At 48.9% G+C, this 72,089-nt stretch overlaps 1 protein-coding gene across 1 annotated transcript; it reads right to left on the bottom strand.

The window, feature by feature from the left end:
• Positions 1-25,687: 25,687 nt before the first annotated feature.
• LOC146172085 (protein ABHD1-like) lies at positions 25,688-69,495 on the bottom strand. Its single transcript, XM_084585830.1, has 5 exons — positions 69,253-69,495; positions 68,364-68,642; positions 60,418-60,687; positions 47,415-47,537; positions 25,688-25,963 (listed from the first exon to the last, which is right to left on the bottom strand). The coding sequence occupies exons 1-5, from the start codon at positions 69,493-69,495 to the stop codon at positions 25,688-25,690; spliced, it is 1,191 nt and encodes a 396-aa protein (XP_084441956.1).
• Positions 69,496-72,089: the final 2,594 nt, after the last annotated feature.

Here is a 72,089-nt window from a genome sequence, read left to right as displayed (position 1 = left end):
CAAAATGGCTATGAAAGGAAAGAAAACATGAGTTTTTCTCACAACACGTAAAAACACGCCAATAATCAGGTAGGTAAGCAGACAGGGCTAACTGGCCAGTGTAGTTGGGATAAATACATGACCTTCGTTCAAAGGGGGCACAGCCTATGCGCAGTGACTCCGAAGAGCACAAAGATATTTTTCAAACGCAGACGGCGCAGATGCGTAAAGGAACTTTACTAACGTTTTGCCATGGCATGCCGCGCAGTGGTCCTTAAAATAAGTCGTGCTATAATAGGGAAGAAGATCGCGAACATAAAAAATTCCGGACCACGCCTGGCAGTGCTGCTAGGCCTAGCGACCTTCAGTGCTTCGGTGAGAAGCGACAGATATTTTCCAATAACAGAGCAGAAATTGACGCGGCTACCGCTGTGCTTTCCAGTCATTTGCTCGCCTACGCGTAACGAGGAGGCACATCGACAGAGGCCAGGGGCTCTTGCTCTCTGTTACCTCGGATTATCATCGAATCGCTGATCAATTAGCGCCGGAGCTATAGTCTGACTGAAGGTGATAGGAAATGAGGTGCAAGATTGCAGCTCTCCCTATTTCGAGGCGCCAGCCCACCCGGTCTCCTTGTCCTACAAGATCGTCCAGACCTCTAGCTCTCCTCCGGACGTCCAAAGACAACGAGAGCACCGGCACTGCCACTTACCCCATCTCCTGCGTTCAGGTAGGCATCCTCGCCGACACGGGCGTTGTCACTGCCACCGCAACCGCCGGGCAGGCCTCCTCCGCACACGGCCATCGCGGTGGTTTCAGCGCAGCGATCTGGGGGTGGCCGCTCGTTGCCCTGGTACCACGCGCTGTGCGGTTGCACGGGTACACGCTGCGCCCCCTGTCTACAGTAAGCTTGCTTACTGCCTTCGTCGTTTTTCTGCTGCTGAACAACAGAATAAATGCTATTAGCTTACACGGTGGCAACGGTCGTCAGCGGCCGGGGCAATCTTGTGACAGCTGCCACTATGCGCGGGCGGAGCAAAGGCATAGCCGATGAAACTGCGATCGCGTTAGCTTGCGTCGGGACGGAAGCGAAGTTTGTCATCAGTGACAGTAAAACTGCCATACAAACTTTTAGCAAGGGCAGGTGTAAGGTCGTCAACAGTGTATGTTTTCTCGAGTTTTCTTTTTGTGTGTGTTTGTGTTTCCTGCCGTTTCGGGCAGCCGGCCCGCGAGGCGCGCGGGCGGAGCGGCGCCGTACCCAGGGAGGGGGGACCTTTTCTTGTTTTTGGGTTACAGTGTGAAGTGTCCCTGCTTGTGCGCGTTATCTGTTTTGTGTCTTTCTTGAGGGGCGAGGGGTCTCGCGCATTGGAGGGCACTCTGCCGTTCGGTGTTTGGCCTGGTGGCTAGCGCGCGAGGCTCCGAACTCCGTCGGCGGACCCCGTCGAGCGTCCGTTGGGTGTTGTTTTTCTTATTTTGTATGTGTAAAGCGCGGTCGTAAATCTCGTGCGCGTCCTCGAGAGTGGAATGCCAGTGGTGGAAAGGCAGGGGTTGGGACGCTTCGGCGAACTGGGCCTCGGCTACGGTATTCCACGAATCTGTGTGAACGGGGGGGACACCAAGGACGTTTTCACGGAAACGGAAAGCGCGCGAAAACGACGAGGTGCGATGGGTGGCCCGGGGAGTTGCAGCCCGAGCGAAGGAGAAGACGGACGTTCTCCCGTACGCTCGCTTGGGACGACGGACTGTCCTAAGCCGGAGGGCGACCCAACTCTGTGTTTTATTTGTTCTTCCTCTCAACTGTGCTGTGTTTGTTCATCCATTCAACCTATTAGTTTAATTAAATCAGTTTGTTAATTTAATTCGGCCCATTGAAATTCTTTCGACGAAGCAAGGAGGCGGGACCATTACCAACAAGAAGAAGAAGAAGAAAAAAAAGGAACTTCAAGAAACATCGTTAGGAGTTTACTGGCGCAGCCGAATACAGGATCACCGTCTCCCGTCAGGCTTCGGCGATCACAAAAAAAAACTTGCTCAGCAGGAAGACTTCCGGGCCGATGGACAGCGCCTGAGAAGGAGGTCTCCGTCGAAAGAGGACAGCACGAAAACACAGCAACATTGTGGCCGACGGACCGAGCCATCACTTCAGATCGACGGACCGACACTGAAGCTAAGGAGCTAGCGGCTCAGCATCGAGAGACGCCCAGCATTGTGGCCAACGGACTGAGCCATCAGTGCGCGTAAGGTGCGAGCCGCGCACCAGCGAAAGACGCCACGCATCACGGCCAACGGACCGAGCCAGCGGTGCTCAGCGCATCAAGAAACTGACTTCCAGCGCACCGGCCAAGGGAGCAGGCAGCGAAAGTGACATCAGCCGCTAATGGACTAGCGGTGGACTTTTGTGCATTTTCCAAGTATTACTTCGCGCATTGGCAGCAGAGAGGAGCAAAGCCCGGGCGCAGGAACGGCAGACAACGCGGTGGTCAGGGAAGGCAGGGTGGCTACTCCAGCGGAAAGGTGAGTAGCCCTTATGCTGGTCATCGGAGCCCACTGGTGCCGTGTGGTTTGTAGCGATTGACAGGAATTGTGCATGATACTGCGTAGCGGTGCAGTGGTCACGAAAATGAGTGCGGAGGAGAGCGGAAGTGATAGCGGAGTTTCAAGAGCAGAGGAGGCGACGGGGGCAGGCGAAACGATGGAAACAATAGGATCAACAGGAGCAGATAAAAGCGGTGGCGAAGCTCCCGATTCAGCTATGCGACGGCTAGAAATGGAGCTGGAGCTTAGGAAGACCACGCTGCTCATTGAGCGGGAAAAAACACGTCAGTTAGAGCTGCGAAGTGGTGGACCACAGGGCTCGCTAACAGATGGTAAGCCGACGCGCGAGGAATCACTAGCGCATTTCGCAAAACGGCTTAAGAGTTTACTGACCGCAATTCCCTCAGATCCAGAGGTTCCAGTGTGGCTCGAGGGAATCGAGGGCATTTTTCGTTCCTATAGGGTGCCTGAAGAGGTTAGAAGCCATTTAGTTTTGCCTCTGGTGACCGCGAGATTCCCACACCTCTTTTCTAAACTTTCAACCGAGGAGCTCGACAGTTACGATCTGGTAAAAAAGACGATTCTGTCCGAGTTGCGTCTGTCGCCAGGTGACTACCTCAGGCAGTTCCGCAATGCGCTTCCGGCTCGTGACGAGACCTGGCAGCACTTCGCGTCGCGAATTGAGAGCTACTATGCTTTTTACATGGCGGCGCGGGGGATCAAAACGCTAGAGGGCCTGATTGCTCTCCACGTGGCTGACCAGATGAAGCAGACACTGAGCACTGAGGCGTATAAGTACGTGAAACGAGAGGAGGGGGACGGTTGGGTGAGGCCACATGAGATAGCGAGGTTGGTGGAGGCTTACGAGGATTGCGAAGGTAAGGGGTCGGGAAGGAAGCAAACAGTTGCAGGCAGAATCCCCTCTGGCAAACAAGCAACTTTGCAAAAGTCCGGCCTAGCTGCGCAGGAACAGCTAGTCTCCTCGAGATCCTCAACATGCTTCATTTGCGACGGACCACATTTCGCTCGCTCTTGCCCTAAAAAACCAGCAACTGGTGACGCGCATAAGAAAAGCGTGAAAAGAGTAGCGCAAGAAAGACTTAATGCTGCCGACAACTATGACAGCGGAGCGGTCGGACGGGGAACGACCCGCCACTTTCCGCCTTGCGGGGAGCCATCGGGGAAGGATGGCCTCGCGTCACTAGAATACGTCGACTTGAGATGCGGCGAGGCGGGTCTGAGGGCCCTGATCGACACGGGTGCAGAGATAACGGTGATTAAAGAGGGCGCCATACCGAGCGACCAGGTGGAGGTGGTGGGCAATATACCACTAGTGGGAGCTTTTGGTGCTAGAGTGGTAGCCAAGCTCGCTAGAGTGCCGCTAAGCTTAGCAGTAGATCGGGATCGGCAGATCAGAGAGAGTGCGTCGCTGTTGTGCGCCGTAACGAGTGAGCTGGCGTCCAGGGAAGCAGACTGCTTACTCTCTGCAGAGGCTTGGGACATGCTTAAGCAGACACGCAGCAGAGCTTGTGAGATGCCCGACATGAAACTAGTGGAAGCCGGGACCCTGGGAACTGGCAGCTGGGGAGAGCAAGAACTTCGGCCGTTGGGAAACAACGAGGCAGATCGGAGTACGGATGAGGTACTAGTGGCCGCTAACGAGACACACCTCGAGGCGACGAGAGCGCAAGAGAATCATGTATTCCGTGAGGCGCAGCGGTCGGACCCGGGCCTCGCCGATGCTTGGCGTCAGGGGAAAGCGAGTAGCCACGGGATGTTCGTACGCGATGGCTTGCTCTACCACAAAGACAAAATTGCCGGCATACTGTATGAGCAGCTAGTGCTGCCTAGGGAGAGAAGAGGCGCGGTACTGATGCTGGCGCATGAGTCCCCGTGGGGAGGGCACCTAGGAAAGAGGAAAACAATGAACAGAGTAAAAATGAGCTTCTACTGGCCGGGTGTTAACGCAGACATCAACGAACATTGCAGGACCTGCCATGGATGTCAAATGAGATCAGACCGCCGAACAGCAGATAGAATTCCTATCGCCCCGCTCACGCGGCCTAGTTACCCCTTTCAGGTGGTGAACATCGATGTTATCGGGCCGCTTAACCCCCCGTCAGCAAGGGGACACAGGTACGCGCTTTGCGTCACCGACCTACATACGCGCTGGCCAGAAGTCGTCTGCCTAACGTCGCTTACAGCGCGGAAGACGTGCGACGCGCTTCTTGAGATTTTCTCGCGCACCGGCGTCCCGGAAACGATATGCAGTGATCAGGGTACTAATTTCGCCGCTCAGATGACGCAGCTACTCTGCGAGAAAATCGGCAGTTCGCCGCGGTTTTCCACTCCGGAGCATCCTGAGAGTAACGGCTCCGTCGAGAGATGGAACCGTGTTTTCAAAAACATGATTTATCATGTAATTGAAAGTGACAAGCGTAACTGGGACAAATGTGTACCTTTCCTGCTCTGGGCATACAGAGAAGTGCCGCATGATACAACGGGAGTCTCTCCATTCCAGATGCTCTACGGGAGACACCCGACGGGACCCTTGTCCATACTAAAGAAAACTTGGTCAGGGGAGGTAGATATCCCCAATAATCTTAGAGAACCAGCGGCCCGATACATGGAGAAGTTGAGGGAGCAGTTGCAATTGGCGGCCGAGATGGCGGGGCTCACCGCCACCGCGAAGCAGGGAGCTTATGCCGCGCACTACAACCGCCGTGCCCGACCAAAAACATTCAACGTTGGCGAGGATGTAATTTTGTTCCGCACGGACAGTCACGGAAAGCTCGGCGCAAGGTGGTGCGGCCCCTATAGGGTCAGTTCGAGGCCCCGCCAGAACTCATACGAAATTGAGGTGGAAGACGGAAAGAGAAAGGTGGTACATGCAAATCACCTGCGCCCATATCATGCGAGAGTAAGCCACACAAGCGTGATTTTTGGCGAGGATGCCGAATTCGGGGAAGTCGAGTGCTCTCCGCCGCCCGATGAGCAGCTTGATGGTTGTTTGCCGTCCAGTGCGACAGAGCATCTGACTCCGTCCCGGGATGAGCAGATACGCCAGTTGTTTGGGTCATACGGAGATGTATTTCAGGGACGGCCGGGAGCGGCGCGCATCGGAGAACACAGGATAGTACTGAAAGAGGGGTTCATCCCGAAAAAGCGGTATACCTATCGCGTGCCTCAACTCCTCAAAAAGGAGGTAGCGAGACAGGTGGACGAGCTGCTAGATTTAGGGCTCGTATATCCGGCTTCGAGCGCGTTCGCCCATCCGGTGGTGTGCGTGACTAAGAAGGACGGCTCACTCAGGCTTTGTGTGGATTACAGGGCCTTGAACGCCGGTACTGTGGACGACGCTTTCCCTATGGCCCGCCAGCAGGAACTAATCTTTCGGGTGGGTGGCGCGAAATTCATTACCCTAATAGACCTAAAACGAGGGTACTGGCAAATTCCTCTGGAAGAAGAAAGTCAGGAGAAGACGGCCTTTGTTACCCACGTCGGGCAGTTTGCGTGGCTGGTCATGCCCTTCGGACTGAAAAACGCGGCCGCGACGTTTCAAAGAGCCATGAACGAGCTGCTACGGGCACACCAAGAGTACGCTTGCGCGTACTTGGACGATATAGCAGTATTCTCCGGAACTTGGGAGGAACACCTTGATCACCTTAAGGCGGTGCTCAGTGCTCTACGCGAGGCGGAATTTAAAGCCAACCTACAGAAATGTCAGGTCGCGGCACCGCACATCCGGTACCTGGGACACGTCGTGGGATCGGGGCAGCATGGACCTGACCCTGAGAAAGTTGACGCCATCAATGAGTTGGTGACGCCTGGCACAAAACGCGAGCTCAGGAGTGCTCTCGGTCTCTGCGGTTACTATAGAGACTATGTTGAAAACTATGCGGAAATTGCTAGACCCCTCACAGCGCTGACGGGAAAGAAAGTGCCAAATTGCATTCCGTGGAATCCAGAGGCGGAAGAGGCTTTTAAGAAACTAAAGGCAGCACTTTGTAGAGCGGCGATGCTCTCAACTCCGGATCCTGACAAGCCATACTGGCTATTTACGGACGCATCCGCTTTTGCGGCAGGCGCCTGCCTGGCCCAGATGGATGGATCAGGCAGAGAGCTTCCCATATCGTTCGCGAGCCACCGGTTCAACGAAACGCAGATGAGATGGGCCACAATTGAGCGAGAGGCCTTCGCAGTGATGTGGGCTCTACGCAGATTTGACACTTGGGTATATGGGGCGCGGGTGCATGTCGTATCCGACCATAATCCTTTGGCCTACATCACGGCCAGCCAGCCAGCCGGGGCAAAACTGGCGCGTTGGGCTTTGGCGCTGCAGCGATACAATGTGACTGTAACCCACCGAAGGGGCACCGCTCACGCAAATGCTGACGCACTGTCACGCTTGCCTCGCGCACAGGGAGGTAGCGAGCCGTTTTAGCGCCCAACACCGCTTTTGCCACCAGTGGGTTTCGGGGACAAAGCGGTCGGGCCACTCATGGGACTCTTTGTGTGAAGTGTATTTGCATGGCGTCTTGTTCTACGCCTCCCGTGAGGTGATTGTATTTAGGGTTCTGTAACTCGGCGCCAGATTGTACTGGCGGTTTTGTTTCTTTTTTTTGTGCGTTGTAATGAAGTTGTGACGACCTTTATGTTATTTATCGTGTGCAACAACCAGTGAGGTTGTTGCAACGATCTTAGGAGGGGCGTGTAAGGTCGTCAACAGTGTATGTTTTCTCGAGTTTTCTTTTTGTGTGTGTTTGTGTTTCCTGCCGTTTCGGGCAGCCGGCCCGCGAGGCGCGCGGGCGGAGCGGCGCCGTACCCAGGGAGGGGGGACCTTTTCTTGTTTTTGGGTTACAGTGTGAAGTGCCCCTGCTTGTGCGCGTTATCTGTTTTGTGTCTTTCTTGAGGGGCGAGGGGTCTCGCGCATTGGAGGGCACTCTGCCGTTCGGTGTTTGGCCTGGTGGCTAGCGCGCGAGGCTCCGAACTCCGTCGGCGGACCCCGTCGAGCGTCCGTTGGGTGTTGTTTTTCTTATTTTGTATGTGTAAAGCGCGGTCGTAAATCTCGTGCGCGTCCTCGAGAGTGGAATGCCAGTGGTGGAAAGGCCGGGGTTGGGACGCTTCGGCGAACTGGGCCTCGGCTACGGTATTCCACGAATCTGTGTGAACGGGGGGGACACCAAGGACGTTTTCACGGAAACGGAAAGCGCGCGAAAACGACGAGGTGCGATGGGTGGCCCGGGGAGTTGCAGCCCGAGCGAAGGAGAAGACGGACGTTCTCCCGTACGCTCGCTTGGGACGACGGACTGTCCTAAGCCGGAGGGCGACCCAACTCTGTGTTTTATTTGTTCTTCCTCTCAACTGTGCTGTGTTTGTTCATCCATTCAACCTATTAGTTTAATTAAATCAGTTTGTTAATTTAATTCGGCCCATTGAAATTCTTTCGACGAAGCAAGGAGACGGGACCATTACCAACAAGAAGAAGAAGAAGAAAAAAAAGGAACTTCAAGAAACATCGTTAGGAGTTTACTGCAGGATCTCGTCCTTAGCAGCCAGAATCCTAGGCCAGAAAAAGTTAGATAGGAAAATTGAAATGGACTCATGTGCTCGGAGCCGTCCCTGGTAATGAGGCAGCCCACAAGCTGGCTCGAGATCTATACCGCAGAGCAGCTACGGTGCCCCTTGATGGCCGAGGGAGCGGAGAGCGCTTGTTAAAATATGGGTAGATCCCGCAGCACTACAGATTGGATCGTAGATTTGTACCCCCGCCAGACCCGAAACTGAACAACAGACAAGCAGTCGCGTGGAGGGGACTGCAAACTTATACATATCCGCACCCTGTTATGGCGAACCACGTGTTCCCTGAGGCCACGAGTGATAAATGTAATCTTTGTGGGGCGAGAGGGACCCTCGACCACATAATGTGGGAATGCCCGTATTCTTCCAGGGGGCGCACAATATAGGCAGTACGGACACCTGGGAGACCCTGCGGCGTAGATCGGACCCTGAGCTCCAGCTCCTGCTCGTCCAACTGGCTGAAGAGGCTGCTGGGACCCAAGACCTCCAAGCCTGCATCTGAGGCGGCGGCACCCGCCACCTGACCTGCGTGTCGGGAAGTGGGTTCATCGCCTTATCCGTTTGATATTAAAGTTTAGTCTATCTATCTATTAGCTTTGCATAGCGTGTGGAAACGCGCTGAAAAGCTGTTCGCCATGCTGATCTTCATCTTAGAGCTCTCATAGAGTGTTTTTCATATTGTGTCCGACATATAATGCACGTTGTGAAAATTCAGCCATGTGTGCCTTATTTAATCAGTGTATTAAACAAACGGCTAATTTAAAACATTTTGTATTAAGATGTGTTTCGTGTAAACCGAATCACACTTGACAATCGGTCATTATTTTTTTGTGAAATAAGGGAAGTAACGAAAAGCATTCTGGTGGGAACTTAAGCTCCGCCTTTAAGAGTGTCACTCGATAGAGTAGGCTACCAGTTGATATATAAAGGCGCGTTTTAACCGAGCCGTATTAACGTGACTGCGTAGCCTAAGGGCAACATCAATGCAAGGGTCCTGGCAAGTTGATTCTGATACCACCCTCCCATGTGAGAGCCATGTGAGAGGAGAGGCCCGAGTTTGCATCTCCTGCTAAGTGCAATGTCAGGCAACCCTGCGTCCAGTTAATGCTCGGTCATGTCAGTTGCCAGCTCTCGCTTGCCAGTGCCGTGGTCTTGACTTTTCGCTCTATACACCAACGCCGGCGGACGGCCGCCGACTTCGGCCGCAGACCACGGAATTTCAGTGAACGGTACATTTAACGCCATGACATTAAGGAAGTTGCAAAACAATTAGGCTCTGCCAGCTATGGCTCTAGTAGCAGGCGCGTGTTTCCCTCACTTAACACGATAGCGTTAAAGGCCACGCTTTACGAAGATCCGGCGTCGGCGGCCGTCTGCAGGCGTTGGCGCTGTGAGCGGAAAATGAAGCTTGGTGCTGGCTGGTAGTAGCTGGCATCTGACAAGAGCGAGCACTAACTGAACATAGGGTTAGCTGATGTTACGTTTGGAAGCTGCCAAACTTGAGCCTCTCCTTTCCCATGGGACCGTTATTTCATAATCAGCCTGCCAGGGTCCATGCATTCACGTTAACCTTATAGGCCACGTATAATGTATATATGTTGTTACGACTCACGACTCACGGACACGGCTTCAAGCGGGCAACATGACACAGTTCGGTTTTGGCAGACCGGCGACCCGATGCTGTCAGGCGGGCTATTGCATAAGTAAAATCACTAATGCGTTTGACAACCACATATGGGCCGTCATAATGGGCCAAGAGTTTTTGATCTAGGCCACGGCGCCGAATTGGACTCCACAGCCAGACTAAATCACCTACAGAGTACGTGACCCGCCGGTGACTGGCATCGTATCGCACTTTACAACGTTCTTGTGAAGCACCAGAAAGTAATCGGGCGAGCCTCCGAGCTTCTTCGGCGAGACAGAGGGTCTCAGCCAGGCAGGGGTCTTCACGGCTTGTTAAGGGCAGGATAGTATCCAGGGAGTTGCGTGGCGGTCTGGCAGAGAGCAGGAAAAATGGACTGTACCCAGTCGTCTCATGCGTGGAAGTATTAAACGCATACGTGATGAAGGGTAGTACGGTGTCCCAGTTCTTATGCCCGGCGTCCACATACATGGCTAGCATGTTGATAAGCGTTCTGTTGACGCGCTCAGTCAAGCCATTTGTCTGGGGATGGTATGGCGTCGAGTGTCGGAACGTTACGGCGCATAAACGCATGAGCTCTTCAACAACATCAGCAGTGAATTGTCGCCCCGGTCAGGGATGACAATTCGTGGCGGCCCGTGTCGTAAGATGACTGAGTGCAGCAAGAATAGCGACACCTGATGCGCCGTAGCAGATGGAAGAGCGGCGGTTTGACAGTAACGTGTGAGATAGTCCACGCAGATTACAATCCAGCGATTTCCATCCACGGACTTCGGAAACGGAGCTACGAGGTCAATGCCTACTTGATCAAACGGAGCTGTCGGGGTCTTCACAGGGTGCAGCAAGCCAGACGGAGTTGCAGTTGGACGTTTGTGGCGTTGACATTGCTTGCAACTGGAAACGTATTGTTCAATCGTCGAGCGCATTCTGGGCCAGTAAAATCTTTCTTGAGCACGGTGGAGTGTTCGAACCGATCCCAAATGCCCAGACGTCTGATCATCATGCATAACACGCAATACGTCTGTGCTTAACGTCTTGGGAACTACGAGGAGGTATCGCTGGCCGACAAGCGAATGACTCTTTTTCCATAGGCGGCCATCATGCACACAAAAACGGTACGCTGACTTGGGCAAAGAGAGCCTGCAGACTGCTGTCATTTTGCTGCTCCCTTTTGAAAGCATTCGTGTCGGGGAACGCTGGCTCGAGGGTCAATATATAATTGTCGATATCGTCGCTTTCAGCTCCAGTCGTGGCCATCGGCATCCCAGAAAGACAATCTGCGTCTGCATGACGCCTCCCGCTTTTGTACACCACGGCAAAGTCATATTCCTGTAACCGGAGAGCCCAGCGTGCGAGGCGATCACATGGGTCTCAAAGGTTCCGCAGCCAACAGAGTGAATGATGGTCAGTTACGATAGTAAACGAACGTCCGTACAAATATGAGCGGAAGCGCTGCACAGCGAAAACTACAGCCAGGCATTCCTGCTCGGTGACTGTGTAGTTTCGCTCCGGCTTGCTCAGGGTACGACTTGCGTATGCGATAACATGCTCTCGTTCATCGTGCCGTTGGACAAAGATTGCACCGAGACCGATTCCACTAGCGTCCATGTGTACTTCTGTCATTGCAGTAGGATCGAAGTGACGTAGGATGGGTTTCGATATTAAAAGAAACTTCAGTTGACGGAATGACGCGTCGCAGTCTGGTGTCCAGTCAAAAGTAGAGTTTTTGTGGAGAAGGCACGTCAATGGGTAAGCAACGTCAGCAAAGCAATGTATAAAGCGTCTAAAATACGAACACAACCCTAGAAAACTGCGCAACTCCTTCACTGTCTGCGGGGGTTTAAAAGACTCAAGAGCGGCAGTTTTCTGGGGATCCGGCATTACACCATCACCATTGACAAGGTGTTCTAGCACCAGCGCTTGGCGCTCTCCAAACGGCACTTTTTCGAGTTCAGAATTAGGGCGGCGTTGTGCAGACAATTCAAGAGACGTACTAGACGGTCACTGTGTTCTTGGAAGGATTTCCCAAATATGACGACATCGTCCAGATAGCAAAGACAAATTTCCCATTTTAAGCCGCGCAAAACTGTGTCCATAGAGCGTTCAAATGTGGCTGGCGCATTACACAGCCCGAATGGCATAACATTAAACTCATAAAGGCCAACTGGCGTTACGAAGGCTGTTTTTTTCTTATCCGCAGGGTTCATTGGAATTTGCCAGTAGCCAGATCTGTGATCGAGACAAGAAAAATAGGACGCACCAGAGAGGCAGTCGAGGGCATCGCCTATGCGAGGAAGAGGATAGACGTCCTTTTTCGTAACAGAATTTAGACGCCGATAATCGACGCAGAATCGCCACGAACCGTCTTTCTTGCGTACAAGAGTAACAAGGGCAGCCCAGGGGCTAGATGACTCCTGTATCACATTCTTGCGTAGCATGTCCTCCACTTGCTAATGAATGACTGCGCTCGGATGGGGACACGCGATATGGTTTTTGACGAATGGGACGAGCCGAACCAGTGTCGATGCTATGATGGGTACGATGTGCAGGGCGAGGGGTCGGTCCATCTGTTTGCAGGCGTCTCCTAATTTCATGGCTGCAGTCTCCTTCCGAGGTAATCTTGGAGCACAAGAAGAGAAAATCTATCACAGCTTCCACTTCTTGTCCATTGATGCTCCAGACTTGATAAGGCAAGACGCCATGATCTTTGTCTTTTTAATGTTCAGTTTAAGCCCAAACTTCTCGCTCTCTTCTTGTACGCGCATCAGAAGTTTCTTGAGTTCCACTTCACTTTCAGCCATTAAAGTGGTCTCAGCCGCATATTTAAGGTTGTTGATACGTTTTCTAGCAATCTTCACTGCAGCTTAAGGCTCGTTCAGACCGGCCTTCCTCGTGATGCACTAAGCATATAGGTCAAATAGGCAGGGCGACAGTCTGCAGCCTTGTCTCACTCCTTTCTCAATCGGAAACCAATCAGTAAGGCCATGCCCAGTTCGGACTGTGGCCTCTTGCCCTTCTTACAGATTCCTGAGGAGAGAGATGAGTGAATTGGAACTCCCAACTCTTGGAGAGCTTGCCACAATCTGCTGTGATCTACGCAGTCAAACGCTTTCGCATAATCAATAAAGCAGAAGTAAATGGGTTTCTCGAACTCTCTTGCCTTGTACATGATCCAGCCAAGGTTGGCAATCTGGTCTCTAGTTCCTCTGCCCTTGCGAAACCCAGCTTGGACGTCCTGAAGCTCCCAATCCACATACTGCTGCAGCCTACCTTGGAGGATTTTCAACATCACCTGGCTAGCATGCGAAATAAGCGCGATCGTGCGGTAGTTGGAACAATCTTTGGCACTACCTTTCTTTGGAATGCGGATTTAAACTGACCTCCTCTAATCCTGTGGCCACTGCAGGGTTGTCCAAATTTTCTGACACAATGTATACAGAACGGTGACAGCGTCGTCATGGTTGAGACTTTGAAGCAACTCAGCTGGAATGCCAACAATTCCGCTAGCTTTGTTCTTAGCAAGGCTGGCTAAGGCCCATTCTACTTCACTCTTCAGGATGCCCGGCTCCAGATAAGTAATCACAACCATCTTATGTTAGGTTTGCACATCCGGGTCCTTCTTGTACAGTTCTGTGTATTCCTGCCACCTCTTCTTTATCTCTGAGGATACAGTGAGGTCCCTGCCTCGTTTGTCCTTTATCACGCCCAGCTTAGCACAGAAACTTCCTTTGATATCTTTGATTGTCTTATACAGAGCTCTTGTGTTCCTAAATTGGCTGTTCTCAACTGCTTGGCACTGTATGTTCAGGAAGGCATTCTTATCTTTCCTTGCTATTTTCTGAAAATCCACATTGAGAACCTTGTGTCTTTCTCTTCCCCCATAACTTTTGCCATCCTCCTTTCCTCAGCTATTTGCAAAGCCTCTTCAGATAATCAGTTTGCTTTGCAACTGCCTTAGTAGCAACTTGTATTATATCACGAACATCAGTCCACATCTCTTCAGGCTCTCTGTCTTTTAGATATAATTCCTGAAATCGATTCCTCACTTCCTGCAGCATATTCTGATGGAATTTGATCCAGATCCTACCTGAAAGGCTGTCTAGTTTTCTCCGTTTTCCTCAATCGAAGCTTGAATTTGGCAACAAGAAGCTGATGATCGGTGCCACAATCGGCCCCAGGCCTTGTTTTTACTGCTTGCATAGCGCTTCTTCATCTCTGCCGGCAAAGAATATAGTCAATCTGATTCCTGTACAGACCGTCCGGTAAAGTCCATGTGCACAGGCGCCTCTTATGCTGTTGAAAAAGAGTATTCGCTATGGTCAGGTTGTTTTATTGACAAAACTATACTAGCCTCTGCCCAGCATAATTTGGCTCGCCACGACCGAACTTACCTGTAGTTCCGGATATTTCTTCACTCCCCAACTAAGCATTCCAGTCTCCAATGAAAAAAAGGACGTCTGATGATGGAGTGCGGTCTAAAAGTTATACCAGGTGAGCATAAAATCTCTCGTCAGCTTCTTCAGCAGTAGTGGTTGGTGCATAGACTTGGATAACTGGTATGATGAAAGGGTGACCTTGGATCCGAAGTGAAATCATTCGGTCGTTTTTAGGGTTGTACCCTAGCACTGCTTTGCCCATTCTTCTGTTTACTATGTGAGCGCCCCATTCCTTCCCCTTGATTCGTGCCCACAATAAAAGACATAATGGTCACCGGAGTTAAATTCTCCCATTCCGGTCCACTTGAGCTCGCTGATACCTAAGATACAATGTTTAATCTGTTCATTTCTCGCTTGACGACGTCCAGTTTACCTTGCGTCATAGATCTTACATTCTATGTTGTTATGTGATATATCTCCTTGCAACATCGGACTTTCCTGTCGCTTCCCGACACATCCACAACTGAGCGTTCTTTTGGCTTTAGCCCAGCCGCTTCATTCGTCCTGGAGCTACTAGGAATCGCCCTTTGTTCATCCCCAGTAACATGTGGGACGCCTTCCAACCTGGGGGGCTCATCTTCCGGCGCCATACCATTAATGCTATTGTGACGCCATAGGGTTTTCTTGGCAGGAAATACTGGAGTGGGTTGCCATTACCTTCTCCAGTGAATCACATTTTGTCAGAACTCTGCCGTGACCTGTCTTTATTGGGTGGCCCTACACAGCAGAGCGTGAGCCCCTCCGCCACGACAAGGCAGTGATAGATGAAGGGGATATATATATATATATTGTAGTGTGGTAATCTTTGTCTTCATAGCCACTGTCATGCATCGCGTGCTGGCGCGCTCGAGGGCTCCGCTGCGGGTTCCTCCTGAGTGGCTATATAGATCTGAATAAACACACCCCTACAATTGGTGCAGATGCTGCTGGGTACGTTCCCATCCACCCTGGAATTCAGATAGATAGATGGATTCATTGAAAGGAAAAGGCAGAGAGGTTGGCCCGAATAATTCAAATCTGGCCTGCTACTCTGCACTGGGAAGGGGAAGGAGAGAAGAAAGAAGGTCATGATGGGTGACGATGTGGGAGAAGGCATATGAAATATATATACAGACACAGCAGCTTGCTTTACAAGCGTGAATCAAGTCCGCTGGCGCTCAACTAACGGCAAAGAGCGCGCACTGCCTGGACGCCCTTCCCCTTGTCCTGCCAAGCGCCCAGCAGCAGTTCCTCCGACAGAGGAACATTGCCCTCTGCTACCATTATGCCGGACGATACCACCTCGACATCGCCGCCCATACCAACCACGGTACTGTGTTCTGGCGTTCTACGGCAGCGTGATCCATGCCTCTTCAGTGGCACGGCTGACCAAGACGTCGACGTCTGGTTGTCGGCGTTTGAACGTGTCAGCAGTTACAACAGATGGGACGACACTATCAAGCTAAGTAACGTAATCTTTTACCAGACCGACGTGGCGAACCTCTGGTTTCGCAACCATGGGGCAGACCTGCCATCTTGGTCTGCATTTAAGGAGAATTTTGCGGAAGTGTTCGGCCGTCCTGCAGTTCGCAAGCTCCGAGCAGAACAACGCTTAAGTGAGCGCACTCAGCATGCTGAAGAGTCATTCACAAGTTATATAGAGGAAATCGTTGACCTGTGCAAATGTTTCGACCCACTAGTGTCCGAAGCGACTAAGATCGGACACATCTTGAAAGGTATCTCCGAGGAAGCGTGTCAGATGCTCTGGGTGAAAAATCCTGCCTCCGTCAGTGACGTGATTAAACTTTGCCAGAGCTACAACGAGCTTCGAAAGCAGTGCGCTTCTACCCGGCGGTCCGGTGTTAGAGACGACATCATCTCTACACTAGCACTGGGCGGTTCTACTTCATCAGAGGACAGCCCTTTGATTCAACAAATCAAAGCCTTCGTTCGCGAAGAGGTCGCCCGCCAGCTATCCCTGGTCCCTCAATTACAAGACGCTGGTCGCCTTGTTTCTGGCATGGCTCCATCCTTGGCCCCTACCATACGGCGTGTCGTGCAAGACCACATCGCTGATGTCCTTCCGCCTAGCCCTGTGCTCCCGCCCAGCCCTGTGCAGGCGCAAGTAACGGCACTATTGACGTACGCGCAAGTTACAGCCAGGCCGCTAATGCCAACCGCACCTGTTTCCTACCAGGCCGCCCCTTCCAACCATCCTCGGTCGGCGTTCCATGTCCATATTCCAAGGGTATGCCAACGCCCTAGGAACCCTTGGCGAACCGCGGACAACGGCCAATCTGCTACTCTTGCGGGCTGCCGGGCTATGTAGCCCGTCTTTGCCGCCAACGCCTTCCACCTTCTCGCCCTGACCCCTGGAACTACTCGTACGACGCCGACCAGCCCTCGCCGAGAACTCAGCCCGGTTCCGACTTCGTTTCTCGGGACAATCAAACGTATACCTCTCACCGATCATATTCCCCTCGTCGCCGTTCACCATCCCCGCTTCCCCGACGTTCTACCGGCGCTGTTGAGGGAAACTAACAGTCGCAGTTCCTGGGGCAAGAACTGAGCTTGGTTCGAACTCTTCAAGCCTTGCGTCTTCTCCCGCTAACGTAATACAAGTGTTCGTCGACGGTGTCGCAATACTCGCTCTTGTTGACACGGGCGCTGCCGTATCCGTCATCAGTGAATCTCATTGCCGTCGTCTTCGCAAGGTGACCACCGCACTACCCGACTTTTTGCTTCGCACCGCTTCATCCCAGCGCATTCATCCCTCAGCATCGTGCACGGCCCGTGTCCTCATCGAAGACGTCTTATACACCATCGAGTTTATTGTACTGGCTCACTCCTCACACCACATCATCCTGGGCTACGATTTCCTTTCCACTCATCGTGCCGTTATTGACTGCGCCCGCGCGGAAGTTGCCTTTTTCCTGTGTGTGATACTGTCTGGTGTGACGTCCCTACCCGGTCTGAAAAACTCCTTGTCGCCAATGACACATACATTCCCCCATTTTCTGCTGCCCTCGTTCCGCTCTCCTGTGAAAGTTTTGCTACTTCGACTGTCTTCTTCACACCGTCCGATGCCGCTTCACGCCATCCGTGCCTCCTGCTTCACTTTGCTGTTCTCAAGTTCGAAGAAGGTCTTAGTGCAATGTATGTATTGAATCCATTTTCGTGCCCATCCGTCCTGCTACGCGGCGAGTGTCTCGGTCGTATTTGGAGAATTCGATCCCGCGCATGTAAATACTCTTCCTGCCACGCCTACTTCATTAGAGGTTAATGTTCTCAGCTCTTGCGATATAGCGACCGCTTCGACACTACCCGATGTTCTCCAACAAGCTATTGACGCAGATCTTCCACCCGCGCAACGCGATCAACTCTCCGCCCTTCTACGAAGCTTCACTCCTGCCTTGGACCTTCCTCACACTGCTCTGGGTCGCACGTCTGTCGTTACGCACACAATCGACACTGGTACAAACGCACCTTTACGACAGCGTCCTTATCGCGTGCCAGCCTCTGAGCGCCAAGTCATTGCTGATAACGTGGACGATAGGCTTCGCCGGGGCGTCATACAGCCATCAAACAGTCCATGGGCTTCTCCAGTTGTTTTGTTCACCAAGACGGATGGTTCCATCCGGTTTTGCGTCGATTACCGTAGGCTAAACAAGATCACGCGCAAAGACGTCTATCCTCTGCCACGAATCGACGATGCCTTGGACTGTTTACAGGGAGCCGAGTATTTCTCCTCTATGGATTTGCGCTCTGGCTACTGGCAGGTGCCGATGGCTGACGATGACCGATCGAAAACTGCCTTTATAACATCTGATGGCTTATACGAGTTCAACGTTATGCCCTTTGGCCTTTGCAATGCCCCGGCTACTTTCGAGCGCCTGATGGACACTGTTCTTCGTGGACTCAAGTGGCAGACCTGTCTTTGTTATCTGGATGACATCGTAGTTTTTTCTGCCGACTTTTCTTCTCACCTTCTCCGCCTAAAGCACGTCCTCACGTGTTTCGCCAACGCTGGGCTTCAGTTGAATTTGAAGAAGTGCCACTTTGCCGCTGAAAACTCACAATTTTAGGCCACGTAGTTTCTAAGGATGGCATTCTTCCCGACACCACCAAACTTTGCGCAGTTGCAGAGTTTCCGAAGCCGACCTCCCTGAAGCAGCTCCGGAGCTTTATCGGCCTCTGCTCCTACTTTCGACGTTTCACCTTGAACTTCGCCTCTATCATCGCTCCTCTGACCCAGCTCCTTGCCGATAGCTCCGACCTTTCAGCCTGGACACCGGCCTGCGATAAAGCATTCGACACTTTACGCCGCCTTTTGGTTTCGCCTCCCATTCTACGCACTTTGATCCGACTGCGCCTACAGAGATTCACACTGACGCCAGTGGTATTGGGCTTGGTGCCGTCCTTACCCAACGTAAGCCTGGTTACAGCGAGTATGTTGTGGCATACGCCAGCCAAACATTGACGAAAGCAGAGTCCAATTGTTCAATCACAGAAAGGGAATGTTTGGCCATTATTTGGGCCATCGGAAAATTTCATCCCTATGTGTATGGCCGACCGTTTTATGTTGTGACCGATCACCACGCTTTGTGCTGGCTGGCCTCTCTGAAAGACCCAGCCGGTCGCCTTGCTCGCTGGGCTCTCCGTCTCCAGGAGTATGACATCCATGTCATTTATCGATCAGGTCTGAAGCATACGGACGCGGATGCTCTTTCCCGCTCGCCATTGCCTAGTGATACCTCGTCTTAGCACGTCTGTGCTTACGATTTGTCGACTCTTTCCACTGTCGACATGGTTACCGAGCAGCGAAATGACCCGTGGATCGGTGCACTTTTGCATTTTCTTTCAAGTCCTACTCCCGGTCATTCATCCAAAGCGCTCGTCCGGCAAGCCCACCACTTCTCCGTTCGTGACGGTCTTCTCTATCGCCGCAATTATTTGCTTGATGTACGGAAGTGTCTTCTATTCATCCCGCGTCATCTCCGCGCCGACATTTGTGCTGCGTACTGTGGTGACTCACAGTGTGCCCACGGTGGTGTATTGAATTCCTACACGCGCCTACGTCTGCGATTTTATTGGCGTGGAATGTACCACTTTGTACGACATTTTGTGCGCGCTTGCGAATCTTGTCAACGCCCAAAAACTCCACAGAAGTCCCCTGTTTCGTTGCAGCCGTTACCCTGCCCTGCTCGTCCGTTTGACCGCGTTGGAATAGATCTCTATGGCCCTCTTCCTACTCCTTCCGCTGGAAACCGGTGGATTATCGTGGCAGTAGACCATCTTATTCGCTACACTGAAACATCACCGTAACCCTCTGCCTCCGCAAGAGACGTTGCTTTGTTCCTTCTCAACAACTTGATTCTTCGCCACGGGACTCCGAAGGAACTGCTCAGTGACCGCGGACGCGTTTTCTTGTCCGAAGTTCTTGAGGCCCTACTGAAAGAATGCCGCATCATTCACCGCACCGCAACTTCTTACCACCCTCAGACGAATGGCCTGACCGAGCGCTTCAACCGTACTCTGAGTGACATGCTGGCCATGTACGTCAACGACGCTCTTTCCAACTGGGACCAAGTCCTTCCTTTCGTAAACTACGCGTACAATACTGCGATACAGACCACCACTGTATTCTCTCCTTTCTTTCTTCTTTACGGGCGTGAGCCAACCTGTACAATGGACGCGCTCTTTCCCTACCGCCCTGATGTCTCTGAATCGACGCCACTCTCGGACGCCGCCCAGTACGCAGAAGAATGCCGTCAGCTCGCCCGTTCGCTTACAACGGAAAACCAGTGGCAACAAAAACACCAGCGCGACACCGGCGAGCCTTCTACATATGCACCTAACTGCCTGGTATGGCTCTGGGTCCCTGCCACAACCACCAGCCTTTCAAAGAAGCTTCTGCCTCGATATCATGGTCCCTACCGAGTCCTCCAACAAGTATCTCCTGTCAACTACGTAGTTGAGCCTGTTACGCCCTCTGCGGACTTGCGTCGCCGTGGACGCGAAACAGATCATGTGAACAGAATCAAGCCATACTACGATCCGTCTATTCTGTCGGCTCCATAAGTCGCCAGGATGGCTCCTTCTGTTGTTGGTGTTGTCCAAATAACTTATGGCACACACCCACAGAGGGGGATCGGCCAAGAATTGGGTAGCAAAGAACTTTTTTTTAATCTTTTTAAGCATACTTGCATAAAAAAATGTACTGTGGTAATCTTCGTCTTCATAGCCATTGCCATGCATGGCGTGCTGGCGCGCTCGAGGACGAAGAAGTTGGTCGCTGCCTTGCTGATTCGCCACGTCTGACGCTCCGCTGCGAGTTCCTCCTGAGCGGCTATATCAATCTGAATAAACACATCCCTACAATATATATATATATATATATATATATATATATATATATATATATATATATATATATATATATATATATATATATATATATATATTATAGGCACGCTCTTACGGTTTGGTAAGAGCGGGGCTCTGGTAGCCTAAGCTATCGCAGCATATCCTAAAAGGCGGAGGTTAAGTGTCCCGCATAATCTTTCCCAGTACCCGGGATGGAAGAGCCATGGTGAATGCACCACGACCGGCCTTATAACTTTGCGACCTGCTGACTACTCCTCGTCCTACAGCGGCGCATATCTGCGGAGTATCCTCTGAAGGGACTGCGCTCCTCAACAGAAGCCAGCACAACTTCTGGCGTGTAGTTTATTTTCATATCTTTCTTTCCTCCGCCAGCTGCGTAACGTCAGTACAATTTCTTCTGGGCTGTACCTAAAACCATCGCAGTGCAAAGTCGCGATGGTTGCCGCTAATTGAAGATAAATGCGCGCTTCGTACGCTACTTTATTCGGGTACGCACACCCGATTGCTAATCAGTTCAAGTGATATTATACAAAAAAATATCAATAAACTATCTCCACAGTCGAGAATATTATTTTGTCCGACATGATTTATATCATTCAGGATTCATATCATTCAGCATTTACATAATTCAGGGTTCATATCGTTCAGCAGGATTCTATTATATCGAACCTTACTGCATTTTCGGGACTCTTTTGCGATTTTGGTTTTAAAGAAAAATAAAACTCGTTTAAAGAAAGGGGAATGCGCAATATCTGCCACATCATTTTTCCCCAAGCAAGGGGAGAGAGCAAGGTGGGAGTGAAAGTGCAAAGGGAGAAAGAGAAGAAGTTGTGGAGGACAACAGAGTAAATTTGACCACATGGGTATCTTTAACGTGCACTGACATCGCACAGACACGAACGCCTCTTCATTTCGCCTCCACCAAAACGCAGCCGACGGCGGTCGGGTTCGAAGCCGGGTAATCGGGAACGGTAGTCGGGCATGCATTGATGATGTTTCATTTAGCGCGCTATTCTGACTTTTCAGAGGCGAAATTTAACAAACTTGGCCTCATGAAGCTTTGCACATCAGCCTTATCAGGGTCATTTTGTGAGGCTCTGTCGTGCTCTTCGAGTATACGAACCACGGACTTTTTCCAGATTATCGCAGCCCAACATGGGCGAACTTTTTGAGCGTCTTTGATTCCCTTACAAATACAGGAGCCACGCTTGAAGCAGCACCTTCCAAGTGGCTGACGAACCCTAAGCAAACCAAAGAAAGGTTGGACAGCCATCGCCGGTCCATGCCTGCGTTCATGGCAGCATTGCTGAACCATGTGCTGGCTAGAGGCTAGTGCCAGAAAATTGATGGGGCAGCCTTCGCATCCCATGCAGGCTTGTAGGGCTCTATTTAAGAAGCCAAAAATCATTACTAGCCCGCTGGCTCGAAGGCTTTGTTGAGGGACACCAGTAAGAACAAAGTATAATTGGAACTTAATGAAGGTATTCTGGAAAATGCTATTAGCAGAATTTCACTCGCAAATCGGAGCAAGCAGTGTGCAAAAATCTGCATTAAGCTTGCAATTATTGAAAACTTATCATTTGGCAATAGATTTGAGGCTAAGCTTTTCAGGCAGCAAAGTCCCTTAAGGCACTGCTAAGTTCCTGAATGAACTCTGTACCCTCTTTTTAGTCAGCGTCTCAGTCGTTATAACCCCCGCTAACAGACCTAGAAGGCCATGTGAGTACGCTACCTGAACTCGCTGTTTTATGTCAATGTCTATACTTTTCTTAGGTTCACTCCAAGCGCTCGAAATGATATTTCAGTAGGCTAACTATGCTAGCAGAAAAGCAGGATCCTTAAATCCTGGTATTCGGAAACAGCGCCAAGCCTCCTCGCTTTGCGCGCTCCATTTATAAACTGCGCGTGCACATTTAGCATACCAGCGCATGATGGGAACATTAAAAATTAAACGCGTAACAGAAATATAGCGTACGGCAACGAACATGTTTCGAACCTACGGTGCCAGAGCTCCCGTCAATTTCCTTAGTCGCTGCATTAGGCAACTGAACCATTTCCGCAGTCTGGCATCAAACCTGTTAAAGAGCCAATTTCTCGTGCGTTGACATCTTCATCAATATCCATTTGCGCGCATTTGCACTTATGAGTCAAGATTTGACCGCATGGCCGCATCCATTCGGGCAACCGTGCAGCCCGCAGGCAATAAAAGCTTTTCGCGCTGCTGTACGTCGTTACGGTAGGGACAATCAGGGATAGAGAGCAAAAAATGTATGTTATATGCGCTCTCGGCATAGACTCGCTGCCTTCGGCCACTCCACAGCTGAGTGGCATTTCGGCAGCAAATGCCACTCAGCTCGCGCTGTTTGTTGCGCTAAGCCACGGAGGTTAGCTCTACCAAATTTTCTTTAGAGGATTAATAGAAGCCACAGAATCAAGCTGAGGTTTTTAATAATGAATTTTATACTTCAATATCAAACTTGCCTTGCTGCCTTGGCATCTCTCTTTGCGGGATAATCTGGTTTTGAAACTTTACGCTTTAGAGGACACCTCAGCGTTTTCGTCTCCTGCTCTAGATTTGTCGGATACTGGGGGATAACTGATGGCACTGCGCCTGGCTTTGGCTTCATTATCTTCAGGCTTTCTCTGAAGTCATTTTCTTTGAAGTGCAGGCTGCACACCTTATGCGGTTGCTATAGAAATTCATAATTTTTGCCAGGTCTTGCAAATTTTCCTCCATTGCGAAGAGGGCATGAAAAGAAGGCATGGATTGAAGCCTTCACGACGTATAGCACAACAGTATGCAGTTTTCTAGGTCAGAATATCAACGCAGAAATAGTGAGAGAGCGGAAGTAAAGCATCTCATGGAGTAAACATGCAACGCACAAAAAAACTTCATTGTCTGGGACGCATTCCATCTGGAGCGTTGACGTTTCAGAGGTATATTTTTAGCCTTCACTGCCACGTAAACGTATATATGATTGTAATAGCTTACCTACTGCCGGCCGAGAAATATTTTTCCGCCACTCGTTCCGTCACGGGAAATTCGTTTAATGAGGTTCCGAAGTTTGCTGTGCGCCTACTCGATCAATTTGCAGAGTGGAATGCTGGAATACACCATCGCGGGCGATGGTTTCCACGCCTTACGGAGGCTAGACTATCAGTCGTAAGTAAATAATCAGCCGGTGTGCTGACAGCAAGCACAACATGGTATGGAGGCGCGTTCACAAGCACTAGTAACAAGCCTCCAACCAGGCAACCTGGTGCCGGCGCGGAGCGATGGGGGTAGGGTGCCTCGATGCGCTCGTCCCCGTTTCATGCAAAACATTCTTTGAAAAGGCCCAGTGCTGCCTCCACGAAGGCGAGCGCCATGTTTACGCCCAATGTTACGCCTGCGTCAGTTGAACGTGGTTGAACGCATGGCGTCGTGTCTCTCTTCGATTACATTTTTTCTTGGCCGCAAGGCGGCGAAGACATGCCGGAGTGTTCCGTGTCTGCCTGCACTAATCACTCCTGAAATAGGTAAACGACGTTTGCGTTTGCTAGAGATAAAAAAGGAAGCTCTTGTGAACTATAAGGGTGAAACGTAAGAAATGGCAGCCGGCCAACGGCTCACAATTATGCAGTGTAAGTATACTATATTTCAAGCTTCGTTTGCTTGCTGTTTGCCAATAATTATGTTTACAACTTTAATTTAATACCCAACGTGTGTCCTAAAAACGGCGGTAGCCATTTTTCAGGCGTCGATTTTCATTTCATGCTTGATACTGGGTACAATCGCTTGTAGCAGCATATACCGCGAAATCGGGTGTCGTTTGCAAATGCTCCACCAACGTACACTACAGGACGCCCAACTGGGGGATATGAACTGCACATTAAGCGATGGCTCTACAGCTCGTGCGGTGAAAAAGCTGTCGGCGTAGTAGTAGTAGTCAGCACCGCGTGTCGGAAATAATCAGAGGCTGCATAAAAAAAAAATATATCGTTGCAATTTGTAGTTTTATGGATCGACGAATTATTGCTGTTTGGTTTGGTTTGGTTTATGGGGTTTAACGTCCCAAAGAAAGTAAGACTATGAGAGACGCCATAGCGGAGGGCTCCGGAGTAATTTAGACCAACTGGGTGTTCTTTAACGCGCACTGACGTCACACAGCACACGAGCGCCTTGCTTTTAGCCGCCACGGAAAACGGTCGCTGCGGTCTGGATTCCGTCTCGCATCTTTGGGCACAGCATTCGAGCGCCGTAACCTCTGCACTATACCACGGCGCGGAATTTATTGGTGTGTGGGAGGCGGGGACGAGTTAATAAAATTATTCTAATAACTTGATGAACTAAAGACATGAAAAATGAAAAAGGAGGTTCAAAGGTGTAAAAATGCTTAGAAAGAAAGGTGGATGCTTCATGATGCTAATTAAGAAAATGTATACTGTGTTATTAATCAATTATTTGAAATAATTTAAAAATAAAACTGCGTTAAAATAAATACTCAGAATGTAAACCAGTGTTTCTAGATGATCAGTACCGGTATAAAAAAATTTTACAACGAAAATAAAAATATAGAAAGTGAAACAACACGGTCCATGTTTGTGAAACCCTTTCGCGTCATACCCTCAGCGGCAGAGATTAAGTGTACCAATAATTTTTTAGGTTGAAGAAACTAATTTGCAATTATTAAGATACCTTGCTTTTAAAGAACACATGAAATACAAGCCTGCGTTGCAGTGCTTCCGGAACTTTCTGCTCTTGCTGTTTGCCACTCGTAATCTGCACCCAAAGCTGCAAATGTCTCTGTTACCGATTAAAATGAATATGAAGGCGAAGTCTCAGGGATCGTTACTCTGCAACTTGTAGCCGAAGTTCCAGCCGAGGTCAAGGAGAGAAGCGGCACTAAAGCGAACTAGAAATCGGCGGCTATGGAGGCGGCGCGGATGGCGGCGCGGAGTAATAAAGACGGTCGTAGAATCTGCCCGCTATCATACAAAACGATTAAGTGACTAATGCGGCTCTTCTCACTTAATGGCAGTGTCCAAGTTAGGTCACTGGGCTAGTGTCAACAGGGGTCCAGGTCACGGCAGCCGAAATGACAGCCGCTAAGCAAGAAAAAAAAGCTTTTATTTCTCTGTTTACAACGCCAGAGCCCTGAAGAGGGCGTCACTCCCCCAGCTTCCGCAGCACCCGGATACTCCGCGTCTGGCACACATGGTGCACGCTCAGGGCGAAGGCGGCCACAAACCGCTCGGCGTAGAAGGGCTGGCGCGGCAGCAGCCAGCCATCCACGAAACTCATGTGTCCTCCGCGCGGAGTCACCACAGCGGCCAGCCAGGATGACTTCAGTATCTCGTGTACAGGCAAGGTCCACTCGGGGTTCAGTGGGTCATCTTCCGACACCAGGAACACCAATCGTCGTTTCACCATGTACAGCCGGCCCTGTGCACCATTCGGATGTCTGGTTAATAGAGTAGACAAGCGTGTCTGCCTGGGATCCTTCACCAATCGATCATCTTTCGGGGAGCAAGTGACACATCAAAGCTTAAGGTTCAGTGCGGTCTTTACGCCCCATAGCACTAGATATCGCCAGCCACAGATTCAGTGTCATGTTTTCTGATGCTGCTGTTTTGCCCAACACCCTACCAGCGAGCGTAATGCCCAACACCTGCCATAGGCGGCCGCCGGTCACTGACCGCTCGCTTCGCTCCATCACCGAGAGGCAAGCTTCCAGCCGCCTCACCCCCCGTACTTGAAACGAGGGGGCTCGAAACCACACATCACGGTGACTGCCACCTTTTCTCCACTTTCTCTTAATCCCAATTGGCTCTTATTTGTAAATTTTCCATAGTGGAGAGTTCCGGCTCCTGGGCCTTGTACATTTCATTGGATTAAGCTCACGAAGACTCCGATAGATGTGAGCCCCCTTAACTTTTATGTTTCTCTTCTCTTTAGTAATGTTTTGTGGTTAGGGTGCTCGACTGCTGTGTCTGAGGATGCGGGATCGAACCCCGGCCTCAGCGGCCGCTTTTTAGTGGCGACGAACAACAAGGCGCCCATGTGCTTTGCGATGTCAGCGCACGTTGAAGAACCCCAGGTGGTCAAACTTTTCGAAGCCCTCCACTACGGCGTCTCTCATAGCCTGAGTCGCTTTGGGATGCTAAGCCCCATTAACCAAACCAAACCATTTATCTTCTTTTTAGATGGCCCCAGACAGGAAATAAGGACACTGCTCGCTGTAGTCCTTCCAGGAATGGGATTCCTATCTACATCTGAAATTAACTAGATAACCAACCCGTAAGGCTTAATTTCACAATTAAAACGAAGAGAGATCATCACTTTTCCTAAAATCCCAAGAAAACTTTGTAGGCATACACACTGTCCTAGTGTCTTGAGGCGAACTGCACCCTTACTGGAATGGCTCTTCAAGGCCAACTTTGGACTTAATGTGTATATTGCAGGAGTATTTAGATTTGCGGGATTCCTGGAGTTGTTCGTTTTTTCTCCTGAATCATTGCGCGTTATATATTTCTAAAAAAAACGCTCTTGCGGCAGCGGAGAATCCAACTGGGCAATCATTGAACCCTCGAAAACGCACAGTAAAAAATTATAACAGTGACAATAGTTATGTAACAAGCCCTTGTTTCCCAAGCCCTGAATTCGAAAGCACCGAAGTTTTCTAAAATAAAATGATAAAAAATAAGGGGGCACTGCAGAACCTGAACGGGAGTAATGAAAAAGCCTATCATATGGCAGCCATACATTGTGAGGTGCGGTCGGGGGGGGGGGGGGGGGTAAAAGGAAACGCATGCTACTCGCTTAATTTCGACGCCTGAAATATATATGTTCATAATTACTCATGTACGTCTCAGTAGAGATCTCGAGGATACGTTTTTTAAAAACCCGTGCATTCACTAGACGCTCCGTTAATCACACTCAAAAGTTGAGCTTCCACCGCATTTTTGCAACTTTCGTGTGGGGAGGCATTTTAGAGCGAACGTCTCGAACAAGCCTCTTTTGAAGGGTAAGAGATGGGGGCTTGGCCTGTGTAATTTGTATTAAAGGCAGATTGTGCTGCTCTTCATGTTTCTGCGCAAACAAATACACCCCTTTCTTCATTATTCTGTCCATTACATGCTGTCCACCGCCTTACCAGATTTAATGGTCTCACCAACTGAAGGGGGTCGTTTTGGTGTGTTGCTCTATCTCCGAGAGGTGGTAGCCGCTTATTGTTTTCTTTCCACGCGTTTCACTCTGGACTATTGCAGAGGGTAAAGAAAAAGCGTCACGCAGGACCTCGTGGACGTGGTCTTGCCAGCCCCCCTGTACCAACAGATTTTCAAAAATACAGCTGGTCAAGATGTGTCAAAGAGGGTGAGGAAGATGTGGGTCATGCCTGCGATCAAGACTTTCTTCCATTTACACACTGGTACCCTATCTGTTAAAACTTATATCAAAAAGGAATTTATGTACCGTCGAGGACAAACCGTTTCTTGTGCAACAAATCGGGAACAATTGAACCCGATTTCATAGATTGTAATGTCATTATCTTTTTTGGGAGGACGTATCACAGCGTACCATTAAGAAGCTTCCTTTTGCACTGAAATGTATAAGTTTCTTACGCCTTCACGACCACGCCCTACAACACAATGCTATATTCTTGTCGGGACTGTACTCTGTATGGCTCAGTGCTATGGATTCTCGACATCTTGGCACTGGACCGAGATCTCCGTATGAATACCTTGTTGAGGGTATTAAAAAATCCACGATGTTTTGAAAGATGCAGACTGTGGTGATGAAACAGAGTTGGTGTTTAAGAAGCTATCACAAATGAAACAACTTTATTTTATACGGCCGGCAAACGGCCTGGCAAACTTGTAAATTTATATATGTGCTGCATATTTTGTAATTATGTATATTTAGCAATAAACAGAAAAGTTGCCGTGTTGCCGTGGCGTGGTGAACGCGTCCCCGTTTCGAGCGCTAGGAAGCCCGGTTTCGATTCGCACTAGAGATGGGTCGCTCATTAGCGAAATTGATCTTTTGAGCGGCTTTTTTCAAAAGAGCGGGTGAGCTGCAGCTCAAAACTTAGCGGCGGCTCTTTTGGTGAGCCGGCTCTCTCGTTGAGTGATCCTTGGGGGTCGGATTTCCTCGGTGCGACTTCGGCGCCATCTGTTAGCTATGCGAGAAAGTAGCTGCCCTCCCGCAGAGACTCCCCCCCTCCCCTCTCCCCCTCCCGTACGCGCGAGGGTGACCTCGGAGGCCATACCTCCCACCCTTCCTCCCAAGAGTCGAAAACATCCCCTTGCATCCAAGCTGTCTTTTGAGCCACTCTTGCAAAACAGCAAGAATAAGCGGCGGTTCACTGAGCCGCGGCCCTTTTGGAGAGCCGTCGTTTAGCGATCCGCCAGAAACTGTGAACGGCGGTTCTTTTGGAGAGTCGCCCGTTCAGTGAGCCACCAGGAACCAGTCCGCCAGAGTCGGGTCTTCTGATTGCTGCGACTTCAGCGCCATCTATTAGCAGTGCGAGAAAGCAACTCCAGTGGGCAAGCAGGGGTGGATCGAGACGGCATACAAAGAGAAAGACTGCCGTCTGCACGATCCTCCGCACGCCGTTGGCTGCCGTCGGTCCGAGCGCGGTCAGCTGATTCGCTGCCGTATCGAGGCTCCGCGCCGGCAGCCGCAATGCAGCGAGTATTGTTCGGGTGGTCGCCGCCGGTTTTGTGCGTATTTTGTTTCGCTTTATATTCTTGATTCGGTTGGTGAACTGTTCCATAGGAGCGGTCTACGCTATTCCTTGACGCGCGGTAGTATGACGGCCAAACCGGCCGATGCATCAATGAGCGTTTTGGGGACCATTCGAGAAATGGTAAGAATTTTAAGGATAAGTACGCACATTTGGCTTCGCACATTAGCAGTTGCAGTGGTTGCGTGGCCCATTTAAGTGAGGCTAAGGTTCTCGGCAAGAGCGCTGGTAAGGCGACACGTCTCAGCCTGGAAACTTTTCATATCAGGAAATATGTCAACAGATGCGTTAGTAAGCCTTCTTTATCGCTCTTCAATGCTGAAGTCTTCTTTTTAGATTCGCCATAAATTTTTCTCCCTTTGAATGTCTTGTTTTTGTTTTGTTTTTATTTTTCTAACACCACTTGCTTGCGCGTGTTTATCTGGTTATCTTCCCGATCGACGGCTCCTTTCATGTCTCCACAACTATTCTGTATACAAGGTGATGTTTTTCTTCAATAAAAATCAGTTGACAGTCAGCGCTTGTCTCGCCATTCGTCTATCATTTGTGGTTGTCTGTGTTAGCGCTGTTTGAAATTTTCATGTAGTTTCCATGCTTGCTATGCGTAGTTTTCTTAAGCTTCATTACAACAAGGCGAATGTCGAATGCATAACCCTTTCCGCAGCCAGCCCAGCAGAAAAAAATCTGATTCGGTCACGCACAAACAGCACCGACTGCAGCACGTCCTGTGCTCTAAACGAGAAACAGATAGATGCCTTAACTGAAAAATTAAAACCACTCCTCACAGCATGAATGGCGCAGACACAAAATGAAATGAATCAATGAACGAAATACGATCGGCGTGTGTATGTGGCGGTTAAAAATAGGAAAGTTGAATATAAGTTAGGTGAGCAAGGAAGAAACCTGTCGCCAGATAGAAAGGAAATAACGGGAAAAGCCGGGGTCTGAGAGCCGTGGGCCTTGAGAAGAACTGCTGCAACGTTGAACAAACGGGTTATAAGAATATACGAAAAACGAATCAGAGAAAGCAAAAAAAAAAGAAAACGGGGAGGGCAGGGATAAAACAAGCGCAATTTAGAAAATAGAAAAAGGACTAACGCGGACTCGAGCTAAAAAGCGCACACGCGAAATATGGTAGGGACCTCGAATCACTTAATGCGCTTTCTATATACTTATATTTCACTATATCTGTTACATGATCACTACCTAATTTATTAATTGTCACCCCACATGACATTTTGGGCTATTTTTGAAGCTGAAGGCACCGAGTATTTATTCGGGATAATTCTCAGTGTGGTTCATGGTGGCTAATGTTATTCAGATAGTTTTGAAACGATAGGATAAGAAATGAACGAAATCCTTGCTTGGGAAACGCGCGCACCTCCAGAGTGAACATAAAGAGAAAGAATCGCATCTGAAAAAAGCGCATATTGCTGTTTACAGGATATATAGAACGGCGACACAATTAGGTCCACACTTTCGTTGAGGACAGGGTTTCTTTTAGACTTGAATCAGTAGTCACGTACATGGCAGAGCATGCGGCATGCACGTGGCACGCTCGAACACGCGAAATGATCCGTTGCTCCGCGCAATGGAGTAGTTGCTTTGTTGCACCGCTTACAGAAGCGCAGACGTCGCACCCAGCAACCTGGCTGCAACGGAACGGTTCGGGAGAGGTCGAATAGGCGCGAATTCGTGAACGAGAGGCAGAGCCGGCTTTCTCTCTCTCAAATAGAACCACTGCTCGCTGCTGAGCGACCCAGACTTCAAGGTCCACAGAAAGGGGTCACCAAGAAGGGTAAACAACGCCATAACACTCATAGATATTGAACCACCCATCATTCTCCCGCAAAAATTTTCCATCTAGCTTTTGCAACACCAGAGATATCGGCGATTACAAATGGCCCCTCCACTCTTCCCTTTAAACTCGTACGCCGAAGGGAGTCATAAAAAAATAAACAATACAAGCAAGTTCAAAGCTCCGCCCAGAAATACGTCACTTCGACGAACTTCCGGTTGCCGCGTGCTCGCTCGCTGGCGTACTCGTGTCAACCCGTCCTCGCTCGCACACGCCTACGGAGTTTGCCAGTTCGCGCAGCGTACCCGCGGTTACGCGAAGCCGTGGTTAGCTCAGGTTACACAGCGGACCAAACCATGGTTACACCACTAACTGCGGTTATCGCAAACCGAGCTTGGCGACCTCGGTTTTCGTCGTTAGCTGAGGTTATGGCGGCGTCTGTTGACGGAGGCTACTCGTCGGCGCCCGAGTACGCGAAACGTACGAGCGGGTCTGCTTCACAAAGTTATTCATTTGCCCACTGTATCACGTTTAAAGACCGATGTATAGAATATGCGGTGTCTACTGTGCCTCCCGACCTTTTAGATTGCGGCCGACAGCGCAGCGACTGCGTACTGAAGCCTTGTCCTGCCTGCAGTATCGTTTGAACGGCTTGTTGCTGAGCAGAACGTCCAAAAACGCGCCACCTTAGCTGTAAAGAAAGTACACGAGTTTGGAACACTTGCATCACGGGATGCCGCGAGCAGGCTGAGGTACGTTACACTTTACCGCGGGGATCGCTAACGATCCGCCGTGTCGTTCGCGTGCGGTATGCGGGAGTAGGGGCCACAGAGGCGGTGTTTACGGCGGTCGAGGAGGTGCTGCCATTGTGCGGTGCTTGACCGCCTGAGGAGGCGCCTGAGGAGCCCACCGTGCTGAGGAGCTCACGCAGCGCACAAGCAGACGACTTTCGCAGCTACCTGAAGTGTGTCCGTGACGTCATGGCTGCAGTGGCCGCAGCGTATGGCGGCTAGATACTTCTAGCATGGCCGGGTTAAAGGGGAGAGAGGTGCATAGCACTTACGGCCTGCGCGCCGAGGGAACAATAGGGTGCTTTCTCGACGGCTGATTGACTCGCTCGCCGAGTGGGGGCGCTTAGACCCTACTCAACCTAAAAGTTCCTTGATTCCTTGATAATACGAAAGTAGCGACTTTCTGTGAACTTTTCCGCCGCTCCGCGCCGCCTCGCAGATCCTCCTCTCTCAACATTCCCATCGGCGCTCGTCTCAAGGATGATTGGCTCCGCGGGCCATCGCTGGGAAAAGCGCGCGAAAAAGTTCGCTCTTTTTGTGTTTTCATTTTTAGACGGTGCCATTTTTTAGGCAGCCGCCGTTGTAGGAGCGAGCTCCCAAGCATTCCGCGCTTGCACTTCGCGCTATTTGCGATGTTTAATGCAGCGCTATGCCGAGCTGCTGCATATTTAATTGCAGAAGCTGTCGTGAAAAAGGTTTCATTCTTTTCGTAATTCCAAGCAGGAAGAAAGACAACATTCGAATAAAAAAGTGGTTCAACAACGTCGGCCGTAAGAACTCCACCCCGAAGAAGACTAGTCACCTCTGCTGCCTCTGCAACGTACTGTGCAGTTGTTCCAAGCGACATTAAACTGCTTGCAAGCGCATCACAAAGTTGATAATCTCACTTAATTCACTAACCATTTTGCGCCGTTATGCGCGTTATTGTTTTGACTTCATGGTTGCGCTCAATATGCTATATAATAGCGACTGCTGATGCATACAATGCGCATACAATAGGCGCTTTGTTTCCGAACTAAATGTCTCGCTTTTCAACGCTAACGCGTGCAATGAGGAAGATTGTTAATTCATTAATAGGCTTATGTCACAGGAGCGTGTAGAGGATTCTTCCGCCGAACTTGTCCACAGAGTGTATATACCTATATCCGCACATCAAAATTGTGTCTCTTTAGACCCTCGAAATTAGACCTTGTCTTAATCTGGCGAACATTGGTGTCCAACCTAATTTGAATATGGCGAATTTACTGGTTACGTCCAAATTTCGGTGGGCCTCCCTCAGAATGTAGCCCCAGGAACCCCTTAAATTTGACCTCATCTAAAGGTGGCAAAACTGGTGATCAACCTCATTTGCGTATGGCGAATTCTGGGGTTACCTCCAAACCTAGGTGGGCCATTGCCAAAATTTAGCTTTCTGGACCCCTGAAGTTTGACCTCGTCCGAATTTGACCAAAATAGGTGTCCAACCTAATTTCCGTATAGCGAATTGAGTGGTGGCCTCCAAACCTAGGCGTCTATTCCCAAAATTTAGCTCTCTGGACCCCGGAAAGTTGCCCTCGTCCGAATGTGACAAAAATTGGTGTCCGACCTATTTGAGCATGGGGAATTCAGTGGTAATCTCCAAATTTAGGAGTGCCACCCCCGAAGTGTGGCCCTCTGAATCCCCAAAACTTTACCTGGTCCTAGTCTAACCAGAAATTGGTATCTATAACTTAATTTGGATATGGCCAACTCAGTCTTGACTTCCAAATTTAAGTGGGCCTTCTTAATTGTTTGCCAAGCTAACGGGCGTCATGTCCATTTGCGTAGCGTAGAGCAGCCGTCGGCGGTGGACCCGAGAGGTCTAGAGCGTACAAAGAAAACTATGCTGTTTGGTCTTGAGTTGATATAGGAGTATTTTGTACGTGTGCACCCTGTCGCAGTTATCGACATAAGGCCTGTACTTCTTCCACATTTTGCACTAAAAGAGTTGAAAGCGTTCTGGGTCATGTTTCTTTAGTCTAGTCAAAGCAAAAGACAAAATTTTTGGTCATACTAAAATTATGGTTGACATCAATGTGGATGGACTTCCGACAAGGTTAAGTATCGGTGGTTGACAGGGCCAAATTTTGGGGTACGGACGACGGGAAATCGGTGCCCTGATCTTGGCTCTCGGTTTCGGCTCGACGTCATTTCAAGGCCGCCGAAAGCAAAAGCTAGACCGTTTTATGCTTAACAGAAAAAAGTTGATATTCGATCGTTTTCAAGCAGCCGCGAAAATTCTAAACTACGAAAACAACTAAGCATCTGCATGTGCACTGCGCGGTGCCAAACTCAGTCTAAACCCTATTGAAAAATTTTAGCATGACCATCAAAGCATTTGTTCCAGCCTGTTGCTAGCAACCATCGTATTAACGAAACTCCGCTCGTTAACAACTGCCTAAACTTTACTTCCGCTAAAATTAGTTTGAGGTGAATCTACATTTAACTGAGCATCGGTATGCTGAGAATATTCAGGAATGTTCAAATATATAGTAAATATTATGCTTAATATATTGATACGTGGTAAGGTTAGTCCACGAAGGTTAGTCCAGGATGGCACAGCACACAAAACACAGAAACACAGCAGCCTCGACCTTCTAGCATCAACCTTTGCTACCACTTTGTCTTCTTCTGTCTCCCTGTTGCTGATCGTTGTCATCCTCAACTTCCAGCGATGCAGGGCATATATGTCACATTACCCCCCCCCCCCCGCCAAAAGCACAGTCCCGTTGCGCACTAGGACGAACTACTAACAGGGATAGTACGGCTTCATTCGGGCGACATGAACAATCTTGGTGCGTGGCATAGAGGACTGTTGCGGCGGATGTACAGGGGCGATCTCTTATGTCACGGAAGTGAATGGCCGTAAAACACGGTAGGGTCCTACTTAGCATGGCAAGAGCTTCTCAGACAGCCCTACTTTACGAGCAGGAGTCCAGAGCAAGACGAGAGAGCCCGGAGAGTATTGGGCATCCCGGTGGCGAGAATCATGGCGCCGTTTTGGTGAACTTTGGGAGGAAGCCAGTCGGCGGCGAGCGATAACACGGGCAGCGTCAGCTCGGGAGGGTGCGTCACGAACGTAGGAACTGGCGTTAGCGGTGGGAGTCAGTACGCTGTCAAATGGAAGGGGAGCGTCACGGCCGTATTGAAGATAAAAGGGTGAGTCGCCCATTGTGTCTTGACGACAGGAATTGTACGCAAATGTTGCAAACGGCAAAGTAATATCCCAGTCACGGTGATCACCCGAGACATACATTGACAGCATGTCCGTGAGCGTGCGGTTGAGGCGTTCGGTGAGGCCGTTCGTTTATGGATGATAAGCGGTGGTAAAATAGTCCTAATGCAGCAGTACCGAAGAATTTCGTCTACTTCTTGAGCAAGAAAGCAAAGGCCATGGTCAGTGAGCAGCTGGCGTGGAGCACCATGGAGCAGGATGACGTCGTGGAGAAGAAACGCAGCCACGTCAGTTGCACAGCTGGTGGGTATCTCTCGGGTGACAGCGTAGCGCGTAGTATAATCCGTGGCCACCACAATCCATTTATTCCCCGACGCAGAAAGTTAGAAAGGCCCGAAGAGATCAAGGCCAACTCGGGAAAACGGGTCTACTGGGATGTCGATCGGCTGCAGGGATCCAGCAGGAATAACCGAGGGCTTCTTCCGTCGCTGGCACCGGTCACAAGAAGCCACGTAGCGACGAACCGATCGATAGAGGCCTGGCCAAAAGAAGCGGCAGCGGACGCTGTCGTACGTACAATATACGCCAAGATGCCCCGCTGTGGGTTCGTCGTGCAGCTGTTGAAGAACGGTGGTACGCAGGTGTTCGAGGACTACGAGCAGAAGCTCGGTGCCATCTGGTCGCATATTCCGTCGGTATAAGGCGCCGTTGTTGAGTACAAACAGAGAAAGGGTAGCGTCAAAGTGATCAGTGCTGAGGCGATTGATAACGCTGCAAAGCTTGGGATCTAAGCGCTGCTCATGGAGAATGTTTGAAAAGTCATAGATGGCCAACACATATGTTTCATCGTCACACTCGCTCGCAGGTGGCGGATCTACGGTGCTGCGGTACGGGCAATCGGCGTCAGCGTGCAGCCAGACAGACTTGTGGACGACAGAAAAAGTGTATTCCTGAAGGCGGAGGGCCCAACGGCCCAGGTGACCAGTAGGGTCCTTCTGCGTAGAAAGCCAGCATAAAAGGCATGGTGGTCGGTGATGACGCAGAACGGGCGGCCAAACAAGGGCGAAAATTGCAATGGCCGACACGAGGACTAAGCACTCCCGTTCACTCCCGTTCACTCCCGTTCTGTGATCGAGTAATTCCGTTCAGCTGCAGAAAACAGGCGACTGGCATAAGCAATGACGCTAGTGCGACCCATCTGCTGTTGGACGAGTATGGCACCAATACCGTGACCACTGGCGTCGGTGCGTACCTCCGTTGGTGCCGAGGGATTGAAGTGTGCCAGGAGGGGCGGGTTGGTGAGAGCTGCAATGAACGAAGAAAAGGCTTGGGATTGTTCTTGGTCAAAGCGAAATGAAGTGCCGGTCTTCAAAAGATTGGTGAGTGGACGAGCCGTGTCCGCGAAGTTGGGTAAAAACCGCCAAAAATAGGAGCAAAGCCCAAGGAAACTACGCACATCACTGATAAAATGGGGTGTAGGAAATTCACTTACAGCACGTATTTTGTCTGGATCGGGGTGAACGCCACGGGCGTCGACCACGTGACCGAGCACCTTGAGTTCACGTCGGCCGAAGCTACATTTCTTCGAGTTCAGCTGAAGGCCAGCTCTTCGGAAGACGCCAAGAATGGCATCAAGGCGATGGAGATGGCTCTCGAATGTAGAGGAAAATACAATGACGTCATCGAGATAGCACAAGCACGTCGTCCATTTTAAGCCGCGCAGGAAAGAGTCCATCATGCGTTCGAATGTTGCGGGCGCATTACACAAGCCGAAAGGCCTCACCTTGAACTGATACAGGCTATCGGGAGTGACGAAGCCGGTTTTCTCTCGGTCCCGTTCGTCGACTGCGATCTGCCAATAACCGGAACGAAGATCAATGGAAAAGAAATAGCTGGCACCGTGCAAGCAGTCGAGGGCATCATCTATCCTGGGGAGAGGGTAAACGTCTTTCTTTGTAATTTTGTTGAGGTGTCGGTAGTCAACGCAAAATCTCCAAGTATTGTCCTTCTTTTTAACAAGCACGACAGGCGACGCCCAGGGACTGCTCGAAGGCTCTATAATGTTTTTTTCTAACATCTTGTCCACTTCACCTTGTATGACGCGTCGTTCAGAAATGGCGACTCGGTAAGGTCTTCTGTGAATTGGCCTGACGTCACCGGTATCGATGCGATGTGTAACGAGGGACGTTTATCCTAAGGGGCGGTCACCAAAATCGAAAATATCGCTGTACGAAGTCAGAAGGCTCGTAAGTGCGGTAGCACGGTCAGTGCGCAAGTTAGGTGCGACCATTCCTGATATGCGGTCCTCCGGAGGTGGGGATGGTGCAGGTCGTGTCGACACTTTAGCAGCAGGGTAAGTTAAAAGAACGGCCACTGTGATGTCAGACAGTGGGGTCAGTTCGGCGAGAGTAATGCCCTCGGGAAGAACTTGCACAAAAAGGCCGAAGTTGAAGACTGGAATATAAGTGTTGTTATTTTTTACGTGCACGATGTTATGAAGGAGAGCGATTCTATGCTGCAGGATTACGTCGGTTATGGGGCAAACAACGTAGTCGCCATCAGGAACGGAGGGGAAAGGCGACTTGAGCACATACACTGCAGCTTCTGGTGGCAGGCGAGTAAATGTAGAGGAGCGGAGACGGAGCATTGAAGTATCAGAGGCCTGCTTGTCATGGCAGAGTGGGAGGTCCAGATGAAGCAGTGCAGAAGAACAGTCAATGAGCGCGGAATGTGCAGTTGAAAAGTCGAGTTATAATATAACGTTGTGAGGGCAACTGGTGAGGACTGTAAATAGCTCAGGGACATGGCGGTCGGCAATGATAATTCTCACAGTAGACAAACCAAGCACAGTAGCTGTGTTGCTATCAGCAACACGAACGGTAGATGAGGAAGCGGGTGTGAGGACTTTGTTGAGGCGTTGACGGAGCGAGGAACTGAGGACGGAAATGTGGACGCCAGTCTCAATAAGGCCAGAAAATGAGACTCCGTCCACAAGAATGTCCATGAGGTTACGTCTGGGCGCGATGGTCAGTTCCGAGTTGACAGTCTGGGTCGGTAATGCAGCGTCACTTCCGGGCGCTGCATTCGCTAGTTTCCCGAGTAGTTGCCGGCGTATGATGGGAAGGAGTCGCGAGGAGGTACCGGTGAACGGGATCGACGAGCCCGGGGAGATGGAGATTGGCTGTAGCGACGAGTAGTTGGGACGGTTTCGGTGCGAGGTTCATCTGGTTGAGGAGGAATGTGTGCAGGTCGATCATAGCCGGGGCGAGGCTCCTCTGGTGGGGCAACAAAGCGTCGAGGTTCATAGTAATACCGACGGTCAGCGTTGTGATAGAAGCGAGGGGTGGGGAAAGAAATGGTTACGGCAATACCACGAAGTGTGGTTGATCCGACAGCAAATGAAGCAGATTGGCCTGTCGTCTGAGGTGTGCCACTCTCCAGGGTTGTGACCAAGGTAGCGACGTGGGGAGGCTGTGCTGGTGGTTTTAGCAGCCACTAAAGGAACAGGGTGCGATGGTGGCGGGGGCGGCACGGAGCTAGAGGAGAGGCCGACGTTTGCAAGTTCCTGGCGGACAACGGCCTGTATCATGGCAACGGTGTCGGGAAGCGGAGACGGGAGTGGTGCAGGAGTTACGGCCTCAAATGCTCTGCGGACGATCCGAGTCGCGGTCGTGGGATGGGAGGGTTGGTGCAAAGGGGTGAGGTCATCGCAGGATGAGGTAGCCGCCGTGTTCGGAAGACTCTCAAAGCGATGTACGAGACGTCTGTGTTTAGCCTGCTCGAATTTTCGGCAGACTTGGAGCACCGAGTCGACGGTAGAGCAATCCATGCAGAATAGGATGTGGAACGCATCATCCGCGATACCCTTGAGGATATGCCCTACCTTGTCACTTTCCGGCATGGAGGTGTTAATCTTGCGACACAACGCAAGCACATCCTGAATGTAAGCGAGGTAGGGCACCGTGGGGGATTGGACACGAGAAGAAAGTTTCGTTTTTGCAGCCAGAGGGTGTCCAATTGGTTTCCCGAAGAAGTCCTTAAGCTTTCTCTAGCAGGCATCCCAGGTAACGAGCTCTGGTTTTGAAACCATGTTCGAGCTGTTCCCGCCAAATAAAAGATGATGTTAGCGAGCATCATGGTGGCGTCCCAGTGGTTGTTCCGGCTGCAGCGCTCATACTCATCTAGCCAATCGTCAACGTCTGGGTTGTCGTCGCCATTAAAGATGGGAGGGTGGCGAATGTATGTGAGAACAACTGGCTGAGGCGATGTTCCCGCGGTGGTAGGGGCTGCTTCGGAGGTCATCGTGGCTGTTTGAGACGTGGTTGTGATCTCAGGTAGGTGGCGGCCGCTTCGCAAATCCAGCTTTTGGCAGTGCAAATGGGCTAATCGGCACATACGGGGATCTTGATTCATCTCCACCTAGATGATACGTGGCAAGGTTAGTCCACGAAAGTTAGTCCAGGGTGGCACAGCACACAAAACACAGAAACACAGCAGCGTCGACCTTCTTCTAGCATCAACCATCGCTACTACTTTGTCTTCTGTGTTACTGTTGCTGGCAGTTGTCATCTTCAACTTCCAGCGATGCAGGGCATATATGTCACAATATTATGCTGTGTTGAGACACGCGGTATTGAAGTCAAAAGGAATGTGAGGTGTATGCAGCAAGCGGTTTTGTTCATGCGGCAAGCGTTCGTAATTTGCACTTTTATTGCGCGTACGAGACGCTAAATTATGTGGCTCGCGGTACAGTCAAGCGAGTCGCATGTCTTACTCGTGTCTTTATTCGATAACAGAGCGTGGAAAAAGCGCTAACTTAAGAGCGCGCGCGCGTGCCAGCCAATTTCCCGGACGGCGAAGGAGCGCTGCCCCAAAAAACGTGCCCTGTGCCGCGCGCGCAGCCGGCGGGCGAGGATATTCGAGGAAGAAAGTGCCTGAGTGGAGGAGAGTGTCGCTACTTTCAAATTATCGAGGGGCATTAACTCAACCTAAGGCTCAGAGGGGCCATAACTCAACCTCAGTTCAGTTCAGTCGTTCAGTCGTGTCCGACTCTTCGTGACCCTATAGACCATATCACGCCACGATTTCCGGTCTCTCACTATCTTTCTAACATCACATAACTTCATCTGCAGCGCCTCGAGGATGCCATCTAACCATCGCGTTCGCTGACCACCCCTTCTGCGGGGACCCTCAACCTTTCCCAACATCAAATTTTCCTCCAGCGACTCATCTCTTCTCATCAGATGACCAAAGTAGCTGAACTTTAACTTTAGAATTTGACCTTCCAATGAGCAGTCAGGGTTTATGGTCGACAATATCGACTGATTTGATCCTCTGGCCGTTCAAGGAACTCTCGAGATTCTCCGCCAGCACCACAATTCAAAAGTGTCAGTTCTTCGGGGGTCAGCCTAAAGCCCCTCGATAATTTGAAAGTAGCGACACTCTCCTCCCTTTCCTCCTCGAATATCCTCGCCCGCCGGCTGCGCGCGGTGCACACGGCACGCTTTTTATTGCTGCGCTCCTTCGCTGTCCGAGAAATCGGTTGCCACGCGTGCGCGGTATTAAGTTTGCGCTTTTTCCACGCTCTCTTATCGAATAAAGACACGAGTAAGACATGCGACTCACTTGACTATACCGCGAGCCACATAAATTAGCGTCTCGTACGCGCAATAAAAGTGCAAATTACGAGCGCTTGTGGCATGAACAAAAACCGCTTGCTCCAAACACCTCACATTGCTTTTGACTTTTCATTACTGTGTGTCTCAACACGGCATAATATATTAAGCATAATATTTACTATACATTTGAACATTCCTGAATATTCTCAGCATACCGATGCTCAGTTAAATGTAGATTCAACTCAAGCTAATTTTAGCGGAAGTAAAGTTAATGCAGTTGTTAACGAGCGGAGTTTCAGGAATGCGATGGTTGCTAGCAACAGGCTGGAACAAATGCTTTGATGGTCATCCTAAAATATTTCAATAAGGTTTAGACTGAGTTTGTTACCGCGCAGTGCACATGCAGCTGCTTAAGTTTGTTCGTAATAAAGAATTTTCGCGGCTGCTTGAAAACGATCGAATATCAACTTTTTTCTGTTAAGCATGAAACGGATCTAGCTCCTGCTGTCGGCGGCCTTGAAGTGACGTCGAGCCAAAACCAAGAGCCAAGACCAGGGCACCGATTTCCCGTCGTCCAAGGGAAGTGTCGTCCGTACTCCAAAATTTAGCGCTGTAGACCACCGATACTTGACCTTGTCGGAAGTTCGTCCACATTGGTGTCAAACCTAATTTTAGTATGACCAATATTCTTTTTCGTTTGCTTTGACTAGATTAAAGAAACGTGACCCAGAACACTTTCACCTCTTCTAGTGGCAAAATGTGGAAGAAGTACAGGCCGTATGTCGATAACTGCGACAGGGTGCGCACGTGTAAAATACTCCTATATCAACTCAAGACCAAACAGCATTGTTTTCTTTGTACACACTAGACCTCTCTGGTCCACGGCGGACGGCTGCTCTACGCTACGAAAATGGTCATGACGCCCGTTAACTAGGCACATAATTAAGGAGGGCCACCTAAATTTGGACGTCAAGACTGAGTTGGCCATACCCAAACTTGGTTATAGACAGCAATTTCCGGTGAGACTCGGACCAGGTCAAATTCTGGGGATTCAGAGCTCAATTTTGGGAATAGGCCACCTAGATTTTGAGGTCACCACTCAATTCGCCATACGCAAATTAGGTAGGACACCAATTTGGTCGAATTCGGACGAGGTCAAACTTCGGGTGCAGAGAGCTAAATTTAGGCAATGGCCCACCTAGGTTTGGAGGTAACCACTGAATTCGTCATACGCAAATGAGGTTGGTCAATAATTTTGCCATCTTCGGGTGAGGTCAAATTTAGGGGGTTCCTGGGGCTAGATTCTGAGGGAGGCACACCAAAATTTGGACGTAACCAGTAAATTCGCCCTATTGAAATTAGGTTGGACACCAATGTTTGCCAGATTAGGACAAGGTCTAATTTCGAGGGTCTAAAGAGACAACATTTTGATGTGCGGTTATAGGTATATACACTCTGTGGACAAGTTTTTGCGGACGAGTCCTCTACACACTCCTGTGACATAAGCCTATTAATGAATTACCAATCTCCTTCATTGCACGCGTTAGAGTTGAAAAGCGAGACCTTTAGTTCAGAGATTAAAGCGGCTATTTTATGCGCATTGCATGCATCAGCAGTCGCTATTATATAGCACGTTGAGTGGAACCACGAAGTCAAAACAATAATGCGCATAACGGCGCAGAATGATCAGTGAATTAAGTGAGATTATCAGCTTTGTGATGCGCTTGCAAGCAGTTTCATGTCGCTTGGAACAAAAGCACATTACGTCGCAGAGGCAGCAGAGGTGACTAGTCTTCTCCGGGGTGATGTTCTTGCTGCCGATGTTGTTGAACCACTTTTTTATTCGAATGGTGTCCTTCATTCCGCTCGGAATTGCGAAATGAATGAACCCTTTTTCGTGACAGCTTGGGCAATGAAATGCGCAGCAACTCGGCATAGCGCTGCACTAAAACAGCGCGAAGTGCAAGCGCGGAATGCTAGGGATCTCGCTCCTAGCAACGGCGGCTGCCTAAACCATGGCGCCAGCTAAAAATAAAAACACGAAAAGAGCGAACCTTTCGCGCGCTTTTTCCGGCGAAGGTCCGCGGAGCCAATCACCGTTGAGAAGAGCGGAGATGGGAGAGTTGAATGAGGAGGATGTGCGAGGGAGCGCGGGAGCGCGGGGCAGCGGCAAAATTCTCAGAAAGACGCTACTTTCAAGGAACTTTACCTCAACCTCACTCCAGCAGACGCCTCGCCTCGCCTGGCACGGACAGGGTCCTCCGCATGTATTGTCCAGGCACCACGAACATTCACCGGACATCAGTGGCGCACATTAGCTGCTGCCGCGTTCTGCCAAGCAGGTATGGTGGTTTTTACGTTTGATTTTTAAGATTTTTTCAATTGATTGCTGATTGCGCTGTTAAAATTTTTCAGGCTGGTTCGTGTTAAATCTGCACGTGGACTGATCGGCATCCATATGGTGTACTGCTGCGTACCTTTTTGCCGCTCGTACTCTGGGAAATGCCCGGGCGTTTCTTTTCACCAGTTACCGAGTCAAGGAGCGTTGTGCGCCAAATGGCTAAAAAACATCGCAAGAAAGGACTTATTTATCGACGATAAGTCGCCCTCTACGGCCGTGTGTAGCCAGCACTTTTTTTCGACGGACTACGCTCCAGAGAGCCGCATCAGGAAACTTTTGCCTGGCGATGTCCCCACCGCTTTCGAAAGCTATCTAACCTACCTAGTACCTCCCGCGAAAAAGCCTCGCAAAGAACCTGCTGCTCGTTCTATTCCAGCTCCAAAACAAACCAAGCGAAAAGCTGAGCCACATGAATCGCTGCCTGTGGAGTGCAATCTGTTGGACTGCCCCGATGAACACACTAAAAGCGTCCCTATAAGCAAACTGCGAATAACGATGGCCAGCAAGCAAGCCGGTACCTCTCTCTGATCTCAAAGCTTCGCTCTCAAGTTGCATGTCACCGCTCCAAGAGCCAGAAGTTAGTAAAAAAACTCGCGACGGAAGAACAACGCACTGCATTCTACCGCAAAAACAAACATCATGCTTCGGTCGGAAGAATCACGGTGGACGCACAGAATGGAGACAAAAAGGCTGTATTTCTGCTTCACCAAATAGAGCGATATGGAAAGCAACATCAGACTTATCCTGAAGTGGTTAGTTGAGAATGCATCATATGGCAATTTCTGTCACCGAAGGGTTATGACCGTGCTCGAAGGTGCACGCTGCTGAATTTTCCAGCAAAATGCACCCTCCAGAAATACATGGACCCAAGTCCGACCACGTCCGGAATGAGTGCTGCGATGCGAGCAAGACTGGTTCACGCGGCTTCACTTCTGAGCAACAGGCATCATATGTCATCATTATTATTGATGAAGCCAGCATAAAGCTGAAATGCATTTATGACCGCAAAGGAGATGTTGTGTTCGGTCTTAAGGACAGGCCGAAAGCAGCATGTCGAACACGCAGAGGAATTTAGCGAACAGGGTTATGTGCTTTGTTCTGTGCGGCACTAACAGCCAATATAAGATACCTTTCTCTTATTATTTCACAAAGCAGCTAAGTGGAAAATACCTTTTTCAGTGGTCGAAGGAAGTGATGGCCGCTGTCGAGTCGTGTGGATTTATCATAGTTCGAATTGTGACCGATAACTACTTGGCAAACACCACAATGTTCAAGCACATGGTAAATGGCTGCCAGTGTACAGTTGCAACGCATCCGCATGACCCCGAGCGGGTTATCTTCCTTCGCTTTGACCCGTGTCATGTTATAAAAAATGTCCGAAGTCAGTTCCTCGAAAGGCAACTCATGGATGGCAGCGACGTTATAACTGGCACATACGTTCAAAAGCTCTACGAGCATCAAAAGCAGATGACCGTGAAACTGGCTCGAAGCCTTACAAGGAAACTTGTGTATCCACCGAATCTGGAAAAGCAAAATGTGCTGCGTGCTGTTCAAGTGTTTTTACCGCAGGTTTGTGGGGCACTACATCACCTACAGAACTACCGTGGATATAGGGTCTTGTATTATTTTAAAGATGCGGGTGCAACCATTCGTTTCCCAAAAACGTTGAATAAATGGTTCGATATATACAACACTTCGTACACAGGAAGTGGCTACAAGACGCCGATGTCCAATACGGACTATATTCGTTTGCTCTGGCTAAAAAACCGAGTTCAGTGTATACATAAGGCATGTACAGTCATGTTCAGTTGCCTCACGCAACGGCGCACTCATAGAAGAGACATTTCAAGCCTTGCTTTTCACAACTCCGTCCACTGTGGAGACAACGTGCTTCTTGCTGCAAAAAGGCGTCAGTTCTGTGCTGACGAAATTTAACAACGACTCAATTAAGGCACGTTTTAGAATTCGACAGATGTGCGGCGGCAACGATCAACTGGATGCGAGGGCCGTTACGGCTGCCCTTGATCGGATTGTGAAGGTCAAGTCGTTAAGCCCGAAGGAAGCTGAGACGCCCGATATTGATGTTAACAAGTGGCTGCAACACTGTCTGAAAAGTTTCACGGCGAGCTAGAAGACCACAGGGAATGTCAAGTGGCTACACCAAGGTCAGTAACTTACTCGGGCTTGTCATATGTTGGTGGCTACATTTCCAAGTTAATAACAGATTTTGGTTGCGGGTCCTGTGAAATGCCTGTCACAACATGACAAAGATGATCCTCTGTACGCACTGTTACAAGGCCAAGACAGGAGCGGGCTATGCTATTCAAGGTCAGAGTTCCTTGCTCTTTTGAACGAAGTAGTGACTTTTTTTGAGCGCGTGGCAAAGACTTGCCACGAACGAATACGCTTGAAGTTCTTCACTTGCTCATGGAGCGTCGGCTTGAAAGCGCACAGGTACTAAGCTGTCCAAAGTGTGTTGACGACAGCTACGCAAAGCGATGAGCGGCTTTATATGCCGAAAAATTCACGAGAATACTTCTCATCAACCATGCAAACAAAATAACAAACGCACAGTATAAGCCTTCCAAATATGTGCACAAGCCCTCCAGGAAGTTAATCAGATTATGACCTTGACATATATGAGCTCAGGACCTTTGATGAAGAAGAACTACGAAGTACAACTACAAGCTGCTTGTTTACACAGTCTTCAATGACTCTTCTGAGTGACTATTTTTAATCGAAGCTTGTACCCAACTTTGCTGGAATCACGACGTTCGAAATGCAGCAGGTAGGATTCAATAAACAGTATATTTAAGAGTAATTTGCATCATTTGTATCATAGCTTTTGCGTTGAACATTTCTTTCAAATGTTTATGATTAGAAGCTTCTCAGTAATAATTTAATGCTGTTCCGACCGTAAGCCGAGAATTCCAGAAGGGGGGAGGGAATCACCATTTCCAGGACGCCCAGGGCAAAGGGAATGTAAATTGATGTAAACAGAACCCCTATTGCCTGTTCTCCACGAAAGGGGGAGGCGCCCAGTTCAGTCAACTGAACTGACCAGGGTTAAAAGCCAGGGTTGGGTTACAGCGCCACAAACTAGCGGCGGTGAAAGGTGGGAACTTGCCCCGAAGCGCAGGCCGTAAGAAAGAGCGCGCGCTCCCCCTCGGGACCAGCCGTGCTTCTAGCAAGCCTTGCCAGTCAACTCACCCGTGACGTCAAGGTTTAAGGAAGTAGTTCCATGCGACACCGGCAAGCGACAACCTCTCTGCCCGCAAATTTCAAAAAACGCTGTTTCTAAAAATTAATAATAAATCTCTGGCTTTGTTTCAAGGCGTCATACTTTGGGTTAATGCTCAAAAGGATTCGTTCTACACACTGAACACGTTTATCAGTGGCTTCTTGGTGACCGTTTCAGTGCACCTTTAAGTGAGCCGGCAAGCTGTTCAAAAGAACCGGCTCATTTCAGTGAGTTGAGCCGTTCTGAGCCGCTCACTAAAGTAAGCCGCTTTGCCCATCTCTAATTCGCACCCTAGGCCCAAGTGTTCTTGTTTTAGAGTGCAGCTCCTTTGCGCCCGTTCCTGCGTTTGGCGTCGTCGTCGCCTTTGTGGGCGTTGTCCTTCGTAACCATCTGCGCAGCAGGGGCAGCGCGCGCTCCTTCCCCCCGCCCCCCCCCCCCCCCCCTCTCTTTCTCTTCCTCCGTGGCGGCGACCGTGATTGCTGCGCGTGCTCCTGCTGCCACCGTTCGTCACTGCGTGTACCCCCCCCCCCCCCCCCCTCCTTTTTCTGCGTGGCGGCGACGGTGCTCTTCGGTTGCCGCAGCGCCAGCTCGGTATCAGCGGATCATGGGGAGTGCATCCCAAGCCAACACGCAGAGCCACGTTGACTTGACTCGCTAGCGACGTCAGCGGCATCAGTCAGTCGCTGCTATTTATTCGCGCAACGTTTCTATGGCCCCACGCGCTGCCTCCCGCGACCTCCCGATAATTTAATAGCTCTTTTAAGTTCCCCGACCACAAAGCTTCCTTCGACAGTCAAGAACTGTTAGTGGAGCGTTTCTTAAAGGAATATATGTGAAAAATGAAAACGTTGTCTGTAATTGTACATGCATGTCTTGCTCGAAATATTTGCCTCAGTCTATCGAAAAGGTGAAACATCTGATGAGCTGCGCTCAAATTTTGCATTAGAAGTAACGTAATTGTCGGCAATTTTTTTTTTAATTCATTGGCAGATGGAGCGGACACTTTCTGCGGACGCTACTCATGAGCTGTTAGGTGCTTCCGCGTGAAACTTACGCCAGCTCCGGTTGAAGGGCGTAGTTTTTCTAAGCCTGCTTGTGCACGTACCTTGAGGCTGCAGGAGGAATAAAATTGCTGCACAGATCGGAAACCGAAAGCAGGAGCTGCGTAGTGCTTGTCGAAAGAAGACAGGGTCCAGCAGCGGAACACTTTGTCGGCTCGGACCACCTTCTGCACAGAAATCACGTGGGCCAAGAACTATCGTAAGCTTTTTGTTCCCAACTACAAAAGCAAATAGAAAAGAAAAAAAGATCAGATGAATAATTCAGAAGGAACTTCAAGAATTGTATACAGCGGATGTGCAGTGCAGTATTTGAAGCAGGCACACTTGTTGCTCTTTCACAAATACAAATTCACAATTAGGCAGTGAGCATTCTGAGTGCCCCCGTCATAGTCAGTGATGTACGCTGGCTTGCGGCATCAGATATTGTGACAGCGCTGTGTGCTCACCTCGGTCAACAAACGAATCCCGCATACGCTTAGCAGCTACCCAGTCACCACCTATAAAAGGTGCCGCCGAGCTGATATCCGTCTCGGAGTATGTCTCAAACGATCACACCTGTTCCACACGAGCAGATGAAGCGTTTCATCCTTTAAGTTTATGCGTGGAATAATAAGGGAATTCACTGCCGCGTGTGGAGTTGGAATATAAATTGAAGACATTGGAAGCTTTATTGAGAAGAGCGGGTTTACATTCTGCTCCGCTGCAAGCCCCGCATTGGGGCGCTAGCGCAGCATAGCACGCTTTAAAGAATTTTAGCACAGCGTCTACTAGCTTCGTAGAGTAAAGTAGAGTTATCATATAGTCTTATATGAGTGGAGTTACTATATATAGACCTCCTTCATGTTTGAAAACAAACAAGACGATTGAGGTGGCGCTGCTCTGGTCAGCGATCCCACGGTTGGCAAAAAGCACGAGCGAGGCTGCGGCACTGTGGCCAAGCTTGTCAAGGCCGTGTTATTGTGTTATAGGACCCATTGCTCAAACATGGTTGCATCTATTCTAAAAAAAAAAAAAAGGCATCCAATAAGATGTTCAACTTTTTGCGAAGTGAGTTCCGGGCAGATTTTCCGTCAATTTCTTAGGTGACATTTTTTCCTAGGGGCCGCTTCCTTAGGGGACCTTTCTGGACGTTTTGTTCCGGAGTCGTATATTCCAGGGACCTTTTTTTCGGGGCTGTATCTTCTGGGGACCTCTTTTCTGGGGCCGTTTTTACCTTCACCCGTGGTTTCGTAGTTACGGCAGCCCAGTTCGGTCTCGGCCCCTGTGGCCGCGTTAATGTGGGATAAACTCCACAACTGCATTCACAATCAGCCACTGTGAATACAAATAAAAGCGCTCGGCATAAATAAAAAAGTGCAGCTCCAATCCAAATCAGTAGCTATCAACGTGAAGTGGAAATCTCCATCAGGAAGTAGATTAAAATAATTTGACGTGAACGCGGCGAAGTTTACCTATGCAACATCTATATCACGGATCGAGGCGTGCAACACAGATCTCTCGCACAGCAGCTCACTGCGCATACATACGATTACCAAAGCGAAAAAACGGGCTTGAGGAACAGTTTACATGGGTAAAACATCAATGCATGCTCTAACAAAGAAACAGGCCTACGCATTACAACATATATATGACTGCCTCCTCTACAATGTTACTGCGCACCGGCGCCCGCACCGGCACTAAAACAGTACCAAGATCCCTTCACGCGTCGTCGTAAAAAGGCTAAACTCGAGTTATTCGCGACCTTTGATCCGGTAGACCGCACTGGCGTAAAGGTGAATAAGTTCCAGCTTAGCCAAGGTGAAGTGTTTGCCGCATATTTGATGAGCAGGCATCGGTATCCAGCCTTGGCGCTTCACCGCGGCGGCTCTCCACTGTTTACGGCGACCATTGTCGGGAAGAAACCTGTGCAAGCTTACTAAACTTCCTCCTTTTGGCACATGTCATAGCGACGCGATTAGTCGGCATTGTGCTCAGCATATCCCTGCAGCAGCAAGCCATCGCACAATCATGGTAGGCAAAGCGACTGAAGCGTTGTTTTGTCTACCACGCGAAAGTCACTAACGACGACAGCGCCATCGCATTTTCGTGACGTAGTCGGAGTAAAGGAGATCTATAGGAGTCGCTATATAGGCAAACCCTATAGAATAACTCTAGAGCGGAGCGCGCTGCCCCACTTATCGGTGGACAGCGGGGTTATATGCTGAAACAGATTTAGGTCAAGCTTGCTTTTTGTTACAACGAAAGTGCTAAATAAGGGCATTCTTTGTTTTTCTAGTACAATGCCTCATTAAAAAAGAACTGTTTGACACATTTCACGGTTAAGTCAAACTTATGCACCGCGCCGCAAACTGTTTTCTTTTTTTTTTTTTCTTTTTGCGCTCTATGCGAAATGTATCTTCAGTGTGCGCAAGCACATTATTCGGCAGTGACGACTTCAAAATGGACTACGCAAAAGCCGTTTGTTAGCTTCTAGCGATGGCGAAGAGCCTACTCCAAGTCCCGCTACCCTTGTCGCAACTAAAATGGTCAAAAATAGAATACTTGCTGTGCCTCAAAGTTTTTGGAAAGTGGGTAAAGCTGAAACCGAAAAGAAGTTCCCACCAGTGTTCAACTAGCTCGTTTCACTTGAATAAATTTATGTCATTACCACCATGACGCCCCTATGGTGATGAACTGTTATTGTTATAGAAGAAGGAATGCAGATACCGGGCCGCCTCTACGCTGCGTTTCAATCCTTGACTGTCATCACGTTTTTCAATATGCCAACAAGGCGCTCAATCTCTCCCGCGCGCTCTATTCGTCCCAAAACCTCTTCTTCGCTTCCCTCATTCTGCTTGCTGATTCCCGCCCGAGTCTGCAACAATTGTGCACCTCTTTTGCCTACATTTGTTTCCCTATTCCATATTTTATTTCTTTGTATCCACTCTTGCATGGACCCGAGAAAGGCCTGCAGTACTTGTAAGTAAATAAATATATAAATAAATTAAACAAATGTGGCGCCATTTTGACCACCATTACAAACTCATCGCTGTAGCCAGCATAGTTTTTTCTCGCTAAGTGAAAAATTAGCAAGGTTAAGACTGTCTCTTAACAACTGCTGTATATACAATAGCTTTACAAAACTTTTGCGCATTTTTCTAGCTTCAAAAGATATTTCAGACACCGCTTAGGGTATAACGAGTACATTTCGACCGTGAACCATGTTCGCTCTTGACTCTGACTTTCGGCTTGAAATTTCAATTTTCGAGTGTCGCATCAGCTGGCAGTTGCACGGGCAAAGAATGTAAAATAAGAAGCCGTTAGTAACAAAGAGTCGCTCGCTCTCCTGCATCGTGATGGAACCTTCACGCGTTGTATGCAAGGCAAAATCTTCAAAAGGCTGCGAAATATCGCCTCACGCACGTGTGACCAAATGCGCCGCATTGCACTTACGTTCGCAAATTTCACGACAGGTTTCAACTTCCACTGCCAGAGCTCTGTGTGAGTTGCTGGACTGATAGGCGTGTGAACGAGAACACCCCTGAGACCAATGACACAAATCGAACTGAATATTTGGAACATTTTTATTCGCAGATTTCTTTACAGGAACAGCTGGGCAAATGGTTAAGCGCCACGCGTTTACCAACGTCTCAGTTAGATCAGCTAGAAGAAGCTGCTCTGCTGGCAGCATTCTCAACCATCAGTTATGAAAAAACAGAGGACAAATATTTCGGTTAGTAAACACACACGCCAGCAGCCTTTGACGCTTGCTGTATGCAGCACTGGTCATCTAGTACAGGTCCAGGTAGGGCTACTATCGGATAATTGGACACAATTTTTTTTTCCGTATCGAGTTCGTCTTCTTGCACCAAAAGCAACAGAGGAGATGCGTGTGCGCTCGACGGATGAAATGTACATGAAGCGGGAATCCACCGCAAGCTTAGCAGGCCTTACGGTAACAACACAGGATAGACACCTATATGAGGTTACATAGGAGTAGTGTAAAGTCTACAGACAAACTTTTATATGAGGTTACACATAGCATGGTGAGGCTACTCAAAATAATAAAAAATAACATGCCTCTGCCCGTGCCACTGATATGAGGTTACAGTAGATAAGCGACACGAGATATCATCCCGTATGCTCCACACATGACAATTTCGCTGCTGTCTACAGGAGCTACTCTACTGCAGTCGTCATTTAACTGCCCGTCGCCATCATCCAACGATATAAGTTGTCAGGTTCAAGACTTGTTCATCGGCTAGATTTAGCAAACAGAAACTATCTGACAACCATCAAATAATTTAATGATGGCGGCAATCACGCGTTAGCAACTCCAATGCAGTGACTGAATACGCAACAATGATCTCAACACTGACTCCCCGAGGTTGAGGCTCTGTCAAAAGCCCAGCCAGGGCTTGCCAAACCATAATTGTTGTCTGGAAGGCCTTTTCATGCGACACTGCTCCTGCCTATCGCCTGTGCCCAAGCAATTCTCGGACACACTGAAGAGCAATTTCCTGACTTGCTCAAAACAACCACGCTTGGGTCCACCTGAACTCGTTGGACACGTTCTCACAGGTAAGTCGTAGAGAGAATAACAGTTTTGAGAGTCGATATCTTACACATTTTCTTTCATTTTCGTTCATTGACGGGACGGCACGAGCCATATTCCGAAAAATAGAAACAAAAACGTTTATTTCAGTGACCACAGAAGATTCCAGGCCCTGGAGTACCTGGCCATAATGTGCCCAAATTAGATCATCTGTGAACATTTGTCGTATCCCAGAAGTAAACATGAAACTAGCAGCTTTACGCACCAGCAAGCACACCCGCCTCAACAAAGCGTTGTCGCTCATTGTTTTCTTATCCTACGCCTGGTGCTTGGAGAGACGCAAGGTGGAATTCCGTCGTAATATACAATTTATTTACTCTTTCATTACTCTTTCAGGTAACTTTGGAAACAGCAAAGAATATGCTTTGTTTGAAAAGCTTGTTCAGCGGCGTAACTACCTCATCTACGAGCATTCTGCCTGTCGTTTGTGGCCCCTTCTGCTATACCAATGGCGGGGTCTCCTTGATTCCTGAGCATGAAGCCTTCAACAAAGCTATAGACAGTGTGATTTGGGCCGTGAAATTGGGCTTCGGAAAAATTGCGAGACTTTTCGGCGTCATACACTTCAAAAAATATATATATATATCTGGAGCTTGACGTCCAGAACCTGCCACGTAGATACAAAGCAAGTGCACTTCTCGCGAACTGCCATTTTTGTATGTACAGCCAAATTTCTCATTTCAAACTCGAGCCATCAACTCTAGGGGTTTACCATGCCAGTCGACAGTGCTTCACAAAACCACGCATCCACCAAAACGAAGACTTCATTAAAGAACTGTGCAAGAATACCATGGATCAAAATGCCTCATATATATGTGGTTATCAATATTATTTCTGCTGTGCATTCAGAAGTTCGAAACATTGATTTGTTCGTGAAACAGTTTTTGTAAATGTTAAAGGTGTTTCTGCTGGTCGCATTCTTTCAAATCTGGACTTCTTTCTTCAAGCTCAAACTTTCTCTTTCCTAAAGCAAAGAGACGCTCCTCCACTTTCATCTTTTCAGTTTCCACTTCCTTGTTTCACGCCTCTGTCTCTCATTGCGAACAGCTGATGCCTCACACTTTGCAATCCCCAGATTCCTGCAAAGGTAGACAAAAACAACTATTTCGACCGTCATTTCAAGTCAGTTCATGCACTGCATGATTGCTGTGCGGTATTTTTATGTCATAGGACAAGCACAGATCCCGCGGTGGTAATTACTCTAAAGTCAGCTTGTTGTCGTGCAGTTCGTACTCCACTGATTCAATACTGGTTTGCAAGCATGCATTTATGGGAAACCTAGAACTTAGGTGTACTGATTTTGTGGCTAATGCACCCTGATAAACAAATTCTGTTCCTGTCCTTTTATTTTAGATATATTCCTGAAAAGGATGAGAATGTTCCAATGTCTATAAGGCATCTATCTGATAAAGGGAAATTCGGGTCATGAACTGATGTGCCTTGGAAAGATGTCTTCTGATTTATGCATTCTGTCTTTCTACACAGGCGAGGTCCTCAGTGTACTTATAAGTGAATTCTGTGCATGTGTTTCAGAAGACTCAAGAATGAGCGCCAGTGTACATTGATAATTTTGTTATAGCCCTAAGCAAAAAGTTGTACTGGAAGGGTAAATGAAGAGGGCCTATGTTCGACTTCTACAAATTGCCAAAACGATTTATCGATTTAACTTTGTACGCTTATAATATCCTGAACATGATTCCGCTGTGTACATGCAGTGAATAAACATGCCTAAAAGACTTGCATTTAGCCATAGTCGGCTGAACCTGTTACCAAGTAGCGGTCTGGCGCTGGTCATGGTTCACTGAAGGAAATGCTGTGAGAGGACGCTTTTGTTGGAATTTCCTTCATATGACATAGTGCTGCTGCTGCTGGCTGCCATCCGCCTGGTCTATATGATACCATTAAACATCACTTGCAGCAGAAGATGGCTCCGAGGCAGTCTCCTGATTGAACACGCCCAGGAGCAGCTGCAGAGCCGGAAATCTTGTTTATGATGAACGAAAAACAGGGGGAGGCAATTCTCTGACTAGATGCGGTTAAAAGCTCAGCAGCTGTCAGCTTAGCTATCACTTAAATTAAGCGAGGGCACTAAGCAGCTTCGGATACACCTATGTGGGAATTCATGTTATAACCCCCCATCCCCTCCCAAAATATCAGTGCTCCAAAGACGCAGCATCAAAGGTCAGCCATCTGGGAGACCAAGAGGATCGACGAGCTGTGGAAATACCAAGGTTCAACTCCAGCTAGATGACTTAGAGGCTCAGGAAAAAAAATCGGCTAGAACACAGACAACTTCGAAACTCGAGCCTTTCATATGAGCAAACACGTGCTACTTAGGAACAACTGAGCACCAAAGATTACGGGCCGTGCATGCGATTTTACAAATATTCGGTCGAAATGAAAAACAAAAGAATGCGAACTTTGATGCATACGTGAAAAACTTACTATTTTTCTCACCAGTTACGCAACTCTGCGAAGCTGTCGCGGCAGAACAGCAGTAATCGCCAGCAGCTTCTTCCTCCCAAGTTAATCACAACTCGCAGTTCCTGGGCTGCCCTGCTCATCCATTATTTATCATGAGCCATCACTAGCCTGTTTCTACGCACGTTCCAGTCTGTATTTCGTACGTTTATCCTCGGCGCCTAATGTACATCCCAGGCGTAGTTAAAAAGATCCTACAGAATTTGTTCCTCGGCTCATAGGGACGCCATTAACCCGTACCCTTACTCTGTCGTACCAGTGCCGTTATTTTTAAAAGGGCAGAATTAAGGCCTAGCAGGTATTTTAATATACTTTTGGCAAAGAACCCATGATGTTGCGTTCCAGAACTGCTCAGTTGCCATCTTTACACCCCGAAAGCTGGGGGCTCAAGGAACCGTTGTGAAAAGCGCGTCGTCGCGCAGTTTTCAATTTTAAAAATCTGCATATATGAAGAAGTCTGTTCTGTTTTTAAGCGCACAATGTTTTGGGTTGGAAGGAGAAAAAGTGCACTGAAAAACACACAGAAGGAAAGAAAACGACGGGGCAAGCGCTAACTGTTACAAGAGTTAGCGCTGGTCCTGTTGCTTTCACCTGGCACTCAGTACGCTGGCTGCACAGCAATAGGGCACATCACAACATGAAGCGCGGTTTAGAGCCGGTGCAATCTATTCTGGCCTTGAGATTGAAGACAACCTGATGCCATTCTATATATGTCGAATTATCGCCATATCATATTATTCGCGAAACCCATTCGAGTTCAATACAACCGGGCTCTGCTGGAATCCTCTCTTTGTGTACACAACCGGCGAAGCAGTTACACGATGCTGCTCGTCACAGTTATGATGTGAAACGACTAAAAGCGTGCAGCATGAACAATGTGCCGTAATTCCGGCTATCTGAAGCGTGCTCCTAATGGTCTGCGAGCACATATTCACACACAGTACGGTGTTATGACTTCGTAATTAGAAGAAAGTATGAGTGAAAAACATATCTGAATTTTCGGCGAAGATCTGGCGGTCGTCTTCTCAGGCCTTGTGTAGTTGTGCCTCTGCGACGCCGTCTTCCGTTGGTGAAACAGTAATCGCTTCTTCCATCTCGTTTGTTATTTTTCGCGCCCTCAAACAGCCCAGTCTCACCACAAATCTAAGAAACCTCTTCTTACTTACAAGCTAGGTTACGTTTATTTTACTCTTCATAATCTCTAAATGGCCATATGACGTTTATCGGCGTCCTGATTACAGGCTGCGCGTTTTAGAATGGTCGCAACAAAATACAAAAATGAATTGCAATAAAAGCGAATTGCAAAACCAGCCGCTCTCGGATGTTAAGCACATGCTGGGACTTTAAACCATTAAGCAAACTCCACTGAATAAAAAGGCTTCTCATCATGTAATACCACGCATGCAATTACAGCGTTTCCTTTTCGTTATCACATCGCGAAGCATGCGCAGTAGAGAAGGCGCGTACCTCGAAGTCGTGGCGTCCCTGATTCACTTAACTATATATATGCTGAGTAACAGGTTGTTCCATTTAAATCGCCAAAGTATCTGTGTTATTGGCGAGCCTCCATCAAAAATATGAATCCCAAGGTCTCAGGTTGTTTGCTTCGTTAGGCATTTTTAGCGTTCTAAATCTCTTGACGCAGCCAGGAATTCTGGACAAGAGCATTTTCCAATAAGGTGTTTCTGAACACAAACTGTTGGCATATCGTAAAATTCCGCTAAAACAATCCATGCAACAGAAGATATCTAATGGGGAAGGGGGGGGGGGGTTCTAATTTTTTTCTTAGCGTTTTTGCTCACGTCTGAAACGTAGTTTATCGATTTTCTTACAGTTTTACCTACTCGACCGAGACAACGCTAAACCTTAAAAGAAACCAGTGATGTTATGTTCGTTGTTCGGCAGGTATGGAAGCAGAAGACGAGAACAGTGGACGATGATCTGATGATGGTCAGGAGGAGAAATAATATTTTTCATCTGTAAATATATATCTCCTCCTGACCATCATCAGATCATCGTCTACTGTTCTCGTCTTCTGCTTCCGTACCTGCCGAACAACGAACATATGCGTCAGCCCACGCTTTCTTTAAGGTTTCGTCTGATACTTGGTCGGATCTGAATACCTGGCGCTGTTTTAGGGCTGCGTCCGCGTCATCCTGGATCGAGATTACATCTTCCTTCTCGCTTTCTTCCAGATCTACTTCACAGGGCTGTTCCGTCGCCACACCCTGCTCACCACTCATTAGTTTGTCTGCCTCAGACCCCGCCGCTTGCTCCTCGTGTGATGTAGAGCTCAGCTTTGCGCTCTGCTCCGCCATGGTGACAGACGCGTTAACTGCTTCAGACAGAGGGCAGGCCTTATTCATAACAAGTGCCTCGTAACGACTGTCTATCTCCGAAAGCAGTTCCCAAACCTCCCTGGAGAGCAAACAATCCACTCCCTCCGCCAGCTTATCAGAAAGCGCGCATACAATGTCTACTGCCTCGGGCCCTGCTATGTGTGCGTTGGGCCGCCTGATGCTTACCGCAGGAGTGACCAGTTTTGCGTTAACTGTCTCCCCAAAAGCCGAAACTAGCTTTATCGAGCCTGATGGCTCCCGACATATACTTGGCACGAGGCCTTCAGCTCAAACGCACTTTCCCATATTGCGTGCCGGAGTTATCAAGGAGTGAGGTGAGCCGCCAGGTAAACGAGTTGCTAGACCTCGGGCTGGTGTATCCGGTGGAAAGCGAGTGCGCCCATCCCGTTGTAAGCGTGGGTAAGAAGGATGGATCGGTGCGCATGTGTGTTGACTATCGCGCTTTGAACGCAGCGACGCGCACGGATGCCTTTCCAATGTCACCCCCTAAAGAGCTCATCATGAGGGTGGGCCGCGCTAGGTATATCACTCTTATCGACTTGCGACGCGGATACTGGCAGGTGCCGGTAGCTCCGGAGAGCCAACATCTGACCGCCTTCGTAACTCACGAGGGACAATATGCTTGGCGCGTCATGCCGTTCGGGCTAAAGAACGCCGCGGCCACCTTTCAGCGGATAATGAACACCCTCCTCTCGAAACATCAGGCTTATGCGGCCGTATACCTCGATGACATCGCCATTTTTTCTTCCTCGTGGACTGAACACTTGCGGCACTTAGAAATAATTTTTGATTTGTTGCGCGACGCCAAGCTTAAAGTGAGCCGAGAAATTGTCAGGTCGCACAGGCCCACATTAAGTACCTAGGACACATAGTGGGAGGCGGAACCCATGGGCTAGACCCAGAAAAGATATTGGCCATTCGTGGGCTCGTGCCCCCCGCAACAAAGAGACAGCTACGGAGTCTGCTAGGCTTATCTGGTTACTACCGCGATTACGTTGAAGGATACGCCGAGGTGGCCGCACAACTCACGTCTTTGACGAGGCGAGGTGTACCTAACAAGATTCCGTGGAGCCAGGAAGCACAAAACGCGCTCGACAGGCTCAAGTCAGCTCTGTGCGAAGCTGCATCGCTGAACACCCCCGACATTAAAAAGCCATATTGGCTGTTCACCGACGCATCCGACGTTGCAGCGGGGGCTTGTTTGGCGCAGGTGGGAGACGAGGGCGGGAAAGGCCGATAGCGTTTGCCAGCCACCGATTCACGCCAACGCAGACCCGCTGGTCTACGATCGAGCGGGAAGCATTTGCCATTATCTGGGCCCTAAAGAAATTTGATCATTGTGTGTACGGGGCAGAAATTAACGTGGTGTCTGACCACAACCCCCTCTCCTATCTCACTACTAGTACGCCTCATGGGGCAAAACTCGCGCGATGGGCGCTGGCCTTACAGCGCTACAATGTGACGGTGACCCACAGGAAAGGGTCAAGCAATGGTAACGCCGACGCGTTAACCCGTGTCCCCAATGTGACTTGGGGCGTAGAGCAAGCACACGCTTGAGCCATGGCCTTTCGACGACGCGTGAATGTTCCCGCGTACCCGGCGCAATGTGTGATATGAACGGTGGAGTGCGCGTGAACTTGACGTGAGGACATCCAATTGCTCGCGCGCGGGACTTTCACGAACACTGTCCAGTCCACCGATGCGAATGTGTGGTTTGTTCTGTGCTATACCCATCTTGTGTCGCGAGTTTCATTTGGTGTTTCATTCACGTGCGAAGTGTCTTACATGTTTTGTTTTCTTCGCGGGTTGTTGCGGTCTTTGTTGTATTAGGCTGAAATGACCGGATTCCAAGCTCATTTACCCTCTTGGGAGGGGCGTGTAAGGCCGCAGTGAAAAGCGACTCGCACGTGGAGTCGCGCTGGCGGTCGATCCCCCCACGCGCCGAGGCAAAGGAGCGAGCGCTGTTATTTTTTTTTTTTCTCCTTGTCCCCCCTTTTCTTGGGCGCGGGCTCGCGGGGCGCGCGGGAGGCCTGGTTGGTTTCATCCTTTCGCCCCGAGGCGTCGCCAAGACGCGAACGCAGCCGGGATCAACAGTGGCACGCTTCTGCGAACCAGCTTACGGTCAGCAGAGGGCGACAATAGGCGCGACAGTGCCCCCCACCCCCTTTTCCTCGAACGGGACGGCTGACTGACCTCGTCTCGTTATCCCCCGCGGCGTTTCTTTCACAAAGGCGCAGATGCAAGGTCGCGTCGCAAACACGCTGAGGAGTGGAGGCAAAGACAGGCGCCGTGTGAGAGGGTTTGCGGACCGGCGAGTGGAAAGAGTGTGTGTTTTGAATGTTGTATTTTTATTTGAAGTAATTAAGGACCTGGGTCCGAGATTATTCCCAACCCAGGGGGGTTGTGGCATGTTTTTGAATAATTTGATTGGCTGCTTTATTTTCGGGGCGGGTCACCTAGGGTGACCGCCTTCAGGCCTTAGTTGATGTTTGTCATCAAAAAGCGGTCCTCGGACCATGTTTGTCAGTCAAGTTTGAGGCTCCGTGCTTAGCACGTATTTACATTCCCTAGGCTTTAACCGAGATGCTCGGTAGAAAAGTAAGGGCTTGTAGTGACTTCTCTGTGTGAGAGTCTATTTTGTCTTAAGTTGCAGTTGTCTGTGTGACTTGTTACTGTAACTGTTTGCCAATGTAAATAATATTTTTCATCTGTAAATATATATCTCCTCCTGACCATCATCAGATCATCGTCTACTGTTCTCGTCTTCTGCTTCCGTACCTGCCGAACAACGAACATAACATCACTAAACCTTTCCCTGCACATTCGACAATATAAACATTCCCGTCAATATTTCTGTAACTGTGTCTTACAGTGATCTGCAGTTGCCTCCCAATTAAATTGGTATCCGAGAGAGTTGGGCTTGAGTTCATGGGTAATGAACATTAGAAACTGGTTAGAATATTAGGACTGTGTAGTCCTCGTATGTCAGAGAGTTAGGACTTGTGCGGTTGCTACAAGGACACCACCACACCAATTTGGAGAAAATAGCTTGTGGGCTCCCTGCTTTGTACAAGGAATGTACAATGTCATCCACTCCTTGTTCGAGCATGGTCCAGTCTTCAAAGGACCGTTTTGTCCGACACGACTGCATATCGCAACAAAGGGATGCAAGCACAGAGGGACCTCGAGGTGCTTCCTCGCATGGAATGCCACTAAGCTTCACTGCGCGGCGGGGCCGGACGCAATGACAGTCTGAGGACAATGGCCGTGTTCGAAATATATCATTACAGAAATCCTTCCTACAATGGCTAAAATCACCTTGGCAGTTTCATTTCGAAGCGCCAATCGTCAATGCAATGGCCTGCTCATCAACTTCAAACCAGATGCTTGGTCGCTCCGACGTCCTAAGTACCAATCTGTAATACAACTGAGCCCTCAATGTGATAGCCAGCCTTGATTTTCTAATGACGGTTTGTTTGATCACTCTGACATCTTGTTTATCAAACTAGTACACAATTGAGCCGTCAATATGGCAATATAATGCCTCTCTTCATAATTACGTCACAATTGTCACAACATCATTTGGTATACTTTCATCTGTGTTTCACTCACGGCCTGGCGCACCACCTCCTCGTTTTCGCGCAGTCGCCCGACAAGTCCACGCGTGATGCAGGCGTTGAGAAGCAGGTTGCCGCCCCAAGGGCTGGCTAGGGTGCGGGCGGCCACTGCGGTCTGGAAGATCGGCGAAACGGCCAGCGCTGCGTCCAGTTGTGCATGCGAACCCCACTGGCACAGGTAGAGCGACAGCACCAGGCCTCCCAAGGACACGCCCACGCCCAGGAGACAGTCACGAGGGTAGCGCTTTCGCACCTCGCACACCACCTGCGGCGCCAGCCTTGTCGATTGCTCTTAACTCACTCGAACGTTGGTTTATTTGATTTATATTTCTTTTATTTTTTTTGTCTTGGAGGCGGTACGTATGAAGAATTTGAATACAATTCTACAGAAGGGGGTCCCAAGGTAAAAACCGGCATGGGGACCTCCTGTGAGTGAGGGCACTATTAGACTTTGAATAATAAAACAGCAATACAAAGCAAGTGCACATAAATGTTTTAATCGCACCAAATAAAAAACGCAAGTAATAAATTAACAATGTTCGCTCTTACCACCTATGTAGAAAATTGTATGAAACGAATTTAAACAATAATATCAAAGTCATTAATACCATAGCCAAGGAATAACGGACAAGGAAAAAGCCGTTACCAATATTTCAGGAAAAATGCAATGCAAAATAACATGAAACAAAATTATTCGCAAAAGGGCATAATAGATTAGATAATAGTCAAGAGCGATAAAAAAGAAATTAAAAGCAAAATAATCACTATGCTAATGTAGTAACCAGGTAGCTCTTCAACAATTGATGAAATGTGTGTTATGTGCGTAGTAACTTTAATTCAGTCGGTATAAAATTTTATATCTTTTCTTTGCGCCCGATACATGTACGGGGTCATTGCATTAGGTTTCAGTTCATAATTACGAACATAAAATACAAGTATAACGAAAGTAAGAAAATCGAGAGAAAGAATATTTAGGTGACCGTATTCGCGCAATGCAGTCGGTTCTAATGAAGCAAAAGCGTTTACACGCATGGCTTCATTTCGCAAATGACGAAGGCACGAAAAGTGAGTACTGCACGCATTTCCACGCAATGATAAGAAATAAGTCATGCAGACATTGGTAGCAACGTGTTCTGATTAATAGGTGAATCCCAAAGGCAATGTTAGACGTTATAGACCTGATATGGGCAGCAAACATTGAGTTATAGTCAAAACATGTGGAGTATCCCACATTATATTAACATGGGTATTAAAGTGAAATTGGGGAGTTATGAATATTTGTGTTACTACAATGAAATACCATGAAACTAGTTTTCTGAGGATTAATGTCAAGCAAGTTTATTTCATTCCACATTGCAATACGGTGAATATCTTCGCCTAATTTAGAAGCAAGGTTAGAAATATCGAAATCGGTGGAAAATGCTGTTGTATCATCAGCACGAACTATGCAAGAATTAGTGAGCCAGTTTGGAAGGTCATTAAGTACAGCTCCAAGCGCTTTCGCTCTGTAAGAGAATATAGTTATGCGAGGTTCAACGTGCCTGAGCTTAATATGGGCTATGGACACTGAGTGTGGGGCATTGTATTATATGCACAAGCTGTGCTCATCGACATGCCCAGGCATCGTACCTGTTACAAGCGTTCCATTTTTTTTTTTTTTCAGGTCACCTTCATCGAAATGCGTCCTCAAGGAACGGGACAGCCTTGGGCTTACGAGCCGAACGTCGAAGTCATTCAGCTAGCATGGCGTGGTTAGTTAACCGAGAATGTTTAGTAAAGCTCTATTGACGGAAAAAACATTTAACTAAATACGCGACAAGGTGCAGGCCGTGCAGTGGCCGCTCGCAGCTGCCGAAGAGCCGAATGCTCATGTACAACCTAATACAAAATCAACCTATTCTGTGAAGGAGGAACAATAGCTTCGGCACTTCTGCTCGGTTTGTTATGCCCGTTCTCTTCGATACTCCTCTACTGACGCGAATATTCCCTCTACTGTGACGGTGATGCAGAAATACAGGCGACATCATTTTGAGCGAGATTGTACGATATTTCGCGAAACCGTGTGCTTCTCGTGAGCCTTGCGATAGACTGCGCTTGCTTTTTTGCGAACTGGGCCCAAGGACTTGACATGCTGTAATATATTTTTGTTCTTAAAAGGCATGTCAGGGGGGGAATCCACTCGAGCGGCACCATCACTCTAAACCCCTATAAATGGTCATCACGTTGGCTGACAGTTCTTTTTGTTTTTTTGTCTGCATGCTGTACTCGACACTTTTGCCTCTTTTCGCACTGCAATTCAACCTACACCTAGCAAAAAAAAAGTTTGGGGGACACTTAAGCTCCGTTTTTAAGGGAATGACGGGATAGCATGGGCTACCATCCCACATATAAAGCTCCGCTATAACCAAGCCAAATGAAAGTGACTGCGTGTACTAGGGGTAACGTCAATGCAAGGGTCGTGACAGCCTGATTCTGATATCACTCTCCCGTGTGAGGGTAGAGGCCCGACGCGGGGGGGTGGGGGGGGGGACAGCTCCTGTCAAATGTAATGTCAGGAAGCCTTACGTCCAGCTAGTGCTCGGCCGTGTCAGCTGCCAGCTACCGCTTGCGAGCGACATGCTCGTTTCGCTCACGAAGTCAACGTATTTTTGGTGAACGGGGACTTTAACGCTATTAGCCGCGAGATCGACCTAGAGGTGGCTCCACCGTCGCTCCGGTAGTGGGGATCGGCAGCCGGCGGCGCTTTGCCAAGAAAACGTGCCTTAACTGTCTATAGTGTTCCAATGTTACCGAAAAAAATCCGTGAATTTTGCCAATGCAGCAAAAAAAAAAAAAAAAAAAAAACGCTGCGCGGATTTTAAGAAAACAAGGCACGCAACCACCCGTCTTTTAGTTTTAAGGCATCGCTTTGCACGGTTTTTGCGTTGTGCGGCGTCCACAGGTCTAATACTTTGGCCTGAACATATATATCACTTCTCAACAGGGCGCACGTGTCTTATACGAGTGAGACAGGAAATTTTAGTCTCAAGCCCATGGAGATACAATGTTCATGCTTTGACCTGCAGTACTTTAGAATGAATCGAGGCAGACTGGTTCATTATATCGTACCTGACTCGAGGATTAAGCTGGGTAAACGTAGCACTGACAGCGTACTGCCCGGCAGGTCGCCGTAGACTGAGTGGACATCAACTCTGGCTAGACAACCAGGCACAAGTATTTCCCAGAAATGAGATCCAAACTATACAGGAAACCTCGCCGCACAGGAAAGCTGACTGCTCACGTGTAGAGCGGGGAGTGGATTGAATTTGCTGAGCTCACAACAGGGCGGATGCTTGTTGCGGCAGATAATCTGCTTTTGCACTGTAAAATGACTAAATTATTTGCTGACAACAGTATCTCTTGCTGGGCTAGTTGGTGTGACATTGTGTTTAACCAAGAAGTGTGTGCTGACGCTACCTACCTAGGGCGAAGAAAGATTTCTTGCCATTCGATTCGGCCCAGTCAAAAACTGTTAAGAGGGCTATTGCCGCCCTCTCTACTGAATCTGCACTCCTCAAGTCGTGCTGTCACATGATGAGGGCGAGCTTCCAGGGTGAGGTGAGTAGACTGCGTAAAGCAGGGATCCCAGACCATGTTATGGCTGGTGTCACTGAGGCATTGCTACAAAAACTCACGGGCAAGCCAAAGGGGCAACGTAGGAAAGAACCCTTTCATGGAGCCAAGCCTGTGGTGATACCTTATATCCACAAAGTGTCCCAGAAATTAAAATGAGTTGGCAACAAGTACGGAGTCGCCATGGTCTTCTCCCCCCCTGCAAATTGGCCAAGATGTGCCCGAAGGTTCCCAGCAGTGCTAAAGCAACATCGGGGTGTGGAAAGAAACACTCGAAGCCCTACGTAAGGTGTGCGACGGGAGTGGTCTACGAGATCCCCCTTACGTGTGGCAAGGTGTACGTCGGTCAGACCGGGCGCTGCGTTAACGAGCGTGCTGGTGAACATTACAGGTATTTAGGGAACGCACCAGATTCGTTCCAAAACCAACCCGCCCATTGCGGCTCGTGCTTTGATGAAAATAAAAAAAGCTGTGAACCACGATTTGGAGAGATTAAAATTCGGACCAGAAGTAAAGACAGATTATCTCGCGCGCTCGCAGAAGCCTTTTTTATCAAAGAAAGGGGGGCAGGTGTGTCAGCCCCACTTCTACATCTGTGCATGAAAGCGAGCATAGATTGTTGAAAGATGCGAGGTTATGACAAATTTTACCCGAGGGCGTTTTTTTTTTTTGCGTCCTACCTTTCAGGACATGCGCAGGCGTTCACAGTCTTCGGGCTATATATTTGTGCACATGTATCTTTCAGTAAACTTCGTTCCAGTCCGCGCCTGTCCCGTTCGTCTTTCTGTGTGTTCTGTCTAACATTTAGCGCTGTTTTTCCTTTGGTTAAACACAATGATTTCCTGAAACCGAGGGAAGTATAAGAAGTTTCTAATGTATGTGATGTTTATAAATGTGAAATTAGTAGGTAGTGTAATTATTTTTTTCAATGACAATGGGCAATGAAATTCACAATTTGACAGAGGTTTTACTCAGTTGACAAAATTTAGGACTATCAGCGATTAATTTTCAGTAACGTTAAAGTGCAAGCTACGATTCAGTAGTTGCTAAGACATTGTAAAAACTGCGCTTGGTCGCTGTCATGTTCACGTAAGGAATGTTTAAGGCTGGAGATCTCTTTATCATTGTAATTAATGCTGAACAGTGACTTGGGGCGGTTCTGTCATTTACTTCCAAAACAGGTGCCGGATATAAAACTATCCTGAAAGAAATGGAGTTTATCTTGTCATGTAACTATAGATATGTATTTATTCCAGAACTAAACTCAGATGATTGAGCCCGTATGAAGCTCCCCTTGTCAGAAGCAACCAGTTTGCTTGAAAGACAGCATCGACGGTTATAATGATTCTTATTGGCTACCAGTGTACATTGATCTATGCGTATTGTGCAATATTTAGTGTAGCAGTTGCTGGGAAGATTTGTTTCTCAAACGTTCTAGCATTTCTCTAAAGCGAAGTGTGCTGAATACCACTGTTACGGATGCTCAGAAGCCTTCAAAGCAACAAAAAGAAGAAAGGGAATGGATATATATGTTTAACGCGCCATGCGACATCGCCTATATGATGGATGATGTAAGGGTGGGACTCGGTGTCGTTGCCCACGTGGAATTGTTTAACATGCAGTCAAACCCCACAGCCTAGGAGCGCCTTTCGGAACGTCGGAATTGGACCTCCATTCTTGAAATCAGCAGTCAAACGCCCTACCAATGAGACACTGCGGCAGAGGTTTAACAGAACAAAAAAAGTACTCAGACAACTCTACCGTTGATACAGAAGGCACAGAGTGGCTTGTTCAAACTGGATTTTGCTATGCAGCAGTATGTGGTCGCATGTTTCAGTAGTTGCGGTATTCCAAACAGAAACGGGAATGTGCGATGTTTGAGCGTTTTTATTAAGTTGCATTGACGGCAGCAAACTATTTTGCTTTGACATGGTGCCTAACAATAGCAAGGCTTTGTTTGAGACACCGCTTGTCAAAGAATCTCAAGCGCCGATGACCGCGACTGATGATGTCCTTTCCAGCGTGACATATTGGATATGGACAAGTACTTTTTTTTAATGGAGCGTGGGATAATAGCCTGTTCATATTTATTTTGAAAAAGGCGGGTAGGTAAGCAAAAGCGCACGGGAACCGCGAAACAAACAAAAAGCACTCTTGTACACGCCGCACGCGCGCGTAAATCTCTGCGGGCTGGCACGCGACGCGAACACGCGTCCACACTGGATAGGGTTCGTCGCTATGCCGCTAGGTGGCGACTCTGCTCGATCCTGAGGACAATAGCGTTAAAACGCATAAATCGAAAGTGAAACCGCAGCATAACCTCGGGAGCCGGCTTTGTCGGTGGGAAGGCGCTGCATACGCACGCGCCCGATCTCAGGATCAGCACTCGTGGCACATTAAAGAGATCAGAGACTCCATCCGCCAGGGACCGAAATCCGTCTTGTGCGGTAGAAATCATTGACCTTTTTTTTTTCTTTCCACAAGATAGGGTCAAGTCCCTATTTCTTAAACAAAAAAACATAGTTAAGCCCTTAAAAACAAAATTAAGTTAGGAAAGTTTGTACCCTATGTGTCACCAGAAGGTCACAATACGCGGCACTGGGGATCCAGCGCCTGGCCCTCCGTGTGGTGGTTATGTTTCTTTCCTTCGTAATTACACCCGCCATGTTTACAAACCATGTGACATTTCATTACGCCGGGAACTCATTTTAAGCTTTGCCCTTTATATGGCCTAGAGATTTAGAAACTTTCTGCTTGCAACAATACGTGTTAGACGCCACAATCATTCCTGCGACCTAAAATCGCTTCCCGCTCCGGTCACAATTTTAATCTTGTATTAGTTAGTCTACCGTATTTTATGAGATGGCTCCCCCTTTTCAGTCTCAATCTATTAAGAAGCTTCCATTCGGAACCATTCCACGGAAAGAGGCGACTCTGCCAGGAAAGAAGCATAATGTAAAAATTAATTCGAATTCTTCGAATACCTCCAGAAGTTGCCATTTAACTGTAGGGACAAGGAATATCCATCAGGCTGCCGACACTTGCGCTTAGCAACCTTCTCGTTTGGCCGCATCCGCTCTTTCCATGCTGTGCTGTTGCAAAGCATCTCCTTGTGGCTTTCATTATTCCTCCAACTTCTATCACAGTCCAACTTCTATCGCAGGGAAATTTTTGTCCACAGCTGACAAATACGAAAGTGTTACTTCCGGTAAAGAGCTTCATTCAGCCCACTTGTCTTACATATCCAACAGCCACGTGATAAAGCAGAGTGTGAGTCGACAAGTGAGAAAGAATTTCAAAACGCGACGTGGCAGAGAAAAGCATTCTGACAACTGTTACTTATTCATGCCAACCCCTTCGATGCCACTAGTTTATTTCTGTTTACGCTGCGCAATTACGTAATGCTCACACCAAAGGGTTTTTGCAGTATGGTTTTAAATCAAAACACTAAATCTTCATTTAGAACGCGCCTACGAATGCAAGAAACCCGTGCAGAGCGAGCGACGAAGCGCGCCCCACGGAGCTGTTGCAAAATAAAACAATGTAGGATTTGCATAAGCCAACAGTCTAGCGCCCACCTCGCGTGAATAGATAGATAGATGTATTTATTGAAAGGAAAAGGCAGAGAGGTTGGCCGGAATAATTCAAATATGGCCTCCTACTCTGCACTGGGGAAGGGGAAGGAGATCGCGTGAAGATCAGGATGTCGGCCTTTCAACGACGTATTTGCCAAAATAAGTTCTCCTGTCGCGCTTATATTAGGTACTGTGCTTTCCAGAATGCCAAGAATGAAAAGCAACTCAGCCCACAAAGGATGCCGTAGATTGGAGGACGCGCATAATTTCAGCGAGGTTCTTTGACGTGTACTGACACTGCACAGCACGCGGCTGATTTGTGCATCGCGTTCACCGTAGCGCTATCGCCACGGCCGAAATAGAACCCGGGACACCGGCTTTGTAATCAGGCGCCCTAGTCATTGAGCAACCGCGGCGGACGCCGAAAGTCAATTTCTGGAAATAAAACTACTTCGTACCGTACAAAATGTATTTCTTTATTAACCTTTCGTCGCATCGAATGTGAAGTGATATTTAAGTATGATGATCTAGCGTCATTCATTGTTGTTCACTACATTATAGTAGTGGGAGGGGAAAAAATTAATGCACGAGGCGGTACCATAACTATCGCCTTTGTAGCTCCCCGTAAAGTACCAACGCGAATGGCTTTAATTCCCGGTACAGCGCAGTCCTCCTCAGAGACGCATTGCCCTTAAAACAGATGTAGCAGCTAGGGTGCATATCAAAGAGCCACATTTGGAGAGAGTGGTAGTACCTCGGCAAAATCGCTCACGCTCGCCGCGTAGGTGATGTGGTGCGTGGTGAGGGACACGCCCCCGCAGCCCCGCCCGTTGACCACCACGCAGGGGAAGCCGAGCTTGGCGAGCATCGGCAGCATCGAACGCCATGGCCGGCTTTGGCTGTCCGTGGAGCCCCCGGCGATGAGCAGCACCACGGGGCCGGGCTGATCCTCGTTGAGCCAGTCTAGGGCTATCACGCCTTGGTCCCAGAGAACAAACAGCTCGCGACGGTAGTTGACTCTCGGGAGCCACCACTGCACGCGGGAACACCGCACAAGATCATTATTAGGAATACGTCTATCTACGTACGGTACTGGCCATCCTTTCTTGCGAAAACTGTCTAAACTCAACCGTTCACCTAACATTCTGCCGTTCCCTGCTGCGATTTCCCTCTCTTCGGTTGCCCTCAAGGACCCTCTATTATCTCACCTAAACAAAGCATGCTCTGCTCATGCCCGGTCACGTAACCGATGCGGCTGTCGCTTAAGATATGCGGGTTAACTGATGCTGAGAGATGTGACGCCACGCACGAACGGAACTTTTCAGCTGCAAGTCAGATGTTGAGGCGCATTTGAAAGCGTTTATGGACCTTCCTTGATCCGAATATGGAGAAACAGCAGCCTCTTCCCGGCGGTCGTGTGCACTAGCTATAACCAAGTTAAATTATTTCCATTTTGACGCCCTGAATTGGTCCAGGTAAACTTTTACCATCAGCGTTTTTTGCAACCCACTGTACACACCTGCCACCAGCAGCTCGAAGAAACCCTGAGCGTTTGACAAGCCTCCCCAAAGGCAGCGTCCAGCCTTACGATAACCCAAGAGACATGCTTGTTTCCGTTACAGGGAAACGTGAGGTGCACGCACATGGTAGAAGCTGGCGACGATACGCTGCATGACGGAGCCGGTGCACCAAAATGGTGGCCAATAGTGGCTCCTCAAAACGCTTTTCATCTGTCCAGTCAGAAGCCGGCGCAGGATGCCATTGCGGCACACTATCCGCGGCTTGCGCACCACCGCAAACACGTAGTATACGACGTATGAGAGGCATCCTAGGAGCAGCAGCAACTCGCCTTTTGAAGGCGTCTTCATACGGATCACGACACTCATCGCTCACCGCTAAAGCCTCGAGTAGCCGGTAGACTGAACAGACGGCGGCCCCTGCTGGCAGAAACTTCCGCTTCTTCTTCTTCTTCTTGATTTTTTAAACGGGACACAAACTCACATGGGGCGATCGGCCAAGGTGCAGTAGTATATACATGAAAACTGCCACAGGTGATTACGACAAAATAGCAACTCCAATCTGGAATTTTGACAAATGTACTGATGTAAAGCGATAGAAGAGCATTTAAAGTTTAATAATAAACGGAATATTTCTTTGAAGAAGAAGATGTCGAAAAAATTTAAGAGTTTGCAATTTAACCTACAAGATGCAATTAAATAACCATGGAGAATCCCGCATACTGAACCAAATGCAAATCCAGTGGCGCTCGCATCGAACGATAATACCACTGGCAGAAGAAAGGGGGGGGAGGGCAGGGGGGGGGGCTAACTGGATTGATTGATTGATTGAAAACTTTATTTGTCTTTTGGTAGTTTGTTAGCGGTGGAGGTCGAGGCTTCTTCTGGAAGTCCGTCACCTCTCTGGCCGTGGTTGGGCTCCTAGTCCAGGGCTCCACTGAGTCAGGCCACCTCGCTTGCGTGTGCTATGAGTGCCCTCTGGGCCTCTAGCTCGCAGCTGGTGAGCCGGCTCTCCCATTGCTCCGCACTTGGTGTTTTCTGTTTGTGAAATGCATGATTTCTCTCGCATTCCCACGTGATGTGATATAGTGTTGGTTTTGATCCGCACCATGGGCAGCTGGCGCTATATTGTCTTGGAAAAATCTTGTTTGGTATGTGTAGGTTTGGGAAGGAGCCCGTTTGTAGTCTCCTCCATCCCGTGGCTTCTTCCTTGGTTAGTTGTTTGTGGGGCGGGGGGTAGTGAAACCTCAGCCCCTTATATAGGTTTAGTAGGTCTGAATAGCTCTCTCCGCATCTGATCTGGGGGTCCTCCGGGGTGTGCGACGCTCCCGCTCGGCTGGTCATCCCTCGAGCTAGGTTGTCTGCCCCCTCGTTGCCCCTGATTCCCGCGTGGCTCGGTATCCAGATTATGTTTTGCTTTGGTGTCTCCTCCGAGGGCGCACCCTCTTTGAGGATCTTGAGTGCCGCACTGCTAATCCTGCCCCTAGTGTAATTCCGGCATGCCTCTTGTGAGTCTGTTAAGAAGTGGAGAGGTCTCCCTGTCCTATATCCTTCTCTTACAGCCAGAGCAATGGCTATCTCTTCTGCTTCTGTTATATCAGACACCCTGGTCTTGACACTTGCGATGTGGAAAGTCTTCCTCGGAAGTGCGAACTTCAGGCAGGAGAGGAAGAAAGGTTCTATAGATTCAACTTCCCCGCATGAGTCACATAGTTTTGTTGGTGTCCACGCCCTATGCATATATATTAGTTCAAGCTGGAAATCCTGCAACGCAACAGTGTCATTGAAACCCCGCCCGTCCTTGTTTTACATAACCGGATGTTCCAATTGCATGCTAAGTGTTGATAATTGTTGGTATTTAGTAAGGGATAACGTAGTCTGGCTGATATGTGCTGAAATTGCTGAAACCTAGAAATCGCCATAGGCTGAAGTTAGGGGCGGGATATGTCACTGACGCATTAAGAGCCAATCTTGCTAAGAAATCGGCCATTTCGTTATAAATAAATGGGTGGCTGGGGATCTAGACAAACGGACCTTTTTCAATGTACCGGGAAAAATATCGAAGGAAACTGCTGAAATAATGTTCTTGTGAAACTTGGAGTCACACTAAAACTGACAAACAAACAGCGAGGATGATAATGTGTGACACTTGACATGACATTTTGTGCACAGCCAATCCAAAAAGTGAGCCGAAAATTCCGAAAATGATATAGGAATGTAATTCGGGATGCGGACAGAATATCTCCAAGCCAAATCCACCGAAAAGATGCCCCGTTTTCTAGGAAAGGTGGAAAATAGGGAAAGGGAGTCGTAATGCCGTGCCCTACGGAGTCAGAAAAAAATCGTCGAGAACGTTTTATTTTGTGCCGGGATGTCTTAGAGTTTTCTTTTTCTTCCTGATGGCAGCGGCGATGGGATTTATATCCCGACGGACGAATTGGACGACCGAAGCAGGTATTTCGTTGGAACCTTCGGCCTTCGTACTCATGATTTCATTTGATAGTCTAACGGCACGTGACGGGTAATTCCCCAAAGTAGAAGGTTCCTGGCAGCACTTCCTTCGGAGAATTTACGGATTTACGCTTTAGTTGAAGCAAAAAAACACCGAATTGGTTTTCATTTTTGCCTCGATGCCGATCTTACCAGGTCAGATTTAATGCAATGCATTCTTTATGCGGGGTGATGAAGGTGTATATTTCATGAAATACCCTCGAAATAAACTTGCCCAGTACCGTAGTTGCTGATAATAGTTTGGCTTAAAGGGTCACTAAAGACACCCAAATGTGCTACCAAAATCTAATAAACGGCATTTCGTGACACTGACGCCGCATATCCGGCAACAAAAAATCGAATTATTGCTGAGATATTGCGATACGAAGTTGAGGTTATTTTTTTTTTGTTCCCGCCTGACGAATACAATCTAAAAGCACTTGCTGCTGGGCTAGTTGGTTTTGGTTCATATT

Source organism: Amblyomma maculatum, unplaced genomic scaffold, assembly GCF_055883805.1.
Source record: "Amblyomma maculatum isolate TAMU_Amacu unplaced genomic scaffold, ASM5588380v1 scaffold_13, whole genome shotgun sequence".
NCBI classification, from domain to species: Eukaryota; Metazoa; Arthropoda; class Arachnida; order Ixodida; family Ixodidae; genus Amblyomma; species Amblyomma maculatum.
This window is presented reverse-complemented; position numbering and strand designations above follow the sequence as displayed.

Bases quoted from the DNA above. Each gene is read 5' to 3' on its own strand.
- LOC146172085 (XM_084585830.1), bottom strand. From the start codon at position 69,495: ATGAGTGTCGTGATCCGTATGAAGACGCCTTCAAAAGGCGAGTTGCTG. The intron at 68,643-69,252 runs GTGCGTGCACCT...TCCCGCGTGCAG, and splicing joins TCGTCGCCAGCTTCTACCAT to TGGTGGCTCCCGAGAGTCAA. The intron at 60,688-68,363 runs GTACTACCACTC...CTGGCGCCGCAG, and splicing joins GCGTGAGCGATTTTGCCGAG to GTGGTGTGCGAGGTGCGAAA.